This window comes from Zea mays, chromosome 1, assembly GCF_902167145.1.
Source record: "Zea mays cultivar B73 chromosome 1, Zm-B73-REFERENCE-NAM-5.0, whole genome shotgun sequence".
Taxonomy (NCBI): Eukaryota; Viridiplantae; Streptophyta; class Magnoliopsida; order Poales; family Poaceae; genus Zea; species Zea mays.
This window is the reverse complement of record NC_050096.1, coordinates 276410946-276483034: the sequence shown is the minus strand read 5'-3', so window position 1 is coordinate 276483034 and position 72089 is coordinate 276410946. Positions and strand designations below refer to the sequence as shown.

The window sequence follows — 72089 nt, the reverse complement described above, 5'->3', positions numbered from 1 at the left end:
CGGCTCGTCAAAGAGCGGCCGAGGGGTCCCTTTAACTAAGCTAGAGGAGCCTCGGACAGCAAGGCCGACCGAGCCGAGGGACTCCTACGCCTCCGGGATACGGATACCTCACTCGTCACCTTGACACAGGCGACTCATGCTTGGTGAAGCGGTTCAGATAATCAACAGACGAGTCTTAGCGCTCAAAAATGAGGAAAAAACACGGCTCCGTGCCGAAATTACATACATGTTCAGGCCCCGAAAGCCGAAATGAACAAAAAACACCGGCATTCGAAGTGCCGTCACAAACGGAACTCCGGTTCCCCCCTCCGCAGGTACGAACAGCCCCACTCGATAGGGGTGGGCCTGCGGAGCAACGGAAGACCGGCGAACGGCGCGCCGTCACCCGCTCCAGCAGCGGCGACGACGACGACTTCTGCTTCGGGGGGCCGAACAGCGGCAGCACTGACCTCAGGGCGGATGCTGCTGCCAGGAGGCCCCCGCCCATGCCCAAACTCGTGAGGCAAGGACGGGCAGAAGGCCGTAGAGTTGGAGGTCAGCCCGTGGCCGGCCTTGGCTATCAGCGCCGGTGGAAGAACCTCTTCCAGCTGCCGTGGCAGACGCCGGCGCTGCGAGCGGCTCCGAAGCCACTCGCGTCCGAGAGCCAGGCACGGTGCGGCTGCCGGCGCCACGGACGACGGCCGCCCTTCCCTCCAATCACTGAGTGAAGGAGCGGGCCGCCGCCCACGCAGGGGCCGACCCCAACTCGGCACACTCTCCTCCCCAGCCCTGGTGATGAAAATCCTTGAGGCTGAGGGAGGGGCAGAGGCCGCAGCCCGGCTCGCTTTCCCCCACCATCAAGCTGGAGGTCACCATCTTGGGTGACCGCCGGTGGAGGGGTGCAGCCGGGCTGCATGATGAAAATCCTTGAAGCCGAACGATGGCTGAAAGGTACCAACTCCCGCGGAGTTGCTTTCCTCCAACGATGAGGCGAAAAAACGGCGGGTATCCCCCATCCGGGGGCTTGGAAGCTGGAAAGACGCAGTGCATAAGGGAGCGAGAAGACATGGTCGCCTTTCGAAAGGGGTCACCCTCCTTTTAAAGGCAACTCTCCCTGCTCGCACCCCCAACCGTCACGGACCGAGACTTCTCCAACACGCTCCAAGGCCCTCCCCTGCGGCGCGGGGGCTGGGCCCCGCATGTCATGCAGACCGGCTCCGAGCAGAAGAAGCCAAACCGCCGCGCGTGGTGCACGCAACCGCCCAGCGGTTACAAGTGACCCTCCACTTTCGCCCAGACCAACGGACGAAAGAGGCGGGCAGCCATGCAGGCGGCATGCAACCGCGCCAAGTGGACGCGCTTCTCCGACTCCCGACACGCCAGCATGGAGGCCCAGGCCCACGCGTCGCGCAACCGGCGCGCCGGATGCTGCACGAAAGCAACTGCACCGCCACTTGCGCCACCACCGCGCCTCCTCGATTGTGGAACCAATACCGCGACTCGAGGCGACCCAGCGCGCGACCCAACAGCGCCAGCCTGACGTGGCGGTCAACGCGGCCAAAAGTGGGCCGGCAGTAATGACGGTGGCAGGCGCGCGGGAGCAGCGGTCACGTCGTCAGCCAAGCTCACGTCCCATCCGGGGGCAGCAAGAGAACCCCCTCTCACGGCGTGAAGACAACGCGCCCGTGATCCGTTCTTCGAACGGCTCGCGCACGCGCAACGGCCGCCCCGCCAACTACTCGCCCCGTCGCATTAACTCCGCGGCTGGACAGGCGGCGCTTCTGGCAGGAGCAGCGGGCGACGCTTCGCCTTCGCCGAAACAACCGCGCCAAAAAAGGTACGCCGCGTCGTTCGGTTTCGTATCCTTTTCCCTTTTTCCTCTTTCTCTATCTCTTGCGACAGGGACCGGGGAAAGGGGATACTCCGAAAGGGATCCTTCCCCGTGAAGGAACCAGGCTCCGAGCCTCCTTACTGATCAGGGGTTCGAAGGCTGGCCCCCCGAAGGGTTCAACAGCCGCCTCAGATCGCGTGGGCCCTACACCCACTACTGGTCAGAGGTTCGAAGGCCGGCCCCCCGAAGGGTTCCACGGCCGCCTCAGGCTACTCGGGCTCCGCGCCCATTACTGATCAGGGGTTCGAAGGCTGGCCCCCGAAGGGTTCACAACCGCCTCAGACGCCGAGCGAGGGATGACCAGGGGTACGTTCGATACATAACCAAGGCTCGGGCTGCGCTCCCGAGGTACCCTAGGACATTTCCGAGACCAGCGGGAGCGATCTTGCAACGGAATCCCATCGGAGGGAGGCATCGAGCCCTCGGACCCCATCGCCAGGGGACCGGGTCCGGCAGATCACCCGCAGGTACTTTTGGGCGTGCCTCTGGGCCCCTAGCCGACCCCTAACGAACGGGGCACGGACGTCCACTCGGATTACCCGCTTGCAGCTCACCGGAGACACCATGTTCGGCGCCCATCGAGGGTAACATGGCGCTCTCCCCCCTCCTCCTTGCGGAAAGGCGACGCAGGGGCGTATGTAAAAAAGCCGAGTCTGTCCCTGATCGCCCTCTTGCCCTGTGCAGAGGCTCGGGGGCTGCTCTCGCAAACCCGGCTCCGGCCAAACCGTTGACAGCGTCAACATACCAGCCCGAGAACTTGGGCCCCGACCGTACACCCGGGCTACGGCCAGCTCGCATGAGGGAACAACCAGACCAGCCGAAGCATTACGCAAGGCATTAAGACCTCGAAGGAGTGAAACCACTCCTCCGAGGCCTCGGGGGCTACACCCGGCGGGTGCGCTCGCGCGCACCCACCGGAACAAAATGCAACCGAGAAAGGCTGGTCCCCTTGCAAAAAAGTGTGACGAAAGCCTCCAAGCGAGTGCAAACACTCCCTTCGAGGCTCGGGGGCTACTGTCGGGGACCATAATTAGGGGTACCCTCAAGACTCCTAATTCTCAGCTGGTAACCCCCATCAGCATAAAGCTGCAAAGGCCTCATGGGTGCGATTAAGTCAGGGATCAGTCCATTCGAGCGACTCGATCACGCCTCGCCCGAGCCTAGCCTCGGACAAGGGCAGCCGACCCCGGAGGATTTCCGTCTCGCCCGAGGCCCCCCTCCAACGGCGGACACATCTTCGGCTCGCCCGAGGCCCCGCCTTCGCTAAGAAGCAACCCTGACTAAATCGCCGCACCGACCGACCAAATCGCAGGAGCATTTACGCAAAGGTGGCCTGACACCTTTATCCTGACGCGCGCCCTCCGGCAGAGCCAAAGTGACCGCCGTCACTTCGCCGCTCCACTGACCGGTCTGACAGAAGGACAGCGCCGCCTGCGCCACTCCGACTGCAGCGCCACTTGACAGAGTGATGCTGACAGGAAGCCAGGCCCTGCCAAAGGCACCATAGGAAGCTCCGCCCGACCCAGGGCTCGGACTCGGGCTCCGCCCTGGAAGACGGCGAACTCCGCTCCGCCCGACCCAGGGCTCGGACTCGGGCTCAGCCCCGGAAGACGGCGAACTCCGCTCCGCCCGACCCAGGGCTCGGACTCGGGCTAAGACCCGGAAGACGGCGAACTCCGCTCCGCCCGACCTAGGGCTCGGACTCGGGCTCAGCCCCGGAAGACGGCGAACTCCGCTCCGCCCGACCCAGGGCTCGGACTCGGGCTAAGACCCGGAAGACGGCGAACTCCGCTCCGCCCGACCCAGGGCTCGGACTCGGGCTAAGACCCGGAAGACGACGAACTCCGCTTCGCCCGACCCCAGGGCTCGGGCTCGGGCTCAGCCCCAGAAGACGACGAACTCCGCTTCGCCCGACCCCAGGGCTCGGACACCGCCCTGGCCTCTGCCGACGACCTCCGCCTCGCCCGACCCAGGGGCTCGGACTCGGCCTCGGCCATGGAAGACAGACTCGACCTCGGCTTCGGAGGAGCCTCCACGTCGCCCAACCTAGGGCGCAGGCCAGCCACGTCAACAGGAAGCGCCATCATCATCCTACCCCGAGCTGACTCGAGCCGCAGAGAACAAGACCGGTGTCCCATCTGGCTGTCTCCACCAGATAGGCAATAATGGCGCCCCGCATGCCCTGTGACGACGGCGGCTCTCAGCTCTCTTACGGAAGCAGGAGGGCGTCAGCAAGGACACAACCGCTCCGACAGCTATCCCTCCGCCAAGCTCCGCCGCTCCTCCGACGGCCACGACATCACACTAGTTGGGTTCCAAGATCTCTCCGGCTGCCACATTGGCATGTACTCAGGGCACTAGCTCTCCCTCGCTAGACACGTAGCACTCTGCTACACCCCCATTGTACACCTGGATCCTCTCCTTGCGTCTATAAAAGGAAGGACCAGGGCCCTCTTAGAGAGGGTTGGCCGCGCGGGACGAGGACGGGACAGGCGCTCTCTTGGGGCCGCTCGCTTCCCTCACCCGCGTGGACGCTTGTAACCCCCTACTGCAAGCGCACCCGACCTGGGCGCGGGACGAACACGAAGGCCGCGGGATTCCCACCTCTCTCGCGCCGGTCTCCGGCCGCCTCGCTCCTTTCCCCCCTTCGCGCTCGCCTGCGCGCTCGACCCATCTGGGCTGGGGCACGCGGCACTCACTCGTCGGCCTGAGGGACCCCCCGGTCTCGAAACGCCGACAACTGGACATACACCCCTGCATTTCACTCATGTTTTATAGCGCTCATATTTTAATTTCAAAATGGTTGGGGTTCTGTATCTCAGTTAACACAATGAAAACTGTGAAACTGAATCTAGCCGCAGTGGCTGCAGTTCATGCGGGAGTGGGCTCTGACGGTGGTGTACAAGTCGAGAAAGCGGATGGAGTGGGATGATCGGGCATTTGACACTTTCTATGCATTAAATATGTATATTAGAGACATGTTTTACTCTTCTCTATATCTGTCGGGTATCGTAATTAGGGGTACCCCAATGCTCCTTAACCTGGCCGGAAAACACTGTAAAGACTGATAAGCACGGTTCAAGTCAAGACCTCATCTACCAAGAGATGCGACCTCGCCTCGCCCGAGCCCGGCCTCGGGCGGGAACAGTAGTCCCGGACGGATTCACGCCTCGCCCGAGGGCCTCCTCAGTCAGTGGGTGCATCCTCGGCTCGCTCGAAGCCCAGCTCGGGCAAACTTTGTCGTGCAGCGACCTCAGCCAGATCGCCTTACCAACCGACTATATTGCATGCGCATTTAATGCGGGGATCGCCTGACACCTTATCCTGACACGCGCACCTCAGTCGGCCAGGTCGAAGTGACCGCAGTCACTTCGCCCCTTTACTGATTGTTCTGACAGGAAAACAACACTATTCACCCCGTTCCGACTACTGTGCCAACCACCAGGGTAAAACTAACAACAGTAAGTCACGACCTCCCCCGAGTTCAGTCTCGGGCGCAATAGGGAGCTCTGCCTCGCCCGACCCAGGCCTCGGCCTCGGCCTCGGGAGAAGGTCTCCGCCTCGCCCGACCCCAGGCCTCAGCCTCGGCCTCGGGAGGAGTCACATCCTCGCCCGACCTCGGCCTCGGCCTCAGGAGAAGTCTCCAATCGCCCGACCTCGGTCTCGGACCGACTACGCTACAGGGGATACATCATTACCCTACCACTAGCTAGCCACCCCTTGCTACGAAGGAACAAGACCGGAGTCACATCAAACTACTCCGATAGCAGGTAATGAGTGGTTCCCCGCGTGCGACCATGACGTCGATGGTTCTCAGCTCCTTACAGAAGCAAGGAAACGTCAGCAGGGCCCCGGGCCGCACCGTCAGCTACGCTTCTACGGGGCTCAAGCACTTCTCCGACGGCCACGTTAGCACGTATACAGGGCTCAAGGCACTTCTCCGCCAGCCACGTTAGCATATAGCTACACCCCCAATGTACAGCTGGGCATCTCCTTGTATCTATAAAAGGGGATGTCCAGGGCCTTCCTAAGGGGGAGGGCGAAGGTAGGCGAGCAGAGGCAGGCAGAGTCGGAGAGACGCGATGGAGGCAAACTCAGACAACTCACCTCAAGGCCAAACCCTCTCTCTCTCTCGCTCTCGCTCTCTCGCAACGCTTGTAACCCCTACTACGAGCACCCCGGTGCAAGATAATATAAGCCTCACCTCCCGCTTGTGTTCCATCTTGCATCAACCCATCTGGGCAGGGACACGCAGCGACAAATTCACTGGTCAGTTGACGGTCCTCGCGGGTCCGAAACGCCGACAGTTGGCACGCCAGGTAGGGGCCTGCTGCGTGTTGACAAACACTTTCCCGTTGAAGCTCCATATGGGTAGCTTTCAGCAGCCTCTCCAGCCCGGGACGGTGCTCCGCTTCGAGAGTCTCGAGTTCATGTCCCGTGACGGCAGCTACGACATGGTACTCCTCCCCTCACAGCACGACAACAACGACGGTCGTCAGCTCGCTCGGCGGCGGCGAACTCGACGACGACATCTCCCCGCGGCAGAAGAGGAACACCCGGGTTTGCCCCGCCACCTTCCTCGCTGGAGGAGATGGGGCAACCGTGGCCAGGCAGGAGGCGGCACCTCGTCGGCTGTCGGACCAGAGCGAGTCGACGACGCCGGCACCCCTGCGGGGGACGTGTCGGGTGTTGTCCTCGCACCTGAGACAACGGCGGGTGTCGCTTCCCAGCAACGTGCCAACCCCAAGCGGACTGATGACGCCAGCACCCTCGCGAAGGACTTGTTGGACGTTAGCCTCGTACCTGATATAACGGTGCAGTCCGTCCCCGATGTGACTTCACCACCGTCCATCAACCAAGAGGTACCATCCGTTTTCCACCCTGTTCCCTTTAGATTCAGCTTCGATCCACCAAGCGACCCCGCTTCGGTGAGCGCTTTCGCAAGGGCATATTCTGACCTTCTAGGGTACCATATGTGGTCAACTTGAGACCGACTGACGGTCGTCTCAACCTCCAGACCCGCAGGTTCCGAGGAAGAAGACGACCCCGACTTCGGTTGGGATTTCTCCGGACTTCGTGATCCCAGTGCCATGCGAGACTTCATGTCCGCATGTGACTACTGCCTCTCTGGCTGCTCCGACGATGACCACAACCTTGACGACAAGGGTTATGGCCCAAGTCGCAAGTGTTTCCACATCGATCAGGGGGATCACGACGAAGACAACCACCTCGGCATGCCGGAAGATGACGACGCCCCTGTGCCTGCGTCTCGTGTTGAGATCCCGCGGGAGCTAGCTATGGTCCAAGTCCCTGCGGGGGGTCAGGACACACAGCTTGAGCAACTTCGCGAGAAGCAGGCCAAGCTCAACGAAGAAGCAGGGCGGCTTGTGCAGCTCCGACAAAACATCGAGCAGGAATGGGTAGGCCGAGCACTCGCCGGAGGAGCGCGTCATCGGGCCCGGGACGTCCAGCGCCGTATCGTTGACGATGCCAGGGCGGGGCTGCCCCGGCCTTCAGCGGGGCCGACCAGAACCTAGTTGCAGCGGCGATGCTACTTCGAACAATGCCGGAGCCATCCACCACCGAGGGGCGGCGTATCCAGGGCGAACTCAAGGATCTCCTGGAAGATGCCGCAGACCGACGAGCCGAGAGCTCTGCCTCCCGAAGGCGAGGGTGCCCCTCGGAGCATCGCGCAACGTCCTCCCGACGCATGCGGGAGGCCTCGGTCCGCACCGAGCGCACACGGGACGGGACGCCCGCAGCCCCGGATCGCCTCGGTGACGAGCAACACCATCGCGACTGTCGAGTCCGCCTCGAGGAGAGGGTGCGCCGAGGCTACCACCCCAGGCGCGGAGGACACTACGACAGTGAGGAGGATCGGAGCCCCTCGCCTGAACCACTAGGTCCGCGAGTCTTCAGCCGGGCCATACGACGGGCGCCGTTCCCGGCCCGGTTCCGAGCCCCGACTACCATCACCAAGTACTCAGGGGAGACAAGGTCGGAGTTGTGGCTTGCGGATTACTGGCTGGCGTGCCAGTTGGGAGGGACGGACGACGACAACCTCATCATCCGCAACCTCCCCTTTTTCCTCTCCGACGCTGCCCAGGCATGGCTGGAGCATCTGCCTCCTGCGCAGATCTCCGACTGTGACGACCTGGTCAAGGCCTTCGCTGGAAATTTCCAAGGTACGTACGTGCGCCCTGGGAACTCGTGGGATCTCCGGAGCTGCCGCCAGCAGCCACGGGAATCCCTGCGAGAGTACATCTGGCGGTTTTCCAAGCAGCGCACCGAGTTGCCCAACATCACCGACTCGGACGTCATCAGGGCATTCCTCGCCGGCACCACTTGCCGAGACCTGGTGAGCAAACTGGGATGCAAGACTCCCACCAAGGTGAGCGAATTGATGGACATCGCCACCAAGTTCGCCTCTAGTCAGGAGGCGGTCGAAGCCATCTTCCGGAAGGACAAGCAGCCTCAGGGAAGACAGAAGGAATACGCCCCCGAGGCGTCCGTCCAGCGTGGCACGAAGAAGAAGGCCAAGAAGATGGCGCAAGCAAAACACTACGCCGTTGACGCGGATCTCGTCGCTGCTGCCGAGCACAGGAACCCTCGGAAACCTCCCGGAGTGGCCAACATGTTCGACAAGATGCTCAAGGAGTCGTGCCCCTATCACAGGGGTCCCGTCAAGCACACCCTTGAGGAGTGCGACATGCTCCGGCGTTACTTCAACAAGGCTGGACCCTCGGCAGAAGGTGGCAAAGACCAAGGCAACAACAAGAAGGGGGCGACAAGGAAGAGGAGTTCCCGGAGGTCCACAACTGCTTCATGATCTACGACGGGCAAGTGGCGAACGCCTCGGCTCGGCATCGCAAGCAGGAGCGCCGGGAGGTCTGCTCGGTGAAGGTAGCGGCGCCGGTCTACCTAGACTGGTCCGACAAGCCCATCACCTTCGACCAAGGCGACCACCCCGACTGCATACCGAGCCCAGGAAGGTACCCGCTCGTCGTCGACCCTTTCATCGGCAACGCTAGGCTCACCAAGGTCCTTATGGACGGAGGCAGTAGCCTCAACATCATCTACGCCGAGACCCTAGGGCTCTTAGGGGTCGATCTGTCCACGATCCGGGCCGGTGCAGCACCTTTTCACGGGATCGTCCCCGGTAAACGCGTCCAGCCCCTTGGGCAACTCGACTTGCCCGTCTGCTTCGAAACTCCCTCCAACTTCCGAAGGGAAACCCTGACGTTCGAGGTGGTTGGGTTCCGAGGGACCTACTACGCGGTGCTGGGAAGACCGTGCTACGCCAAGTTCATGGTCGTCCCCAACTACACGTACCTCAAGCTCAAGATGCCAGGCCCCAACGGAACCATCACCGTCGGATCCACATACCGCCACGCTTACGAGTGCGACGTAGAATGCGTGGAGTACGCTAAGGCCATCGCCGAGTCCGAGGCCCTCATCGCCGACCTAGATTGCCTCTCCAAGGAGGCGCCAGATGCGAAGCGCCACACCGGCAACTTCGAACCGTCCGAGGCGGTTAAGTCCGTCTCCCTCGACCCCAGCAACGACGCCGGCAAGAAAGTCAAGATCGGCTCCGAGCTCGACCCCAAATAGGAAGCAGTGCTCGTCGACTTTCTCCGCGCAAACGCCGAATTTTTTGCGTGGAGTCCCTCGGACATGCCCGGCATACCGAGGGATGTCGCCGAGCACTCGCTGGACATCCGAGCCGGTGCCCGACCCGTGAAGCAGCATCTGCGCCGTTTTGATGAAGAAAAGCGCAGAGCCATAGGCGAGGAAGTCCACAAGCTAATGGCTGCAGGGTTCATCAAAGAGGTATTCCATCCAGAACTGTAACCCTATGCTTGTAAAGAAAAAAGGTGGGAAATGGAGGATGTGCGTAGACTACACTGGTTTAAACAAAGCATGTCCAAAGGTTCCCTACCCTCTGCCTCGCATCGATCAAATTGTGGACTCCACTGTTGGGTGCGAAACCCTGTCTTTCCTCGATGCCTATTCAGGTTATCACCAAATCAAGATGAAAGAATCCGACCAGCTCGCGACTTCATTCATCACACCCTTTGGCATGTATTGTTACACTACTATGCCATTTGGCTTGAGGAATGCAGGTGCAACCTACCAAAGGTGCATGAACCACGTGTTCGGAGAGCACATCGGCAAAACGGTCGAGGCTTATGTCGATGACATCGTTGTCAAGACAAGAAAAGCCTCCGACCTCCTCTCTGACCTTGAGATAACATTTAGGTGTCTAAGAGCGAAGGGAGTAAAACTCAATCCCGAGAAGTGTGTCTTCGGAGTCCCCCGAGGCATGCTCCTAGGGTTCATCGTCTCCGAACGAGGCATCGAGGCCAACCCGGAGAAAATCGCGGCCATCACCAACATGGGACCAATCAAAGATTTAAAAGGAGTACAAAGGGTCATGGGATGCCTTGCGGCTTTGAGCCGCTTCATCTCGCGCCTCGGCGAGAAAGGATTGCCCTTGTACCGCCTCTTAAGGAAGGCCGAGCGCTTCACTTGGACCCCCGAGGCCGAAGAAGCCCTCGGAAACCTTAAAGCGCTCCTTACTAATGCGCCCATCTTGGTGCCCCCCGCTGAGGGAGAAACCCTCTTGATCTACGTAGCCGCAACCACTCAGGTGGTCCGCGCCGCGATCGTAGTCGAGAGACGAGAAGAGGGGTATGCACTGCTCATCCAGAGGCCGGTCTACTTCATCAGCGAGGTGCTATCCAAGACCAAGATCCGCTACCCACAAATCCAGAAGCTACTGTACGCAGTAATTCTAACACGACGAAAGTTGCGACACTACTTCGAGTCTCATCCGGTGACTGTGGTGTCATCCTTCCCCCTGGGAGAGATCATCCAGTGCCGAGAGGCCTCGGGTAGGATAGCAAAATGGACAGTGGAACTCATAGGCGAAACATTTTCATTTGCTCCTCGGAAGGCCATAAAATCTCAAGTCTTGGCAAACTTCCTGGCTGAATAGGTCGACACCCAATTGCCGACAGCGCCAATCCAGGCCGAACTTTGGACCATGTACTTCGATGGGTCGCTTATGAAATCCGGAGCGGGTGCTGGCTTGCTCTTCATTTCACCCCTCGGGAAACATGTGCGCTATGTACTATACCTCCATTTTCCGGCATCAAACAACGTGGCCGAGTACGAGGCCTTGGTTAATGGATTGTGCATCGCCGTCGAGCTAGGGGTTCGGCGCCTCGACGCTCGTGGCGACTCGCAGCTCGTCATTGACCAGGTCATGAAGAACTCCCACTGTCGCGATCGAAAAATGGAGGCCTATTGCGACGAAGTTCGGCGCTTGGAAGATAAGTTCCACGTGCTGGAACTCAACCATGTTGCTCGATGGTACAACGAGACCGCGGATGAACTGGCGAAAATAGCCTCGAGGCGGACGACGGTTCCCCCGAACGTCTTCTCCAGGGACATATATCAACCATCGGTCAAAATCGACGACAAGCCCGAACCCGAGGAGACCTCGGCCCAGCCTGAGGTACCCTCGGCCACCGAGGGTGAGGCCTTGCGCGTCGAGGGAGAGCAGAATGGGGTTACGCCAAACCTGAACTGGCAGACCCCGTACCTGGAATATCTCCTCCGAGGAGAGCTGCCCCTCGACAAGGCCGAAGCTCGGCGACTGGCTCGGCGCGCCAAGTCGTTCATTTTACTGGGTGATGAAAAAGAGTTATACCACCGCAGCCCCTCGGGCATCCTCCAACGATGCATATCCGTTGCCCAAGGATAAGAGTTGTTACAAGAAATACACTCGGGGGCCCGCGGTCATCATGCAGCACCTCGGACCCTTGTGGGAAACACTTTCCGACAAGGTTTCTACTGGCCAACCGCGGTGGCCGATGCCACTAGGATTGTACGCTCCTGCCAAGGGTGTCAATTCTATGCAAGACAGATGCACCTGCCTGCTCAAGCCCTGCAGACAATACCTATCACTTGGTCGTTTGCCGTATGGGGTCTGGACCTCGTCGGTCCCTTGCAGAAGGCACCCGGGGGCTTCTCGCACCTGCTGGTCGCCATCGACAAATTCTCCAAGTAGATCGAAGTCTGACCCTTAACCAGCATCAGGTCCGAGCAGGCGGTGGCATTCTTCACAAATATCATCCATCGCTTTGGGGTCCCAAACTCCATCATCACCGACAATGGCACACAGTTCACTGGGAAAAAGTTCCTGGACTTCTGCGAAGACCACCACATCCGTGTGGACTGGGCCGCCGTAGCTCACCCAATGACAAATGGGTAGGTGGAGCGCGCCAACGATATGATTTTGTAGGGACTAAAACCGAGGATCTACAACGACCTCAACAAGTTTGGCAAGCGGTGGATAAAAGAACTACGCTTGGTGGTTTGGAGTCTGAGGACGACGCCGAGCCGGGCCACGGGCTTCTCGCCGTTTTTCCTAGTCTATGGGGCCGAGGCCATCTTACCCACGGACTTGGAATACGGTTCCCCGAGGACAAAGGCTTACGACGACCAAAACAACCAGACCAGCCGAGAGGATTCATTGTACCAGCTGGAAGAGGCTCGGGACGTGGCCTTACAACACTCGGCGCGGTATCAGCAGTCTCTACGACGCTACCACGCCCGAAGGGTTCGGCCCCGAGGCTTCCAAGTGGGAGACATGGTATTTCGGCTGCGACAAGACGCCCGAGGGCGCCACAAGCTTACTCCTCCCTGGGAAGGACAGTTCATCATCGCCAAGATTTTGAAGCCCGGGACATACAAGCTGGCCAACGATCAAGGCGAGGTCTACAGCAACACTTGTAACATCGAACAACTACGTCACTTTTATCCTTAAAATGTTTCAAGTCGTTCATGTATCTCGTTTTCTTTACATGCATAAATAAAGTCTAACCATCAAGGAAGGATCAGCCTTGTCTCGGCAAAGCCCGACCCTCCCTCGTGGGCTAGAAGGGGGAACCCCCTCTGCGTCAAAATTTTCCTCGGAAAAGATTTATACCAAAACGACTTTCGTGCTTTTCGACTATATCGATAACGGAATCCTAAAAACGATGAGAGGAACACGTAAACGGCAAGGCTGACCGAGCCGAGGGACTCCTACGTCTCCGGGATACGGATACCTCACTCATCACCTTACGCGAAAAGTAACTCGCGCTCGGATAAGCGATTCTGCTATCGAACAAGTCCTAACGCACGAAACGAGAGGAAAGAAAACACAACATTATAATCCGACAATAAAAATGTTTAGGCCTCAGCGGCCACAAAAAACATACGTATACTTAGAACAAACTGTTCCTGCAGGCTCAGACATCGGCAGGGGGAGGAGCAGCACCCTCGGCGTCGTTTCCACCCTCGGCAGGATCTGGCCCGGCCTTAGACGGCGACATGGGCGGAAGGATCTCCACCTCAAAGGAGGAAGCCAGCGCCGCGCTTGGGCCCTCGACGGCCGCGTCAAGCCTCTGGATCTCGGTTAAGGCAGCCTCCTCTTCGTCGGGTAAGCAGTACCCCTCGCTAACCCGCTCCAGATCCACGTCGTAGTGGGAAGCGAGCACGGCGAAGGCCCGCCTAACGCCGTGGTGCAGCGCCCCGCGGAGTCTGCTGCGCACATGGCCGCCTAAGGCCCGCAGGTGACTCTGGGGGGAGCTACCCGAGGGGACGTCGTCGAGGCCGAAGGCCCGGCAAAAGGCCGAGATGGCCTCGGACATGGCCACGCGGTCGGCCTCCTCCTGCTCAGCCACCTGGGCAAGCGCCTTGCAGTTCTTGACGGACTCGTTAAGAGCCGTCTCGAACCCTGCAGACAGCCGGACAATGTTCTTCAGACACGAAGAGAAGAATGAAGACAAAAAAACAAAGTCACAAAGCGGGCAAAACATACCTTCGGCCCGGGCACGTTGCTGTGAGGTCATGGCTTGGGCGGACCGGCCAGACCCGACGGCCACGGCCAAGCCCTCCGCAAGGGTCCTGACCCGAGCGGTCACCTCGGGTCTAGAAAGGGGGGAACCCCCTCTGCGTCAAAATTTTCCTCGAAAAAGTTTTCCGCCAAAATGACTTCTGTGCCTTTCGACTGCGTCGATAACGGAATCCTAATGACGAGCGAGAGAGACCTTGAACGGCAAGGCCGACCGAGCCGAGGGACTCCTACGCTTCTGGGATACAGATACCTCACTCATCACCTTCCGCGAAAGGTAGCTCACGCTTGGATAAGTGATTCTGCTACCGACGAACAAGTCCTAATGCTCGAAACAAGAGGAAAGAAGCACGACTTCATACCCAAATGTTCAGGCCTCAGCAGCCACAAAGAACAAACACACATACTTAGGGTAACTATGGTTTCTAGACTTAGACGTCGACAGCGTCCTCGGTGGTTTTACCGACCTGCGGCAGATGTCTAGTACTTGAAGCAGTTACATCTTGCTCTCAAGAAAAGTACCATTACAAACGGGACTTCGTCTCCATTCCCGCGGGAATGAACTACCTCCACACCAGAAGGCATGCGGGATAACAAACTCCAGGCGGCTCGCCGGCGACCACTGCACGAGCAGCGACAACGACCTCCGCCTCGGGCGGCTAGACAGCAGCACCGATTGCCTCAGGGCAAACGCCACTGTGAAAAGGCCCTCGCTCACTTCCCCTTATGAGGGACGAGAACCAGCCATTAAAGCCAAAGAGCCGGAGGTCCGGAGCGCAGGTGGCACTGACGTTCTCGTCGGCGGAGGCAACCGCTTCTGCAGGAGGAAGCCTCACCTATGGCGACCACCACCTCAGCATCGATGACAGCGGCCGCCTGCCCACCAACACCGCACCGGCGAACGGCGACCGCCCCAGTGCGCACCGGCACGTCCTCACTCCCGTCCTCGCCACAGGAGCAAGGACGGGACTGTCCCAGAACACGAACACCGCCCTCGCGGCGTACGACGTGTTGTGCGCCCCCCGGTGCAGCCGGCGGCGCAGGAAGGACCTGGACGTGGCCGGCCCGTGCACGACGCGACCAACACCCGTGCGGCGGACGGGCAGCCACGCTCCGCCCCAGCGGTAGGAGGCGGCACCGGAAGCAGCACTAGAGCCGCTCAGGCCGGGGAGCCAGACACGCGGCAGCTGACAGCGCCACAGACGGCGAACGCCCTTCTCCCCCGAACACTGAGGGAAGGAGCGGGCCGCTGCCCACGCGGAGGCGGGACCCAACTCGGCTCGCCCTCCTCCCCAGCACGGATGATGAACATCCTTAAAGCTGAGGGCAAGGGAGAGGCCACGACCTGGCTCGCTCTTCCCCACCATGAGGCCTACGGTCATCATCCTGGGTGACCGCCGGCGGGGGACTACAGCCGGGCTGCATGATGAAAATCCTTAAAGCCGAGCGATGACTGAAGAGCGCCAACCCCCATGAGGTCACGCTCCTCCAACAGCAGCAAGAAGAAGGCAACACAGGTGCACCCCATCTGGGGGCTCGGAAGGTGGAAAGACGCGATGAATGCGAGGAGTGTGAAGGCATGGCTACCGCCCGGGGGGTCGATCCCTTTTTAAAGGCAGATCTCCTTACTCGCACCCCAAGCGTCACGGGCAAAGTCTCCACCGACGTGCTCCAGGGTTCCCACCCTACGACACGGGGGCTGGGTCCCACACGTCATGCGAGCTGACCCGAAACGCGAAAAAGGCAAACCGCCGCTCGCGAAGCATGTAACCGCCCCGCGGTTATAAGCATTCCCTCATCCTCGCCGAAACCAGCGGTCGAAAGGGCGGACCGCCACGCAAGAAGCATGCAACCGCACCACGGTTGTGCACCCTTTCGGCTTCGTCGCATCTGGTGGTCCAGCATGGAGGCCCGGGCCCACATGTCATGTAACCGGCGCGCCGGTTACTACGTGCAAGGAAACTGCACCGCCACTTGCGCCAATGCCGCGTCTTCTCGACTGCAGAACCAATGCAGCGATTCGAGGCAGCCCCGCGCGTGACCCAACAGTGCCAATTAAGTGCGACGATCAAGGGTCAGTCAGCCGCGGGGATAGGCACGGCGGTTGATATGACCAGAGGCGGGCCAACAGTAATGGCAGCAACAAACGTGCGGAAGCAGCGGTCCAATCACCTACAGGCTCGCATCCTCTCTTGAAACGGCAGGGGAGCCCTCTCCCACAGCATAAAGACGACGCACCTGTGTTCCGTTCCTCAAACGACTCGCGCACGCGCAACAGATGCCCCGCGAATCGCCCGTCTCGTCGCATTAACTCCTTGGCAGGGCAAGTGACACCTCTGGCAGGCGAAGCGGGCGCCGTTTCACCTCCGTCATGGTGACCGCGTCAAAAAAGGTGTGCCACATTATTTAAATTCATATCCTTTTCCTTTTCCTCTCTCTCTCTCTCTTGCCACAAGGACCGGGAAAGGGGATATTTCGAAAAGGATCCCTCTCAGCGAAGGAAAAGGGCCTCGAGCCCTCCTACTGATCAGGGGTTCGAAGGTTGCGCCCTGCGGGGTTCGGCAACCGCCCCAGAGCACTCGGGCTCCGAGCCCTTTACTGATCAGGGGTTCGAAGGCTGGCCCCTCGGAAGGGTTCGACAGCCGCCCCAGAGCACGTAGAGTCAGAGATGACCCTGGGTACGTCCGTTACATGGCCGAGGCTCGGGCTACGCTCCCGAGGTACCCTAGGACATTTCCGAGACCAGCGGGAACGATTTGTAATGGAATCCCACCGGAGGGAGGCACCGAGCCCTCGGACCCTATCAAATGGGTCCGGGTCCAGCAAATCCCATGCAGGTACTTTTGGAGCGCGCCTCTGGGCCACTAGCCGACCCTTATCGAACGGGGCTCGGGCGTCCACTCGGATCACCCGCTAGCAACTAACTCGAAACACCATGTTCGGTGCCCTCCGAGGGTAACATGGCGCTTTTCCCCCCTTCCTCCTTGCGGAGAGGCGACGAAGGGGCGTACAGTAAAAGTCGAGACGGTCCTTGATCGTCCTCTCGCTCCGTGCAGAGGCTCGGGGGCTGCTCTCGCACCAGGCTACGGCCAAACTATTGACCACGTCAACGAACCAGCTTAAAAACTCGGAGCCTGACCGTGCACCCGGGCTACGGCCAGGCCGCACGAGGGAACAACAAGGCCGACCGAGGCATCACTGAAAGAATTAAGACCTCAGAGGAGTCAAACCACTCCTCCGAGGCCTCGGGGGCTACACCCGACGGGTGCACTCGCGCGCACCCATCGGAACAAAGTGTAACCAAGAAAGGCTGGTCCCCTTGCAAGAAATCCGGCAGAACCTCCAAGCGAGTACCTACACTCCCTTCGAGGCTCGGGGGCTACTGTCGGGTACCGTAATTAGGGGTACCCCCAATACTCCTTAACATGGCCGGAAAACATCTTCAGAACAAACCGTAAAGACTGATAAGCATGGTTCAAGTCAAGGCCTCGTCTACCAAGGGACGCGACCTCGCCTCGCCCGAGCCCGGCCTCGGGCGGGAACAGTAGTCCCGGACGGATTCACGCCTCGCCCGAGGGCCTCCTCAGGCAGTGGGCGCACCCTCGACTCGCCCGAAGCCTTGCTCGGGCAAACTTTGTCGTGCAGCGACCTCGGCCAGATCGCCTTACCAACCGACCATATCGCATGCACATTTAATGCGGGGATCGCCTGACACCTTATCCTGACACGCGCACCTCAGTCGGCCAGGTCGAAGTGACCGCAGTCACTTCGCCCCTTTACTGATCGTTCTGACAGGAAAACAACACTATTCACCCTGTTAAGACTACTGTGCCAACCACCAGGGTAAAACTGACAACAGTAAGTCACGACCTCCCCCGAGTTCAGCCTCGGGCGCAACAGGGAGCTCCGTCTCGCTCGACCCAGGCCTCAGCCTCAGCCTCGGCCTCGGGAGGAGTCACATCCTCGCCCGACCTCGGCCTCGGCCTCAGGAGAAGTCTCTGCCTCGCCCGACCTCGGTCTCGGACCGACTACGCTACAGGGGATACATCATTACCCTACCGCTAGCTAGCCACCCCTTGCTACGAAGGAACAAGACCGGAGTCACATCAAACTACTCCGATAGCAGGTAATGATGGTTCCCCGCGTGCGACAATGACGTCGATGGTTCTCAGCTCCTTACGGAAGCAAGGAAACGTCAGCAGGGCCCCAGGCCGCACCGTCAGCTACGCTTCTACGGGGCTCAAGCACTTCTCCGACAGCCACGTTAGCACGTATACAGGGCTCAAGGCACTTCTCCGCCAGCCACGTTAGCACATAGCTACACCCCCATTGTACAGCTGGGCATCTCCTTGTATCTATAAAAGGGGATGTCCAGGGCCTTCCTAAGGGGGAGGGTGAAGGCAGGCGAGCAGAGGCAGGCAGAGTAGGAGAGACGCGGTGGAGGCAAACTCAGACAGCTCACCTCAAGGCCAAACCCCCCTCTCTCTCTCGTTCTCGCTCTCTCGCAACGCTTGTAACCCCTACTACGAGCACCCCGGTGCAAGATAATATAAGCCTCATCCTCCCGCTTGTGTTCCATCTTGCATCAACCCATCTAGGCAGGGACACGCAGCGACAAATTCACTAGTCGGTTGACGGTCCTCGCGGGTCCGAAACGCCGACAATATCCCTTATTTATAAACTCCTCTAAGGGCATCTCAACTAGGTAAAAAAGTCCCTAAAATTAATTTAAGGTGTTATTAATCAAAAATCACACTCTTAACAATTTCTTAAATAAACTCACTAAAGATAGCAACTTCCTAAATATTCCTATCTAGTCTCTTGACTTTACGTACTTAGTTCCTAGACTTGAGGTGCTATTTCACACTTTCAATAGTCTATTTCGCGTGTCAATTGCACCGCAAAAAATCAATGGCTTGCCATCAAGTTCGCGCTCAGATGCACTTTAGCTGTGGAAAGGATTATTCCATCATCCTTGTCTAACGAGTCAAGATGATTCATTAAAAATTTAGAGAAAATTGGTCGATTGTGGTTTATAACGAGTAACGATGATTATTGAGCATTATCATATAAATGAAATCAAATTTGAAGCTACAAGTGAAATATTTAATAACCTAAGAATTAGGAACAATTAGATAAGGTTGTGGGGATGAAAACATAAATGGTAATTTTTGGTTATCGGGAATCGTTTTCGAAATTTAGAGCTAAACTGAAACAAAAATAATTACTGAAAATACGGAAACGAAATCGGTAAAAAAATCGAAAATATAAACAGAAACGGTTTTGTCTCTTCCGTCCATTTTTGAAAATTACTTTTATTCGGTATTTGCCGTGTAACGTTTTTGGTATTTTTCAAAAAAATCAAATCTGAATTGATCTTTGTAAATTCATAATAACTTCATCTTAACTCAGAAAATACGAAACTAATTTTATTATTTTTTGTAAAATCAAGATTTATGTAATTGTATATAGTTTATAGTTGTTTCAAATGTTTATGAATCTTATTTATAATTTCTTACTAACTATTACTATTGATACATATATTAATAATTTGCACGAGAACCTAAGAAGAAGAATCAGGAGGACACCAATTATATTGACTATGTCAAGTTATTGGAGTATAATTAGAATCTAAGTGTCGTGTCATCATACACATCTTGATTCTATAGTCAAGTCAAGTTATATGGCTAGTTCTATGCTCCATAGTTTGATGTGTGATATTTTTTATGATTCTTTGATGGTTATCAATGTATTTTAAATTGGATACTTATATGTATGTGTGTACAGTGCTTGTCACTTGTATGTGAGATTTTGCTTTAATGCTTTTGTGAGATATGATTTAATACTTTATGAATTATGAATATTTATATATTATTACTAAATTTATGTGGATGTATAACTTATGTGAATTTATGAAGTTAATTGAGGGTACATGTTATGATTTTTACTATTGTATTTTAGATTTTGACCGTAGACGGTGTATTTTTCGTACTAAACTTTTGTTTTCGATGTATCCGAATTACCGATGTCGTTTCCTTTTCTAAAATTATCGTTTTTTATTTGTTTCCAAGAAAAAAAGAAAACGGATATTGTTTTAGTGTTTAACGACCATTTTCACCTCTCCTAAGGTTGTTTTTGTTCCCAATATATATTTAGCAACTTGATAAATCTAAATTTAGCTCTAAGACATTCACTAACTCAATTCTCCCAACATCATCTATATATTAAATACTTATATTGAACATATATTTTATTCTAGATTTTTATATGTATATATTTGTTATATCCTTAAATGTCTTTTACATATTTTGGTTTTTAAATCTTTTATCTAGATTATAAAAAAGAATAAAAAATATGAGAGGATCTCTCTATATATAAAGGATAAAAATATCTTCTATATTAAGATAACATTTTAGAAGACACCGTTAAATGTATAAAGAAAAAAAAATCTTGTAATATGGTGTAGGGAGCCAGCAGGGATAGATTTTAATACTTATTTAGATGTTAATTTTTTTGTCTTTCTTTTTTTATTGCGAATAAATAGTATATATTTTTAAATTATTAATATAAAATTCAGATACGAATACGAATTCTAATGTTCTTCACTTTTTTTATTGTAGGAAGAAAATATTGCATAAAAAATTATACAAACATTTATTTTTGTCTTTTATAATATTCTTAGCAACATGAATATTGGCACTAAATTCTATAATATCTATGTTAAAATATTAAATTTATCGTATAAACCAGATGTTTAGAATCCAACCCTAGAGCCAGTTGCCCTTTGAGACACGTAGACATCCTAAACTGACGAATCAGTCCTTTTTTCCAATACAACTGTTGTCCTCGAAATTTGTCCATTCAAATTGAAGTGAACACAAGTCCCGGTCCCAACTCTGGGAAAAACTGGGTACATATACTTCTTTGATTGAATAACTTTAACAAAAATTGTTGGTTTCCATAAACATTGTCGGTTTGCCGCAACAAAATATGACAAATGCCGACGTGTCTTCCTCTGCCAGTATTTGTTGTCAAAAAGGATGTTCACAAAATGGGTCAGACAGAACAAAAAATGACCCCACCTTCCACTGTCAATGTAGCTAACTTGCCTAACTATATATAAAGATCATAATAACTGAACCGATACAAGCTTGCTGTGAGTAGAGGTCATGTCCTCCTGTCATCATCACTGCTCTCACTGCCATCACTGCAGGGGAAACAGGAACAAATTGTAATTGCCGATCCAACTCGATGAATCATGACAGCATCGCAAGCATATACGATGTCGACGGTAGTAACGCATACCTCTCCTCGTTAAGCTTTGCGATTTTCTTCACTTCCAAGCCAGTCATGCCTAGGTACTTCTGCGCTGTTGTAACATTATCTGGCCCTGGAAATGGAGGCAGTAACGTTAAACAGTTCCTATCAGACAAACAAGTGTGCAGTATCTACCGAGTTTGCAATAATCTTTACCAAAAGTTCAACTTAAGGCTTATTACAAAGAGGACAGCAGTTGAAAATTTTGGGTCGGGTATTTCGGGTTTTGATACCCGAAATTACAACAGGTTTTGCAATACCCGAAAATTCGGGTACCCGGAATTTCGGGTTCGGGTTCGGGTATTCCCGAACTACCTGAACTATTATGTCGGCTTCATAAAAACACATACACCTTATTAAATTAGTATAAAAATATAGTTTGAATAATGATATACATGGACATATAAAACACAAGCAATCTACAATCACAAGTTATGCACACTTACACATAATTATAGATGCACAAATTAATAATTAAGTATGACATGAGTACATGACACATGAAAGTTCGGGTTATTCGGGTACCCGATTGTGATACCCGAATTACCCGAAATAAATTCGGGTTTTGCAAGTTGTTACCCGAAATTCCCGAACAAAATTCGGGTTTCGGGTATTTCGGGTTTGGGTATTCCGGGTTCGAGTTTCGGGTTACGGGTTTTTTTGCCTAGCACTATATAGTAGAAGTAGGAAACAAAGAACCAGAAACGGAAGTACCTTTAGTCAACTGGAAAACATGAAGGGCACACCGTTCCGCTGCTAGACGTACAGGCATGCTAGAGTCCTTCAAAGCATCAGCAATTGCCGGGCCCAATATAGAGTGATGTGTAGCAAGAGCTGAATGGTTCATCTACAAGAAGAAACCACTAAATTATCACCATGTCACCAAGAATAAAGGTACCACGTACATTGAGATAAAGAGGCTCCAATGATAAACCTTTGCAGCAGCTTTGATACACGACAAAGATCTTCTCCTAACTTCACTAGAATCATCACGCAAGGCCAAGACAAGCAACTGAACAAGTTGCAAGGTGTCAGCTTCTGACTGTAGCTCGAAAACGAGTATCCTTCCCAGAGTTCTTGTAGCAACTTCACGAACAGGGAACTTCAAAGAGCAGACAAGAGTTAGACACCACAATAATAATTACAAACAGATGACGCACGCAACTTGATTCAATCAATACCTTGTCGTCTTTAAGAGAATCTTTCAGAAGATCAACCAGAGATGGAAAGGATGCCAAATCACATAATTTTGATGGAGAATGCATTGATATGGATGATAATGCTAACAAAGCACCATGCCTGGTACACCAGTCCGATGAGGTGCCCACTTCCAAAAGGATTTGCACCAAATCTGGAATCTCTCTGTCATCCATGTACTGTAAAGAAAACATAGATATTATGCAACCAATTATAGTAAGAGGGGACTAAGAAATGTGTGGAAGAGTGGACCTTCCCAGATCAAACAAGGGAATTTTCTCATCAAACAAAGGCAAGTTCATGCATGAATGCACTGGCAAACATGATAGTTCCTTGAAAACAGTGCCCTTATTTTTTTATTAACTTTATGCTCAACAGTTGCAGACAATCTTGTATTATGCCACTTTGTGTTAGTTCACTGCATTACTCGTCAGTCCTTGAATGAACAAAGAACAGTTGTTTATCTGATGACTGATGAGCAATGCAGCGAAGCAACACAGGATGAAGAGTAGCTTAGAAGTCCAGAAATACAATGGACACAATTCAGACACTTGCAAACCATAGCCTGTGCATCTGTTCTTGAATGCACATTAAGGAGGCTAGCAGCTGGCACTCCAACACTCCCTCCTACTTCAATAAAAAACTCAGAAAAGAGAATCAAGTATCTCATTGCAATTGCAGTTCTCATTTGACAATCACTTTGCTCAAGTGTATCGAGTTGCATACTAAAAAATGTTGCCCTTTTCTTTGAGTTAGCAGAATTAGTTCTTTTTGGTATATACCACTCAAACACTAGTTAGACAAATAAGCAACATGATTTCCGATATCAAGAAGCTTTTTACATCCAGAATTGACAAGGGATACAAAAGATGCAAGATTTATCATTACCTGAGACAATGTGCCAATCACTTTTGCAGCACAACTGCGGATATCATCAGCTTCAGCCTGCAGCAGATCTTCAAGAAGAGCACATCCCCGTGACCTTATTGGAGCACTGACACTTTTGCCAGCATGTTTGATAACACCTTTGAGTGCAGAAAGCACACTTTCTTTTACAGATTCATCTCCTGACTGTATAAAAGAATGAAAAAAAATAATTACTTTTGAACTTGCACAGCATTTCTCTGATATAAACAAAAGAAGAGAGAGAACATCCGCACAACCTGCAACATGGACAGAAGATCGCTAACTAAAGGATCCACCCGTGTGCTAAGAGCACTAAGCTTTCCGAGAGCAGCTGCAGCCCTCGTCCGGACAGACCTGCAACTCAAACATATTCATATGTGGAGGTAAAAGCAAAACTGAACAGGACAGAGAAAAAGATAATACTAACTTATTGTTATCCTGTAGACATTTCACGAATGTAGTTTGAAGTTGTGGAAGGAAGGGCTTAAGTGCAATTCCACCTTTCATGATGATGATTGTCAGGGTTGATAGGATTGCTGACTTAACTTGCCATGGAAACCGATCACCAAGGATGCGGATAAGAGGTCTACATACACATGAACACACAAAAAAAAAATCTAGATTAGAGCTACAATGGCACTATGGCATAGATCAAAAATCATTCAACCTACCATGTGAATACGAGGCCAGGCAATTTGGCAGAACATAGAGTACTGTTTTATTGGAGGTTTTTTTTTGGGGTGTGGGGTGTGTGGGGGTGGGGGGGGGGGGCTGCCTTCTAGTTGCTCAGAAGGTACAGAAGCCAACGCAGCAAAAGGTACAACTTGGCAGCAATGATGTCATAATACCATTCAATTTGTAGTGTATGGATTATCTCCTGATTTCCCCATGTATGCACGTATGGTTTATGGCTTGTCCCAGTCACCAGGGGATCAGGTAAAAATCGAACAAAATGTGAACCAGCAGATAGGTGGAGTAAAAGAAAATGGATATTTCAAAAACGAGAAATCATCAATAGGTGAACTGCATAAATCACCAACAATTGAGGATGGTTCATCCCTTCTAATCCTTGCCTACTTTATTTCTCATCCATTGATTACATAAATAGGCCAGCTGGCCGCCCCTATCTAGCTAGGGATCCTTATCTCCTTAAAACTCTCCTAAAAACTCTCAACAACTACTAACTGATAACCTTTCTAGATAATCTCAACTAATTTCCTAGATAATCTCAACGAATCTTCTAATCTTATCTCTAACTATCCTTATCTAATCCCTTTTGGAGGGCTCATGGTTGCTGCTGCCGCAGTCCTTCCGTGGGCCTCCTTAGGCCCTGACACATACTATATGAGTGAATCGACTAGGCTTATGAAACCTATAACTATTCATTTTATGCCAGCAAGAAAATTTTAGGGGCTAGCTTTAAAAGAATGTAAAATGCTAAGGATCTGTTTGGCTGTCAGCTGGACATGTCGTGGGATGCCTCATGGTTGCAATGCCATCGAGCTTTCCTCAGACAGCAAAATCCTCATATGTGAAGCATTCAAAAAGGCAAACATAAAACTGAAGCAATTTCAACAAGACAAAAATTGTACCCTGTAATTGGCACTACAACTTCCTTAAGAGTCTTCTCGCTTGTTACATCAATTAACTCTCCTAGACCTTCAGCCGCCTGCTCCTTTGTTTCGGCCGACCCACTAATTAAACCCTGGAGTTCAATAGAAATGTGTCAGATGTCCTCATGCCTGAAATTAATCTTGTGCTGCACTTTCTTACGCTCAAATTTTAAATATGTCGACACCATAATAAATGAAAATTCACAAATAAATACCTGCTGAAATATAGGAAGAAAAGGTTGCAGTGCTTTAGAAAGACATAAGCCAGGCAGAAGAATAGGCACACCCTGAAAATGGAAAGAGAAGTTTTAGACTAGTACAGGAGCCACCTCAAAGATTTCAGCTTAAATATTAGTGGCTACTTTAGTAAGTAACAGCAACGCATAGCACAAATTTCAGTAGTTCAGTTCAAAGTAGTACCTTTCGCCTTCTACGCTCTTTATCTCTGGCTGTAGAGACAGCATCGCGCACTAGTTTTATGTGTGTTGGGAGCTGTTCCTTTGGAACAGATGCAACAACTCTTGAAAATGCTTCTAAAGCAGCCTGTTCATCATCATAAGTTGATTAAGTCTCAGAACTATAGAAGTGGAACGATACTGCAGGGAAGGCAAGTACTCACTGATACAGTAGCCTTGTCTGTATCACTCAACAAAATTATTAGGGTTGACATCATATCAGAAGCCTCATCAGCCAAATATAGTTTAGTGTTTTTAAAGAGGAAACCAATTAGGTAGGCTGAGCCCCGCCTCATTGATGCCTGCACACAAATAATATGTTTAGAAACGAACAAAAAAATGGTAAAAGCAAGCCCCAATGTTATTCAAATTCCCATTTCTTCTGAAAAAAACTCAGGCCAACCAACCTGACTGTCAGTGATTCCTCTTAGAAGCTCAGGTATCAAAGTTTCAACTCCTTCCTCATCAATAACCAACAGAACAGTTTCAGCAGCTTTCCTGGCTGAGTTTTTTACATCCTACAGATGAGAGAGACAGAAAGAGAAAGAGAGAATGTAGGCATATCAGGATATACCGGTATTAGACGATGCCTAGATAGAAAATGCTGGTGTTTAGAATGCAAATATGTTTCTGTTTAGCATGCATCTCACCACATCTTCATCATCCATAGCAAGAATCAATGCTGGGAGAACAGTTCTAATATGTGAATTCAAACCTGGCCCAGCAACCTCTGCTAGAGCACCTAATGCATGTGCATTAAATGAACTGCACCAATAAAGCAATTTGTCAATAAAACAGTGCTATCCGAATGTAAATAGAAAATATGTAATATCAGTAGCCAACTCACGAGAGAGGGGGCTGGACTAATTTGGGCAATATATGGGGTAAAACAGCTGCTGTTCGGACACTGTAGAATCACATCAAAAGGTCAATATTTGTGAGTTGTAGACATCAAGTCGGACATCTGATCTCACCAAATTAATGACAACCAGAAAAAGATAATAAAAGAAAACCTTAAAATCTGCTTTAGACCATCAAGGGCTGTTGCAGATGTATCATCATCTTCCAAAGCCCGTAGCAATGTCGGGACAATCTCATCAATGGCTTGCAGTCCAGCACTCTATTATAAGGTGAATAAGAAAAAAATTTAAAAGGAAAAAATAACAAATCATCTGTAACATCAGAAATTCAGAATAGGTTTGAGCTCAAATACCTTGTACAGAGTACTAAACGCTAACCCAGCAGATTCACGGACCTCTTGGGTGCTGTAAGTGTTAGATAGATATGGTTAGATGAGAACATCAGAATGGGTGCTGTAAGTATTAGATAGATATGGTTAGATGAGAACATCAGATAAAAACAATGAAAGAACTGCAAGAAAGCATACCTGTCACATAGAGCAGTACGAATGGTAGGAATAAGTTCATCCATAAAACTTAATAGCTGGTGTTTTCCAGCACTGCCCATAACCTCACTCAAACCAATGCAAACTCCCTGAAAAGCAAGAGCATTAGAGTATGTTGACCATTGCAATGATTCCATATTAAACAAATAAATATTCAGCTCAAAATTAATAAACAAAAACACAAAAGTTAGGGGGTGTTTGGATCCAGCTAAATAAATTTTAGTCCCGTCATATTGAATGTTCGGATGCTAGTTAGAAGTATTAAATAGTCTAATTACAAAACTAATTACACAGATGAGCAATAAACGGTAAAACGATCATAATAATCATAATTAGTACATGATACGTCCATATGATGCTACAGTAACCATTTGCTAATCATGGATTAATTAGACTCAAATAATTCGTCTCGTTGCTTAGTCTTCATCTGTGTAATTAATTTTATAATTAGACTATATTTGATACTTGTTGTTAGCGTATTTTGTATCATTGTGTATTCCATATCCTGTAAAAGGCCTTGGCCCATATACTTGGTATATTAATATATCCCCATCCCGCAAATAGAGTTAGGGTTTTCCAATCTCAACCACCAGCATGGTATCAAGACTTCTCTCCCTCCTCCCTTCCCACTAACGGCCAGCAGCCATCCTCCCGCCGGCGAGCATCCCTTGCCTCCCGCCGTCAACATGGAGCACGGCCGCCCCCGGCTTCCCTCCCCTTTCCCCAGCGGCTCCCTCACCGTTGTACCTGCTTCCTCACCTCACTGGCGCCGCCCCTGCCCTTCCTGGTGATAGCGTCGCCCCCAGTGCGGACCCTCTCCCATGCGCCTCCGATGCCCTGTTCCCACCCCGTCTGCCGCCCAAGCCGCCACTGCCGCCCGCACGACCCCTCCCCGGTGTCTCTGGCAGACTTCTCGCCCCGTCGGCCGCCCAAGTCTGCCACCGCATTCCCTTGGCCCCCACGTGGTCGCCGACATGCCTGGCCTCGACCCCGCCCTGCACACAACCATGGGCTCTACTCAGCGCACGACCGCAGGCTAGAGCGGCCTTCCCTGCGCTGGGTATCTCCTCCCCGACGTGGACACTCGCCTCCTTCTGGATCCTGGCGTTGTGGACCTCCTGACTCTCCTCGTCCAGCCTCTTCTCTCGGCCCGTGTTTGCTCACCTCCCCCACACCGTCATCCACCGCCCCTTCCCCTCCCCACGCCCGGACCGGCAGTCTCCCTCCCTCCCGTGCCCTATCATGGCACTCCCCTCCCCTCCATGCCCATTGCTACCCTCAACTCCTCTGCGTCCCATGCGAGCAGATCCAATCTCCACTGCACGCAGGGCCTCGCCACCGCGTGGGCCTTCATGGCGGACGCACCCGCCACGGCTGTCCAGCCAACCCCTACGGCAACGACGCCCTCCATGGCAGTGACTAGTATCGCAACCCCATACGCCACTCCCGCTAGGCGCCAGTCCACTTCCTCCGGCAATATGGGGATGCAGGTGGCCCACGGGCGCCGACCTCTCCCTTCGTGCATAGTATAATCCTAAGACACAACAACAATAGGAAGAGAGATAGGGGAAGGCCGAAGTTAACATGGGAAGAGGTAGTGCAAGAAGACTTGAAAGGATAGAATACACCCAAATATTTAGCCTTGAATAGGAGTGTATGGATAACAGTTATCCATGTGTTTAATCTTTGACTTGTGGTTTCTATTGGAATTCAACTCTAGGCTACCTCAATTTGCTTGGAACTAAAGGACCCGGTTAAGTTTTGGTTCTGCCTCTTCCAAATAGTAGCAAAATATGAATCAGATTTGTTGCTGTTGGGGGCAGTTTGGATCTCCTGTGTCTTGTTTGCTGGTCTGTCTCCTAGTCTAACTCTCTTATCTGGTGGGTGTTTATATTTCCGTTCATGTTAATGGAAATGACGGATATCCTCTTTTTCGGAAAAAGAAGTAATCCTCCAGACACATTTTATTAAGATAACTTACTTGTCTTCTGCTAGCACTTGGGTCTTTGAGTCCCTGTGACAGGATTGGAATAATTGAGGGCAAAACTCTTTCACCAAGCTTCCTTACAAGCTCACCAAGTGATCTTCCAGCAACCTGTGAAATGGCAATACAAAGCAAAATTAAAATGGTAAAAATCCCTACAGATTTCAAGCAGCACATGAGATAGGTCAAACCTGACGTCTTTCGGAGGAAGATGATGCAAGAGACGAAATAAGTGTGTCCATAAGTACTGGCATTATCTCTTTCAGAGTTCTTGGAGTATTTGCTACAATCGTCTTCCAGACATGTAACGCAGCCTGAAATGAAGAGAAAATTAGAACAAAGGCCAGGGATGCCAAACAGTGGCAAAGTGGCAAGTTTAAAAAGCATAAAGAAAGCAACATAATCCAGTGATCTAAAAAGGGCTATTAATGAAGATGACTTAGAAGGAAACATATACCTGCCGGACAGTCAAGCTGACATCAGAACGAACCATATAAATGGCGGCAAGAACTTCATTGCGTTTCTCCCTTCCAAGTACTTCAATAATAGCACGCCCCTGAGCCTCTGTACTAGCACCTTCATCATCACTTCCACCTTCAAGGATTGCCTTCCCAGAAGTTCCAGCGACCTAAAGATAGAATTGTTACCATATGATGCAATAAATGAAGTGAACCTAATACCTGAGATCAGTTCTAAACAAATGAGATATCGACCTTAAATAAGAGATCCCCAAGAAGTTCAACGGAACTTTGTCGGATACGCCAATTATCACTGAAGATCCCATCCTCAATAGCAGGAAGCAACAGAGGTAATGACCTATTCAACAAAGAAAGAATCATATAATATATCAATAAAAAAGGCATACCCAGTGTCGAAGGCTCCCACATGAATAGGGTCTAGAGAAGGGATAAATCAAGGCAAGTCTTTCCCCCAACAAATGCGGAGAGGCTGTTTCGATCCCTCGACCTGGTGACTCAGTGAGACACCTCTCACCACTGCACCAGGCCTGCCCTTATAAGCCGCAAAAAATCAAGTAACCAATTCAAAGAGTAGAGCATACGTAGTTGCATAATGCTCCACAAAGACATGACCAGCAGAAAGTGCAGCATCACGAACAGATTCGTTCTCATCAGCAAGCCCTAATAAGAGTAAATTATTAGAGAATCAATGTGCCAAGTGCAGAGACAGATACTGAAAAATCTTACCATCTAATATAGCAGGAAGAACAGCCTGCAGATAATTCTGGAAAACACCACCCAAGGACCTTGGCAAATACTATAAAATAGATTAAAAGTTATTAATAACACATTGCATTTTACAGGAATATAGTCATATCATAACATATGAAAATTTGAGAGCAATTACCCGGAAAAGTGTAAGATGTCCATCACGAACGGAAGCCTTTTGGTGGGAACAGTTCCGGATGATGTCAGGAAGAATATGGTCAAAATAATCTTGGCCAAGAGCAGCTAAAACCTGGAAATTGAATATAATCAAACATGGAAGAAATGCCATACTACAAAAGAGGAAGGCACTCAAAGCAAAAAAAAGGAAAACAAACCTCACTCAATCCCTGGGCCGCACCAGATCGTTCAACATTACTATTATCTGATTTCAGAGTATCTAATAACCATGGCACAAGATCTGGGAAGATTTCTTCACCCATTCCACTTATAAGAGACCCCAGAGCTCGAGCAGCCACTGCCCTCACTTCAGGTATAGGATCCACTAGAACCTGCAAGATACAGTCAAACACAATGTATAACAAATAAGGAAAATACACTTAATTGAATCTACAAGAACTAGTATCAGCAGTTGTGCATTTCTGACTTCTGAGGTGTGGTGTAATAAGCATAGGCAGAGAACTTACCTTCTTAACTTCTGGTAGGAGCAAACTAATGTATGGGATCATATCCTTTGGTTCTGTAACTAAAGAAGACATGTTTCCAACTATTTGAGCAGCTTTCTTTTTAGTCTCAACACCTCTCTCCCTCAGTCCTCTATGCACAATAGGCACAAGCAGTGCAAGCGATGGTGCGTCTATGGAGTTAATAAAAGTAGTCTGCCAAAAAAACATGACGATGTAAACCTAAACAATAATAACCAATCTTGAATTCTTGATTGGCGAAGTGATGCAAGCAATCGGAAACCAACAGTTCGGCTGTACGCTATCGTAGGTCTTATTACCTGAAGAAGGATGTCAAGAGAGTGTTTAGTGTGGGCATTTGGATCCATCAGAGCTGACAGAAGAATAGGGACTAGTGCAGAAATTTCAGGATTCTTTATGACACTTCCAACCTGAAAAATGAAAACAAAGCATAATCCATTAGAGACAAGGAATAATAGCATGCAATTGCCATGGTAAAGAAGCAAATGATACCTCCTGGAGAGCTGTCTGTCCAGACGCTTGGACTTTAGGATGTGTGTCTGTTAGTACCTGGCAAAGATATTGCATATTTCACAAAACTTGATGTTAGTGTTAGAATCTCGTTTAGGGTTTGGGGTTCTCCCCGTGTAATTACTCTCACCCCTTTGTAATGGGCCAGGCCTAGTTAACTCAAGTCTATTAATACAACACTCATCCCTAAGATAGGGTTAGGGTTTCCCACATAGTATTAGAGGTAGGTTAGTTTTCCACTTTTCTCTCCCCTCCCTCCCCACCCCAGCCGCTGCACCAGCCGCCCCTCCCCCGGCGGCAGGCGTCCCCGGCCTCTCCCTCCCCAGTCGTCGTTGTCCCAGCACCTCCTGCCCGCAGGACCCCCCCCCCCCCCCCGACGACGGCCTCCTCCTCGCCGTCGACCCCTGCGCCGCCAGCCACCCAGATCCTGCGGCCCATCCCCAAGGCGGACGCGCACCGGGCCAGATTGGCACGGCCGCCGCTCCTCACCGCGCCGTCGCGGGGCCCCATCCCAGTGGCCCTCCCTGACCCAGCCTCGCCGCCGCCGCGACATCCAGCGCGCGTGCTGCTGGCCTTCTCCCGGGGTACCCGACATGCACGGGCGCTCTCGCCACCACCATGGAATCGGGCCCCATCTCGCCGGTCCACTTCCAAGCCATTCGCCCACTCCTCGCCGACGCCACTTGGGCTCCCACGGCGCCCTCCACCGACTCCGCGCTGGTCTCCGCCATCGCCACCATCCAGGCCGCCTCGCAGGAGCGCGAGCGCGCCGCGTCCCTCGCCCTGGAGCATGAGCGAGCCATGGGCGCCGCTCTGACCGCCCAGATGGACATCGTGCAGCGCCTCATCCTCAGCCCTCCTTCGGTCATCCATGGGGCTCTCCCGCTCACTCCCGAGGCCCCACTCGCCTCTGGACTCGACGCCGACCACATTGCCGCACTCCACGCTCGGTCTCGAGGAACAGTTCCTCAGGAACCGGGACGCTCGGGCACTCCACCTCAACGTCCAGTTCCACCAGTTCTCCCAGGGGACCTTTCCGTGGGGGAGTACTGCCGCCAGATGAAGGCATGGCGGACTCCCTCCGCGACCTAGGCTAGCCGGTCACCAACTGTACCTTAGTATTGAACCTTCTACGTGGTCGCAGCCCACGCTACGGCCACCTAAAGGCTCTCATCAAAAGGACCGTGCCATTTCACACATTCCATGTCGTGCTGAACGAGCTTCTCCTCGAGGAGCTCACCATGGTGACTGAGGCACCTGCTCCGGCCCTCTACAGCACTCCTCCCGGCGGTCAACCGCCTTTCGGCGGGCAGGCCCCTCGTCCTCCGTCGACCGGGGGCCCTACTCGCCCTCCTCTCGCGGTCCCTGCGACTCCTCGTCCGACTTCAACCGCCGACGGAGGTCGTTGCTCCCGCAAGGACGGACACGAGGGTGGCGGCTCCACCTAGGGTGGTCCCTCCGGCCGTGGTGGCGGCCAGGCATGGCCGTCATTCTTCAACCCCTGGACCGGTATCATCGCCATGTGGCCAGGACATGCCCCGAGTGCCTCTCGTCCACTGGCGCCGGCCCTCCTGACAGCGCCTCCCTACGGCATGCCTCCTCCGCCTCCATAAAGCGTGCCACCGACGACCCCGGCTCCACCTCAGCTCCCACAGCCGGGGACCCCCACTGTGACTCCTTGGTCCTTGCTGGCTGGAGGCTAGGACCCCGCCGCTCTCACTGCCGCCTATAGCACCATGGCAATGACCCCACCCTCCTCTGACTAGGTCATCGACTCCGGTGCCTCCTACCACACAACCCCCACTGCAGAGACGCTCTCTCGCTCCCATCCCCCTCATTCCTCCCATCCCTCCTCAATCGTCGTTGGAAACAGTTCCACTCTGCCAGTCACCTCAGTAGGTGCATCGGTTCTCCCTAGGTCGTTCAATCTCAACGACGTTCTTGTAGCCCCACACATCACCCATAATCTTCATTATGTTCGTCGGTTCACCACTGTCAATTCTTGTTCCATTGAATTTGACCCCTCTGGTTTTTCTGTGAAGGATCTGGCCACCAGGACCCCTCTCGCCCGTTGTGACAGTGTGGGGCCACTCTACACGCTCTGATTTACACGAGCGGCGCGTCCCACCTCCCGTCTTGGTCTCCACCACCTCCTCCACCACTTGGCGTCGTCGTCTCGGCCATCCAGGACCCGACGTCATGACCAAGATTACCAGCAGTTTAGATACTTCATATAGTAAGGGACATTTTGAGGGTATCTGTCATGCGTATCAGTTAGGCCGACATACTCGTCTCCCATTTACTACTTCTCGGACTGAGCAAGCATTTGATATGATTCATTGTGATCTCTGGACCTCCCCTGTACTCAGTCTCTCTGGCTATAAATACTACTTGGTGATTTTGGATGATTTTTCCCATTTTCTTTGGACTTTTCCTCTTCGGTTGAAGTCTGACACGTTCACCACTCACACACTTCTTCGCCTGGGTATCCACCTAGTTCCGTCGCCCGGTCCGTGCCCTGCAGTGTGACAATGGCCACAAGTTCGACAACCACGCCTCTGGTCTTTCTTTCTCACTCATGGTGTCAAGTTACGTCTCTCGTGCCCCTACACATCTGCCCAGAACGGCCAGGCCGAACACATGATCTGCACCACCAATAACATGATCTGTTGCCTTCTCTTCCAAGCGTCTCGAAGGCGGTGAGCCACCCTACTCCCCACTTCGCCCTGTACAGCACAACCCCCTCATATGACCACCTTAGCATGTTCGGTTGTGCCTGCTATCCTAACACTTCCGCCACCGCCCCTCATAAATTATCTCCTCGCTCCACTTGTTGTCTCTTCCTTGGCTACTCACCTGACCACAAAGGGTATCGTTGTCTTGACCTCACCTCACACTGCATCATCATCTCTCGTCACGTCGTCTTCGACGAGGATGAGTTCCCCCTTGCTAGCTCCTCCCCACCCACCGATCTCAACTCCCTTCTTGAGTTCGATCTGGTTCCTCCACCCCAGGCGCCCTGACTTGCGTCGTTGCCTGCACCACGCGTGGCCTCGTCGACCACTCCAGCGCGATGCGCGGCCCTGTCGACAAGCGCAGCTCGCATCGTCGATTTTGCCCTCGTCTACCGCCGCCGCGGGCACGCCACTGCCTCGGTGCCCCCTGACCCGAGCCCATCGACGAGCGCAGCTCGCTTTGCTGAACCCGTCGTCGTCTATCACCGCCGCGAGTCGGCCATGCCCGCAGCCCTCGACGTCCTGCTCCGAGCCGCCTGTGTACCACTCAGTCGCCATTCATCGCGACCCCGGACACGTCCACCCGATGGTGACTCGGCGCGCCGCCGGCGTTCTCCGCCCCGTCGACCGGCTGATCCTGGCAGCTGATACGACCACCACTCCTCCGGACGCCTCCCTAGTCCCCTCCGATCGCACTGCCCTCACCGACCCACATTGGTGTCGTGCTATGGAGGAGGATTACGCGACCCTGCTGGCCAACCACACCTGGGACCTGGTGCCATGTCCGCCAGGCACCAACGTGGTCACCGGCAAGTGGCTCTTTCGCCTCAAGTTGACCTCGGACGGCTCCCTCGACCGCTACAAGGTACGTTGAGTCCTACGAGGCTTCACCCAGCGCCCCGAAGTGGACTACGACAAGACCTTCAGCCCCGTCGTCAAGTTCGCCACAGTTCGCGTCGTCCTCTCCCTCGCCCTCTCCCGGGATTGGGCAATCCATCAACTCGACGTCAAGAATGCCTTCCTCCACGGCACTCTGACGGAGCCTATCTACTACAGCCAGCCCACCGGCTTCATCGCCGCCGCTCATCCGGATCTGGTCTGCCGGCTGAACCGCTCCCTGTACGGCCTCAAGTAGGCGCCGCAAGTATGCTACAGTCGCTTCACCTCCTACTTTACCTCCATCGGCTTTGTCGAGGCCAAGTCAGACACCTCCCTATTCATCTACCGGCGCGGCGACGACATCGTCTACCTCATGTTCTACGTCGACGACATTGTGCTCACGACATCCAAGATCGTCGCCCTTCAGCGGGAGTTCGCGATGAAGGACCTGGGGCCCCTCCATCACTTCCACAGCATCACTGCCGAGCGTCGGCCTCAGGGTCTCTTCCTCCACCAGCGCAAGTACGCCATCGACATCTTGGAGCGAGTTGGCATGTCCAACTACAAGCCCTGCTCCACACCTGTCGACACTCATGCGAAGCTCTATGAGGACGACGGGCCCCCGGTCGCCGACGTCCTACCAGAGCCTCACCGGCGTGCTCCAGTAACTCACCTTCTTTAGGCCCGACATCGCATACGCCGTCCAGCAGGTGTGTCTGCATATGCACACTCTGTGGTAGCTCCACCTCACCGCCCTCAAGCGTATCCTACGCTACCTCCGTTGTTCCCTCGACTACGGACTTCTCCTCTGTCCATCCCCGACATCCAAGCTCGTCGTCTACACCGACGCTGACTGGGCTAGTTGCCCCGACACACGCCAGTCCACATCCGATTATGTCGTGTTCCTAGGCGTCAACATCGTCTCCTGGGTCGCCAAGCGGCAGCCCATCATCTCCCGCTCCAGCGCTAAGGCCGCGTACCGCGTCGTGGCCAACGGCGTGGTAGAGGCCTCCTGGCTGCGCCAGCTGCTCCACGAGCTCCACAGCCCCCTTCAGCGCGCCACCCTCGTCTACTACGACAACGTCAGCGCGGTCCACCTCTCCACCAATCTCGTGCAGCATCAGCGCACGAAGCACGTGGAGATCGACATGCACTTTGTCCGCGAGCGTGTCGCTGCCGGTGACATTCGGGTTCTCAGCGTCCCCACCACACTGCAGTTCGCCGACATCTTCACCAAGGGGTTACCGTCGAGTGTATTTCTAGACTTTCGATCCAGTCTCGACATCTGTACAAGATAGAGTTGTGACTGCGGGGGGTGTTAGAATCTCGTTTAGGGTTTGGGTTCTTCCCGTGTAATTATTCTCTCACCCCTTTGTAATGGTCCAGCCCAATTAACTCAAGTCTATAAATACAACACCCATCCCTAACATAGGGTTAGGGTTTCCCACAGTTAGGTTATATAAGCAGCTTATAAGCTCAAAAAGAAATTGTGTCATATACCTCTGTTAACTTTGGAACAATCTTTGGAAGACACTGAGATAGCTGTTGAGGAGCGCAATATGCCATGGCACCAAGAAGTTGAACGCTGCTTTGCTTAGTACGCCATGCTTTATCTTCTAGACCCTGAAAATCATATTAAGGATCATCCAAATATGTGCTTTAAGGAAAATTTTGAATGTATCAGACAAGCCAAATAAATTCGTTTCATGTAGCTTTTACAAATGAGTGTGGCTGGCATAATATTTTGTAAAGTATCTGAATACCTATTTTATCTTCATTCGAACAACTAACATAAAGGTGCGAACAGTGCAAATGACAATAAGTGGAAAAAATCCAGAATGTGTAGACTTTTTTTAAAAAAAAAGTTTACCAGATGGACCTCAATATGTTCTGCTCTTTCAAATTAACGGAAACAAACTAGTGGTTTCTGGTGCAGATGGCCTAAATATTCGGCGGAAAGTTAAGTTATTGTCAGATTTCAATGTATAACAACAAGATGAACTGGCCACTTGTACTCTCCAGAACATTTGGATGCAACAAATGTTACAATTTGATAGCATAGAACATATATATTGATACCTTAAGAAGTGAAGGAAGGACAAGCTTCACACCAGGACCAGTGAGCTGAGACATCATTGCCCGAGCAGCACACTCGGCAGCTTCACGCACTGCTAGGACTTGATCAGAGAAAGACACAAGTAGGAATGGAAGCATTTGAATGACATACCTACAAGAAAGCAAACATAATGAACCACTTGGAATCAGAGCAACAGTTCTAAGTGAAGAGGTGCCTCACTTACGGCTCAAATAGTTTGCCGAGCTTCTCACACAGGCACTCAAACCCAAGTAAAGCTCCTTCACGAGATTTCGCAGACATTCTGCACACAAATGGAAAAATTTAGCGCTATGATGTTTGTCAATCAAAAATTCCCATTGAATACTCTAGATAAATTGTATTCAAATGCCTAGAGAACAACAAAACATGAAAAGATACAAAGGCTGCAGAACATAATTTAGTGAAAATTTGTGACAGGTGAATGCATACTCATTTTATTTACAAAGTCATTATATACAGCACTAGTGGACGAGGTAACAAAGTAGACAACCTGTCTTCCAAATTTTTCTGCAATGTTGCAGCAATGCCATATTTTTTCAAGGAAGAAATTCCAAATCCTTTAACCACACCAGCAAGGCCAAAAGCTGCACCACGTCGCTCACCATATTTTTCACATTTCATCATCCGATCCAAGAGTCTAGAAACAAGAGTTTGACCCTCTTCCTGGTTATATTGAGAATAAAGCATTTTAATCAAATAAATCAGAAAAAGGAAAGCTTAAAAAATGGGTTGAAAATGGATAGTCATCATTCAAACCCAAAATCCAATGATACAAAACAAAACACACCTGTTTGGATACCATAAGTGGGGACAAACAATCTGAGACAGCACGTTGAACTGCCTCCGATGGGGTGTTAAGGACATCTAACAACTTCTCAATGACACTATGAACTTTGGGATCATCCTGTTACAAATGCTATATTTAGTACTGTGAATGTATCTTGTAAACAAAAGATAGTTCAGTATCCATCTACACCTTTGATAGATGTTTGGCCAGAGCACCAGTGAAAATAACAACACCTTCCCTCACAAGATCATATGTTTCCTCGTCTGATGCCTGTTACATATGGATTGCATAGCAAATAAAAAACAAGGAGCAATAATAATATATTAGTAAAGTTACTAATAGGAACGTAGTATATTGAATAATGCTAGTACAATTATTAATAGGAAAGTAGTACTTGCCCTTTTATTCAAGTAGCTCTCAAAAATAGGAAATAGCAAAGGAACATTTTCCTTTCCATGCCTATCAATAATAAGGATCCCAGCATTAATCATTCTACCACGAACATCAACATTTGGATCAGCCTGTAGATTCGTCATGAGAAGCATTAAAAGTTAAATGTAACTATGTAAGTGGCACTGCAAATCTGCAATGATAAGATCCATAAAAACAAATTACTTACCAAGGCACGTGAGATGAGAAATGTCATGACAACAGGAAGATCTTTAGCGGCCAAAACATCAGCGGTAGAGTGGAGCGCTAATGCAATACCCTGTCTTCCAAGCCAGTGTGCATCTCCAAATTCAACAGCAGGGCCAAGATCACGAATGTACAGAGAGAAAAGGGTAGAAAGTGCATCCTGAAAAAGTATGACATCCACAATAAAAAAAAATACTCCAAATCTGCAAGAAATTCTCGATCAAGGTAGTTCTATTCATGTTTGATATGAATGTGAAATTAAAGGTACAGTAGAAACACGAGACTACAGTACTACACAAATACATGGCATCTTATCGTCCAGTTTTTTAATGAATTTTCTATGATTTTTGAGATATAATGTTACACCTTTGTCCCTATATAACATCTGTCAGCGTCAGGGAAGGACATACCCCCAGATACTGGCAAAACATCTTCTGAAGATCTCATCAGCACAAAGAAACACTCGGTGAGGGGCCGGTTGATATCAATCGGGGGGGGGGGGGGGGGGGGGGGGGGGGGGGGGGGGGCCTTACTCGGTTCCGGCTAAGTCAGGGGCCTTCCATGCCAGGGGATTGGATCCCGGACCCTCCAGCCTCTTAGCACTCCCGGCCTCTGGCACCCTACGTGTCGGGCGACCAGCCTCCCAAGCCCTTCCAACATCTAGGGACCTCTTGGTCTCCCGAGGCCGAGGACCAAGCCCACTGCTCGGATTAAGTTGGGGGGGGGGGGGGCTTAGAGACCTCCCAGGCATCCTTAAAGATGCAAACAGGGCAGAGTGGCCCCAAAAGAGGAAGCCCCCGGGGCGGGATGGCCCCAGAGTAGAACGACCCCAAGCGATACGCCTCTGGTACCAATGTACCATGCGTCCCTAATTAGGATGGCCAATTGGAACCGAGCAGTTAAGATAAAGGATTCCATCCATCGCACTAAATCTGATGGGCGACATGGCGATCAAGGAGGTGTACTGTGGCCACAACAAAGGCCATAGGTGTATCCAAGACCACTGTGCAATGCATGCCTCCGTCCCGGTAGCCACAACAATGGGCAATAGGTGTACCTAAGACCCTGTGCAGAGTGAGCCACCATCCTTGTTGCCATGCCTGAACGTACGAACGTATGAGCAAACATTATAAAATACAAGTACAAGCTGCTACAACGTTCACCTACTACGCCATACTCGACGGCATGGTCCTCAGTACCTGCCACTGTGACAAGGCATATTTGGCGCTGCAGCAGGAAAAGCTCAATATTGTGGCACGTCCAAGGCGTGCACCACGTGTACCTCCACGACATAGACAAGATAGGAGTAGTTGAGCCTCTGCTGGGCAAGGCCCACTGCGGCACTGCCCAGCAGACATGTATCACTCTCCTCCACCCTTGAGCTACACAAAAGGGAGGGGCAGAGCAAAGTAAAAAGGACTAGCTCGAAACATGTGAGTATCTAGAAAGGATAGCCAAAGATGATATAGAGACCAGTTAGTCTATAACTCTCACCGAAACCACAAGGGAAAGGGGTGCTAGACGGTCATGGCCTCAGTTGATATCTAAGCGTGTAATCTTCTTCACCTTTGAGTTCATCAATCCACCACACACAAAGAGGACGTAGGGTATTACACATTTGCAGCTCGAACCTCTATAAATCTCATGTGTGTGGTATCTAGGCAACACCCAGGATCAGCAAGCATCCAGCCTGCTGCCCTCTCTCTATCCTTCTCTCTCTTGGATACCTACGGTATCGTGGTGTCGTTACCCGACGACAACATCTTAGTTCAATGGTCCATGTCCAGTTCAAATATACATACAGTAAAACAACCTCGCATCCAAATAATGATAATTAAACTAACGCAGTCTTTAAATGTGCCTTGCATGCTCATCTTGCAAAATCCTTGAGCATCTATATAGTAACGGAAGGGGTGCAAATACGGAACAAGAAATTTGTATTGTAGGCAACTTACTTGCATTTTATCTTGATTTTCATCCAATGCCGCAGACAGAGCCTCAGCAGAAGCAACACGAACATTGTAATTTTTATGGGAAAGTGCATTGAAAATATCAGAGTAATCGGTGATGACATCAAAACCAAAGCGGTCCCATAACTCCTCTGCTAATTCAGCAACCACCTAGAGAAGGTACATGAGCCAAAGAACAAGAAAATAAATATAATTTCTTGCTCTAGAAAGAAAAAAGTTCAACATATTTCACTAACATAAAAAAAAGATCAATAGTTCCAAGTTCAAAGGGATGTTACAAACCTTCTCAGGATCATGAGCAGCAATCCAAAGGCTCGTTGACACATGCAAATCTCGTTGCACAGAGTGCACAGGAACACATTTTATAGCAGTTAAGCAGGCAAGCCTAACGTGCACTTCTTTTGCATATACACCAATAAAAGCCTGAAGAAAGAAAGAGGTAAGAATACATAGCACTAGATGAAATAAAATAGAACAAAATAAGCTGAAGAACAGAATACAAAATAACAACCTGCGCTAACTCATGGCTTCTTAGACCTAGGCATAGCTCATTCAGCATAGGCCCAACTGAAGGATGATAAGCAGGAACAGTGCTTAGCACATGATAAAGAACCTAGCCATAGAAAAATTAAGATAGTAAATTCTAGAACTAGGAGTCTATGAGAACAAAACAAGGAACATCATTAAGTCTGAAAGAACTAAGAATGTTTAACTGATAACATCCTAGGACGAGGAAGTGGTAGTATTGGATCCATATGCAAAGATAGTACGTGGAGCACATCATCATGAAGACACGTCTTTTTTGAAGATAGAAGGATCCTTTCCATGATCTGAACCAAATGGTAGCAGCATAAATAAATAAATAAAAGGACAAAAACAGGTTAAAGTAAATGTTGGAAGGGAAATATCAAAAGGAATAGAAAGTGAATTTATGGTTGGACTAAAGACAGTGGACACCATACCGGAAAGACAAAAGTAAACGAATCTGCTGGAAGAGGACCTGCTTTGCACGCAATAGTCAGACCATTTACTATTTGTTCAAAGAGGCCAGATGATGGCTTCTTGCTATCATCTTCCATGATCACAGGGGTAAGATCCAAAACGATTTCAAGATCACCAACAGATATCACACGAATTGCAGCAGCAATCTCGGGTGCCCAATTGCAAAGAGGAGGGGCTGTGCAACGAGCTAGCCTCAACAATGTACAAAATGCAGCATCGCTTACTATTGCAGAACTTAGCAAAGGTTCAACATAATTTACCTGCATAGCACAACATCAAATTCTGAGCCACAACAGATATGATAAATATAAATGTAGAAAATGCATCACTACTAATAGCAGTGTCTCATGCCAAAAAATGATAACAAGAGGATATAAGAACCTAAAAGGTTTCTCCAAGATATGTTCCATTTCACTGATAACCAAATACAAATTTCACTATTTTTTGACTGGATATATGAGGGTCAATTATTACATACTTGATTATCATGATTTGGCTGTTCGTAAAAGATACTGGTGCGGAAACAAAATAACATATTGGTGCATTTATTAAGACATAAATCATAAACATTTCCAAAAACAAAAAAATGTAAACCTCGCTGCAGACACAAAAGAAAAGGTCATTTTTTGTTCAAATTAATTCTTATCGATTATTCGATTTTTTTGGGTAGCTTTCTAGGTTTAAAAAACGATCTTAATTAAACAAGATATAGCCAATGTGTTCAATATTTACTCCTAGATGTGCACATTACTCCCTCTATCTAACACCCTTCAATGTTGTGATGAAGTTCTGCCAAGCATGGTCTATGGGCTGGCAACATAGTAACAGCTAACAGTAAAAACTGAAAGAAACTACAGAGGGAAGGAAAAGATTGCTAACCAGAGATGGCAGTTGACCATGAGTAAATATAGGATTAGCAATAGCCAATTCGCCAAGAGCATCCAACATTAAGGAGAGATTCTTCTGCACTTGCCCAACCTTCATACGTACAGATGCTTCCTCCTTCAAGAGCAACTCTCTGGCCTCCTCTTTAGCAGTCTTAGCCTTGTCTATAGGAGCTGGAAATATTAGAAAATAAATTTTCACCAAGCAACACACTATGCACCTATTGTCAGGGCTAAGAGGTCGAAGTACCAGTCTTCTTTGTAGATTTCCCAGCTTCTCGCTTGCCAGTGCCTGAAGATTCTCTCTTCTCATTCTTTGCAGGAACAACAGACCGAGCTGTCTCCTACAAATTATAGCAACAACAAAATTTGGCATATACAATAGATTAAAGCCATATTCACTGGCTATCAAATAATAATACTAGATTGCACATTTGGTAGATTTTCTTTCTGGCAAAGACTTAGAAGCTACAAGTTCATCACAAACTACAATCAAAATATTTAAAAAAAACAACTTGCAAGAACAAAATATTACTGCATCTTGATCATCATATGCACGGAAACGCCCCTTTGCAAGTTTAGAGTTTTTGGAAGCAACAGTCTCAGCAATGTAAACTCCTTGCTCGGTTGACAACTGCCCCTCTGGAGTATAGAATATCTACATTGGAATTAGAAGAATTTGTAAGAATATATGCTAAAAAACTCTAGCTAATTATGAGGCTAGTGATAGAATGCACAAAAGTAAAAAATAGTAGACCTTAATTGCACACAAGCTAACAACCTTGCATAAAAACTATAAACCTTGTCTGTATGTCAGCATTTAAGCCACTCCAGAAATCATGGAATGCAAGAGCTTTAGTACCAACTAGTATCTCAAAATATTCTAATGCACAAATTATGCAGTGAGACAATTGGTATGCCATATTCGAGAAAAAAATGGAGGATTGGTATGGCCATTGTCTGCATCAAATTGTGAGAGTTTGTAGAACAAAAGAAGCAACACAAACCATCTGTGAGAGCAGAACCAAAAAAAAGAACTTTCATGTATAAACAAAAAAATGAAAAATAGCACTAGAACTATACCGGTAATGTAGACATCAAATAGAGTTTGAGTTTGTGCGAAAAAATAGTTTGAGTAATTTGGACCATTATGACCTGAATTTATGGAATAGCCTAACGAAAAGACTTCTAAGAATTTTATTTATTTCATTCAGCCAAATTTCAAAGAAGTCGTCAAAGCCCACCTTAATATCAGTCTCAGAAAAGGAATCATGCAAGGTGTGCTCCTGGAGTCCTATGAAGTGCTGGAAAAATAAAAATATCAATAAAATGTCAGGGAAAGATATTAGAACTTCCATTTGGGATAACTAAGTGATAAGATAACCTTCTCAAACTCTAGAAATGTTTCATTAGGAGTAATTGTCATAAATGTCGACAGCGAACGTAATGCTGCACTCTGTACTTGCTTGTTGGAACTAAATAGACCGTCCTGTGAAATTAATTCCTGAACAACAAATATACTGGTTAAGTGGTTATTGACTTGGATGGTATGTAACAACAATACTAAAAAGTGGCACAAATAAAGAATGTGACAGAACAGAATTTCCATAAAAGGCAATGTATAGTAGCGTTCAAAATATATTTTAAAAATGAAAAGGTCTAAATTACTCCCGATAAATATGGCCAATGTCCAGATGGCCCCACTAAACTAGTGTTTGCATCAATTTACTCTCCCAACTATTTAAGTTGGTCCAATACCCCTTAACAAAATTTGTCATTTTTTGTTTCTTCGCATACAATTTGAGCCTTAATTTCAAAATTTGTTAGATGATAGCAAACATTATATTTTATGTTAAAAAATACTAACCTTTCATTATTAAGTTTGTATAATTTTGTAAATCAGAGTGTTTATCTATCATTAAATGTCCTGGCCTATCAAAATTAAAATGAAAAAAAAATTATGTATTATTTAACATAAATTATGATGTCCTCTACAAATTTTGAAATCCAAACTCACTATACATGAAGAAACAAAAACAAATCTCATTACGGGTAAACTGGGCCAACTGAACTAAATTGTTGGGGGCATCTAGACATAGGTCAAACATGAGGGGCAGTTTGGACTTTTTCCTTTAAAAAAAATCTCAAAATTTCAGAATTACCTTGCAGATAACAGAGATTTTGGGAGTAATTAAGTCAACAATGAAAATATGTTCTTGTCTCAGCCTTCTATGCAACCTCTGAAATTTGATGGAATCAATCAGACATGAAAATAATTTGATAGAAGATAGCTAGCAAGATCCAAACCTTATATACACCAGCTGGGCTCGAGGAGCTGGAAAGACAAGGGTGGTGGGAGCACAAAATAATTCGAGAATATGATCTCGGACTATGCACAACAGCATAAGGTGCAATAAAAAACAAGCACTTGACAAGAACCTCAGTAGATGGAATGAATAGTAGCTGTGAATCTGAAGAGATATCCATATCACTGGTTGAAAAAAATATATCAGGACACAAGATATGCAAATTCAGAAGATTCAACAGCAACAACGAAGCATTTCAGTCCTAAGCAAGTTGTGGTAGGCTAGAGTTGAAACCCAAGTACCCAACATGAGTCCCAAGCAAATTCAGAGGATTCAGATGAAGAAAAAGTAACAACACAGTGGAAAGTGGATGATTGCAAGAGAAATACAAAGAATTAGGTGTGTACCCTTGTTTCAATATTGACAATCTCTCTCCAACTAGTGACAACCAATCTGTGAATAAGAATAGAATATCTTCGGCTAGACCACTGGAGCTTGAGAAGATTTTCTTGGTAGCATCATAAGCTACCTTTCTCACCTCCCAGCTTGGATGACAAAGTAGATATATTAGCAGCTGTACAAAAGGACAATGAATCAATACATGCTACAGACATATAAGTATTCTCCAGTAGTAAGAAGCTAAATGTGTGCATCAATATTTTAAAAGAATTTAGAATAAGAAAAACAAGGTCAATAATTTAGAGCATTCAAGCCAAATATATGTACCTGCAGCAATGACTGGATCGAAAAATATTCTCCAACTCTACAATTCAAAATATGAATTAAGTTGAGGGCAGAAAAGAAAGGTACTGGTCTAACACACAAAACCCAATTCATATGCTAGAGCAAGACCTGAAGTAATGATCTACAAGCAGTGATTGAAGAAGATCCAGCACGGCTAAGCAATCGTCATCTGCTAGTTTGAGAAGCTGCCAGGAAAAACAGTGTTAAAAAAGCAATAATACAAAGAGATATAGTTTCGAGGTAGCATCAAAAGATTTTAAAAGTCATAAGATTTAATACCAATGATTACACTACACCCTTCAGAGTTTTTGTAACCAGGTGTTTGGGAGTGAAGTTTTTTCACAGTTTTGAAAGAATACTGCAGTATTCTCAAATACTGCAGTATTATATACAGAATGGTGTTTGGCAAGCTAGCTAAAATCTCAGTTTTTAAAACTGAAGTATTGCAAATACTATAGTAGTTTTAAGCTATTCTAAACTTAGGTCTGGACCTCAGTTTTCAAAACTGCGGTATTGTAAACTGCGGTATTGTCATGACTAAAGTATACTGTAGTATTTTAAAAACTATGGTTTTCAAAAACTTTATTCCCAAACAGGGCCTAAGGGGGTGTTTGGGAGTGAAGTTTTTTCACAGTTTTGGGAGAATACTGCAGTATTCTCAAATACTGCAGTATTATATACAGAATGGTGTTTGGCAAGCTAGCTAAAATCTCTGTTTTCAAAACTGAAGTATTGCAAATACTATAGTTGTTTTAAGGCATTCTAAACTTAGCTCTGGACCTCAGTTTTCAAAACTGCGGTATTGTAAACTGCGGTATTGTCATGACTAAAGTATATTGTAGTATTTCAAAAACTGTGGTTTTCAAAAACTTTGTTCCCAAACAGGGCCTAAGAATTATCTCTCCAAACACAACTTACATAAATTCAGATTCCATAAGTAGCTCATCAGGTTCTAAATAATAAATAAGAAGGTGTGTGAGATGCTGAAGTACATCCATACATGCACTTCTCGTGTCATTTTGTGGGATAACAAATTATTCTTGGTGGAAAATTCAGAACAACAGAATTACCAACTGTAAAGAGATTAATGAGGGTTCATTTTGAGCAATCAATGTCCACAGTTTCTCCTTCAGAATGGCACCATCTGCATATTCATCAAACCATATTTAAGGCAAAATGTGCTAGCAAGCATACAAAAAAAGGCACATGGATACAAGAAATTGTGAAAACCTGCTTTTGTATCAACAGCAGCAAGCCTCAATACTGCAAAGAGTGCATAGATTCCATCCAACCGCTGTGTTGTCTTGCTGAAGCCAGTTTTTGACAGCTGAATCAAGTGATCCAATAAAGAAGCAACCTGGAGCAGACCAGTTTTACCAATAGTTAATATGAGCCAATGTTTACCATCAGCATTTTTTTTCTGCCATTGAATCACTCTTCCTTAAGCAAATAATAATAATAATAATAATAATAATAATAATAATAAGCAGACACTCTACTAGGTGGTAGGCTCGTGAAGTTGGATGCCCCCCACCAGGGTCTGAGCGCTGGTGGTGTTTCCCCCGATGCTTCATGTAAAAAAAGGTCCCTCGCTGTGAAACCTGTCCAGTATCCACAGGGGTGCACCGCCTGGGCGGGCAGCCTATGGGACCTAGTCTAGAAACAGAATTTGTTTGGTCTCTTCTTAAAATAAAAAATGAAGCAAACAGGATGGTGGTTCTTTATATACATAAAAAAACTGGAAGTAACTCCCTTGCCTTTGTTAAAGAATCAGAGTTTTTGCATATAACTCGTAAAAATTTTAGATGCCCCTTCCTTAAATTGTCTTTCTCTTTCAAGCCTGCAGCAATAAACGAAACAACATCTGGTTGGACAGCTTCAGCTGATACCAGAGCCCAGGACCTCATCGCTGATAGAATCGCCAACTTCACCTCCTCGATACCTGTCATAAGATAGAAAAACTATGAATTGATGCCACTAGATGAGGCTATGAAGCTTAGAATGGAACTGTTGAACTTTACCATCATCCTTGTAACACGTTAGAAAGAAACTTGATACTGAGGGAGCAAGTCTGCTTATTTGCTTCGGAGGAGATCTTGATAGCTGCTCTAAAGCATTTATCATTCCAATTCTCTGGTATGGAAGTGATAGTTTCCCTTCTGAGCCTGCCCAAACCAAGTTGTCGAGAGATATATGAATTACAGCACAAAATTGCAAACTGTGATACTGCATTGAAAATGAGTTAGGCGCTAACACCACTAAACATGAAACATGATAGGTCAATAGATATTAGAAAATAAAAATACACATGTAATACCTCCTAAAACAACTTTGATAGCATTGACCATGGAAGGTAGAGCATCTGGATCACTTGACTTCTCACTTAGTGTTCCTATAATACTCAAAGCATCAATCCTCCTTTCTTCATCTGAATGCCGAGCCTGATGCAGAACAATTGGCATGAACTCCATGAAATACTTGCTCAGGTCTAAACGGACCGTCCTAAGAAGATATCCAATAGACTGTAGTATGATTTCAGGATTTCTTTTCAGCATCTTTATGCATGATGGTATAACAGTATTCTTAAAATCCTCATGCCCAATCTCCAAGAGAAGAGGCTTAAAAGCTTCAGTGGCTGCTTTTGGTGCCCGGTCTTTTGAACTCAAGATGGTTTTGACATACAAATCAAGGAACACTGACTGCAAATGATAGCACATATCATCAAACACGTGAGGGGGTCCACAAAAAAGGCTTCAACAAGTTAGGTCAAACATTTGATGAATGCATAATTGCTTGACTACTAACAGCTGAAAATGCAGATCAAATATGAGGTTGAAGGTTTACCTTGTACTCAGTGGATAATGATGGAGAACTAATGGTAAAATCCAGTATTAGATTCAAAAATGCAGGAGAATCTCTCATGGAAATCCTTAAATCTTTGAGCTCCTCCATGTACATCTTATATATTCCACTAGGCTGGAAAATGAAACGATAAGATATGAGCAGGACACAATTATGACTTGATCTAAATTTATTTACTATTGCCAATAATTACCTCAGATAAAAGATGAATGAATAACTGTTTGCAAGTTCGGCGCCGACGGAAGGACCCGTCCATAAGGACCTGACATAAGACTGCTTGTGCGCTGGCCAGTCTGGTAAAAGCAACTTTTGAAAGTGTGGCAAATTGACTCCATTTCAGAAGATAGTGTGACCATCTGAGAAGCTTGAAGCTTGTAAGGGGGTTTATAACCTTTAGATTCTTTTCCATAGATTGTACAAGAAAGGCAGCAAAGGGCTTCATGAAGGTGGGTTCACCAAGAGCCTGAATAACCATATCATCTACTGCTTTTCGTGATGCCCGGTCGTCGTATATTGGCAATGTCTGGAAAATGATATCGACTAACAATGCAGTATCTGATGGTGATTCTGCACGTAAAACAAAGCAATTTAAGAAAAATGGTTTCATAATGATTAGGTACCGAATAAATGAGCAGCACAAGTGTCAGTTTGCATTCACATGGAAAATGAATCTGCAGAGAGACAAAGGTTCATGCTTGAGAGAGAGAGAGAGATCAATTCACAGCACACACACACCAAAAAGGAAAATCTATTGTCTTGGATAGTAGCAGATAAGTACTTAGGATCTGTGAATTTATTTGAATGGTTTTAAGTCTACCCAGAGAAAAAAAGAACATTGACATGTAATCTGAAGGACAGTAAGATGTCCTTCTCAAAATCATTAAATCCACTGTTATATGACATTGTGTGCAAAATATTGGCAATTGTCAACAGACATGTGGTAGTAACAACCATAGCACCTAGCCAGATAAATAATCGACTGAAAGTGAAGCATAGCTTAAGCATACAACAAGTGAAAAAGATCACAAGCAATCTGATTGCAGCATTGGCGAGTACATGCATGCATTGCAAAATGAATCATGATATGACCAGAATAATGCATGAACGCTTTAATGTCACAGCAATCATGTATCTCACAGTAGGCTAAAGTTGCACTGCACATTTGTTGAGATCTCGTGCCTATCTCAAATTGTTGGACTATGATAGAATAGGTTATTAACATGAGCCAAAAAGCCTTGCACTGATCACTACAAGTAGGCTTGCAGATTTAATTTGATCGATCCATGACCCAGTACCCAAAACATAAAGTTTGGTGTAGATACCCAAGTACCCAACAGGTAGGCCCGCTATTTTTTGGTGTCAACCAGTGTCTAGTGTGATGGGTCATCTGGATAACCAATCGTGAGCAGTGTTCTTAAGGCACCTAGGCGAGCAAGTGCACCAGACAACCGCCTTAACGACTAGGCGGGTAAGGCGAGCAAGGCAGCCAGTTTTGCCCGAGCGCCTGGACGCCTAGGCGTCGCCTTAAGAACACTGATCGTAAGACCCGTCTCTCTCGTCGAGTGTTGCAGCTCAGATCGTCGCCTTCTTGGATTGCGAGACGGACCCTTTCTTGGACGACACAACTTGCAAGCAGTAGAAAATCTCGACGCTAAGCATAGACGATGCAAACCAAACCTTGCTTCAGCAACCAGCATCAGGTCTCCTGACAGGTTCCCTGGCCACTACGTGTATTCCCAAAGCCCAAATCTCCCCGAACCCCGTGAGAAAAAATATTTGATAAATCAATAAAGTATGAGAGATCTTGTCGTCGTTTCAATAGGGTGCCAGAGCTAGCATTCAGCCCACCAGCGAGCACCAGCAAAAGCGACAACGGCAGCCACGGTGTCGGGAGCTGGCTCCGCTCGGCGCAAATCGACATCTTCGCGAACGGCGCGATGGAGCCACTGCAGCTTCAGGCACTTGAGGCAGGGGCGTGCTGTAAACTCTCCGCTGTCGCTTCAGGCGCGTCCAGATCGGGGCAGGCCGAGCGGCTTCCGCTGTCGAGGTCCGCAAACAAGGTGGGGCGATGCGCGCGGCACGAGCGCGGCGCACGGGAGGGAGACCAAAACACGCAGACGACGGCGAGCGAGCGAGCCCGAGAAACGAGGGCGGAGACGATGATAGGGTGAGTACCTATGACCTTCGCGATGATAAGAGGTAGGGTGTGGCGGAAGAGGCGGAAGCGGCGCTTCGCCGAGGAGGTTGACACCTCGGCGGCGGCGGCGCGCAGCACATCCTCCACTGCCGCCTCCTGCGCGCCCATTTCGCTGAGGCCTGGGCGCACTTGCGTGGCGGCGGGGGGGCGATGAGTTGCAGGCTTGCAGGTGTGCGAGTGCGGTGTGTGCTGCGGCGGCCAAGGACTGTGCAGACGCGGGCAAGGTTGGGGAGGGCTGCCAGTGCCAGGTTGACTGGGGTTCAAGGGACTGCTCGATCAAAATTTACCCTACTTGATTTAGCAATAAAAAAATTGGATAAAAATCGCAATAGAAGTTTTGTTATAGCGTGCCAATGCAAAGAGGACCATCCAACTTGTGAGGCAAACAATTAAAGTTGTTGCATTGAATCAACAAGTAAGGATAGAGAACCAATATTAGACTTTGCTTATAATCATTTTCATCTACTTGTGTTCTCATTTCTTTTTCCCAGTTAATTAGCTGAAAAATCTTATAAGAATTTGGCGGTGTACGGTCACATAGATTAGAAACTTTCTCTCTATTGTCTTAAAAATAAAAAAAAAGGTGGGCGTAGTTTGAAAACATGGAGTGATGGTAATTATACGGGTTTTTAAATGCATTAGAGCTAATGGCTGCAAATTTGCTAGTTGAATTAGAAGATGTTTGAATGTACTAGAGCTAATAATTAGTTGGCTAAAAAGCGTTATTATAATTAGCTAGCTAACAATAGTTAACTAACTATTAACTAATTTACTTAAAAATAAATAATAGTTGAACTATTAGCTAGCGTGTTTGGATGTCTATGACTAATTTTAGCTGCTAACTATTAGCTCTAGCACATTCAAACGCCACCTTAGCTAACTACTAGCTAATTTACTAAAAATAGCTAATAGCTTAAATATTAGTTAGGGTGTTTAGATGTCGCTAAATAATTTTAGCTATTACTTATTAGCTTGGTGTATTCAAACACCTCCATAGTCAAACAGCAGTATTTTTACTTCAAATTTTACTTTCAAGCAAAAAAAATGATGGTTATAAGAATACTAGCTACATGTGGATCAACCTGCTGGTTTCATCGTGAAAAATGAAAATATGTCTTTTCACATGAAATTGTTTTTATCTCTCTGGACTTTAGGTAGGGCTGGAACTTCTTTTTTTAAATTTTGGTTCAGTTTTTCGGTTTCAAAAAACTGTGGTTTTCATGATGTAGGAATCGATTTCGGTTTTCGGTAAAAAAACGAATATCAAACTTATACTCAACACAATACATAAAAGTTTATATGATAGATTACACATAATTTCAAAAAAGTAAAAAATTATGTAGGTTTTAGAGATACATTATACATCACATAAAAATAAGTGAATAACAATTTAATTACATTACACATTTAGTTCACATAATCAATTAATCGAATTTTAGAAATGATAAAGTTTGATATTCGGGGTTTTTTTTATTTTGGTTTGGTATACGATGAAAACCGATTACGATACCGAACACCGAACTTCTTAGATACAAAAAACGAAATCGAACCAAACTATCAAAAAATCAAAAATTCGGTACGGTTAAATTCGGTTTTTGGCTTACGGTAAAAAAGGTGCCATCCCTAACTACAAGTCTCGAGTTGAAAAGTGTCACACCCGGTTTCAGCTGAATGCGAACAATGTACGTGTCAGGATCAGAACTCACGTATACAATTATTACACAAATGAATATTGTACAGTACTCGAATAATAACATAAAGAGGTATTAACTTTTATTACATCATGGTGTCGAAGACATCTACATAATCAACTTAATAAGTAATCAAAGTGTTAAAGTGAAACATGGTAGAGATAAGGCCATCACAACTAGTTCGTTGGAGGTTGTCACTAATCTAGTCTAAAATTTCTCAGTCCTAAAACTCTTGGAAGTCCTTCATGTTGCCTTCATCTTTTTATAGTAGTGGTTGCAGTGTGAACAACCTCATGTTTTGTGTTAAAGCAACATTGAGTACGCATCAGCGTACTCGGCAAGTGCCTCGTTTGGCTGATATGGACTAGCTTTACGTGGAGTTAGACTCAAAGCAATTGTTTTCAATTCGTCTAGTAATTATTATTGGTAGAAGCCAGATTTTATCATAAAAACCCAAGTTATCATCCCAAAAGGAATTATTGCTAGAATCCATAATTTTAGCCACCATCATTGTAGTCATCATCATAAATGTATCCAGACTATCTCTAAAAAAACTCCCGAGGCCGCACACTTTACCCACGAGCTGCAGATATATCAGTTTCTAACCCTCTGTAGAGGCCGCACACTTTACCCATGAACTGTGATCCCTTTTTGCATAGATTTGTACATACCTTTAAACACTTCCAAGGTGAGTCGGCAAGATCTCACTATCTCACTACGTAGATTTTATAAACATTCCCTAAAGGTATAGTCGCATGTTAGAATTCTTCGGGTTTGATAAACATAATACTTCTCCCTATATGGGGTGGCTAACAAAAAGCAAAACGAAAAAACCTCGGTAGAGACAGTAATGTGTCGTGAACCCCATTGACAGCACGATGGCGAAGCAACCGTACCTCTAGTTCCTTTAATTAATTAGCTAAACACTCTAAAATCCTAATTATGGTCTTAGTAAAATTTTCCCATAATAAAAATGGTGATAACAAGAAATAATTGAGTAATATTAAAAGCTTAGTAGTTCAAAATTATATCTAAACTGGGAGACTAGAATTTAGTTTGAAACTCATAAGAATAAATAATAGGAAATATATATTTAAGGGAGTAATTTACTCTTTTAAGTTACGAACCATTTACCTAAATGGGTAAAATAATAATAAATAAATATATTGCATGCATGTTGGATCTTTATTTGGTTGTGTACTTAATTTGAAATTTCCAGTTTAAAATTGAACTCAAATTGAATTTGGAATTTTGAAAGTTGAAAATGGGAGATATAAAAACAGAAAAAGAAAAAAAGAAAGGAAGCCGGATGGGCCGCTCCACTGCATTTCAGCCCACTAAGCCTTTCTAGCATGCACGCCCGCGGGCCCAAACGCGGTCGCGCAGAGGATGGCGTTGGCATACGGGCCCCACATCTCAGCGGTGGCGCGCACATAACACTATCCTGTGGGACCCACCAATCAATCTCACAGCGTGCGCAATCCTCTCCGCTGATTGAGTGGTGGGCCCACACTATCATCTTCCCCGTCGCGCGATCTCAACAGCCCGCCCGTGCAAAGTGAACCACCGCGGACCTCGCGTCGATCTCGGGGGTCCGTTCAAACGCCGAACCGAGTGGGGAGGGGGCTATAAAATCGTACGTCCGAGCCCTACCTTCCGTGTTCTCATCTAAGTCCAACTACCCTGCGCGAAATAGAGAAAGAGAGCGCCGGTGCCAGAGAAAGGTGGAAGCAGTGCCGTCGCGGTGATTTCGTGTTGTTGTCCCTGGATCACCCTCAGTGGGTCGATCGTGGTAATCGTCGTGAACCGAAGACCCTTCTCGTGTCCGGGGGTGCGCCAAGTGGTCTCACCCTTGGCGCAATTGCTCGCCAGTGGGGGAGGGAGGGCGTCCCGAATCGCGCATCACCGAGGCGGGGCGCTCCACGGCTTCCGGAACCGGTAAGGCTTCAATCCCATGCCGCTCGTACCTGCCACCGTGTTCATCGATTATGGGTCGGTTTGGAGCGTTGGGGCGTCGTAGATTGCTCACCGGAGTTCAACTCCGCCTCGTCCCCTCCTTGTTGCATGGACAACCTCGTTTAATGCCTTTTGCCTACCCATGGTACCTCGGTCGTGTTCGTCGTCGTTTCCTCATGCCGTAGCTCTAATAGCATCATGTCGTGGTACAAGTTCGCTAGCTGGCCGGACTCCAGCCATGGCCCCGTCGTGGCCAGCGGGCGCCGTCGTCGGGTTGTGTCAGGGGGAGGAAGAAGTCGATGGACCGTTGATCCCGATATTAGCGGGTGAGATTAGAAGGAGTGTGACGGTTCACCTAGTTAATTACCAACCATTCGATCCAGATCGGAGGGATCCCGGGCCTAGTAAAGTGAAAGTCGCCTAAAGGTGGGTGAATAGGCAAATCTGAAATTTATGAACTTTAAGCACAATCTACAAGCCGGGTTAGCGTCAGAAATATAATCGATTCCGAAAGAGAGGGCGAAAACAAATCACAAGCAAATGAAAGCGGATGACACTGTGATTTGTTTTACCGAGGTTCGGTTCTTGCAAACCTACTCCTCATTGAGGTGGTCACAAAGACCGGGTCTCTTTCAACCCTTTCCCTCTCTCAAACGATCACCTAGACCGAGTGAGCTTTTCTCCTTAATCAATGGGTCACTTAGACCCCTTACAAGGACCACCACAACTTGGTGTCTCTTGCTTGATTACAAAGGTGTTGAGAGCAAGAATGGGGAAGAAGAAAAGCGATCCAAGCGACAAGAACTCAAATGAACACAAATGTCTCTCTCTCACAAGCCACTAAGTCTTTGGAATGAGATTGGGACTTGGAGAGGATTTGATCTTTTGTTTTGTGTCTTGGAGTGAAGTATAGAGCTCTTGTATTGAATGCAATGGCTGAAAACTTGGATGCCTTGAAGTGTGGTGGTTGGGGGGTATCTATAGTCCCAACCACCAAAATGCCCGTTAGGGAGGCTGTCTGTCGACGAGCGCACCGGACAGTCCGGTGCGCCAGCCACGTCACCCAACCGTTAGGGTTCAACCATTGGAGCTCTGACAGATTGGGGCACCGGACAGTCCGGTGCCGCACTGGACAGTCACTGTTCACTGTCCGGTGCGCCTTCTGGCGCTGCTCTAACTCTGTGCGCGCTGGCCGCACACTGTTCACGTTCACTGTTCACTTTTGCAGATGACCGTTGGCGCAGTAGTCGTTGCTCCGCATGGCACACCGGACAGTCCGGTGCTACACCGGACAGTCCGGTGAATTATAGCGGAGTGGCTCTCCAAAAACCCGAAGCTGAGCAGTCCAGAGTTGATCTCCCTGGTGCACCGAACACTGTCCGGTGGTGCCCGGACAGTCCAGTGCGTCAGACCAGGGTAGCCGTCGGTTGGTTTTGCTCCTTTCTTTTTGAACCCTATCTTGGACTTTTTATTGGTTTGTGTTGAACTTTTGGCACCTGTAGAAATTATCATCTAGAGCAAATTAGTTAGTCCAATTATTTGTGTTGGGCAATTCAACCACCAAAATTATTTAGGAAAAGGTTTGACCCTATTTCCCTTTCATAAAGTATTCACCATTAATCTCGCGATCAACGGTCGTATCTAGGCTTGGAGGTCAGATCCAATCAGATTCATTGAATGTTGATCTGACTGCTAGGATTGTCCCATAACCCTTCGGTCGACTGTACATTTACAAAAGAGACCATGGACTTTCCAACAACCAACCCATCGTCTGTGTACTATTGTGAAGTATATAAACCAGGTCCCCGTATTTTGCAAATTTGCCCTCTGACTTATATAAAATACAGAACCCAAGAGAATCAGAGCTTCAATTATGTAAAATAAAAACTAAAAATGGTTTATAATATGAGAATAAATCAATAAAATTTGGAAATTCGCATCTTACATTATTTAACTCTGATTTGACCTCTTCAAGTTGCGATAGCTTTGTAATAAAATTGCCTACACAGTAATAGCCTTAATTGTATCATATCACATACTTTTGTAATTAGATATTTGTTTATCCTATGTTTAGTAGATTTATCCTACTAACCAAAGTTACTATGTCTATAATTATAATCTTACACTAATCAAGTTATAACGTAGATTAAAGTGAATTTGTTATATATTTACTCGCATGGTTTATATTAATCAAGATAACATAGTTTAATATTTAATCACATAAATTTTATGAACACTACAACTTTTTAACCGTAACTCCGAATTTAGTGGTTCTCAAACCTACGATCTCATAGCAGCGCTAGAATATTTTTACGATGTTTGTTCTTATGTTTGGTGTACTGTTATGTTTATGTACTCTTTGTCTATCTGTATGTATTGATACGAGTAGCAGCGAGGTCACGAGAAATTTGAAGGCCAATTTGGTGAAGTACCTGAAATCTCAAGTCTAGAGATGGCAATGGGTACCCGCGACCCGATACCCGATACCCGATGGGTATTTACTCCATTAGGGTATGTGTGTGGGCTAAATATTCTACCCGTGGGTCTGTTATTGGGCAAAAATCTTCACCTAATGGGTAAACGGGTATTAGAACGTTCTACTTTCACCCATACCCGTTAACTCGTGGGTATAAAATACCCAATATAAACTTAGCCCAAGCATGAACTTGGACTTTAGTCATCCATCTTTTTTACTATTTAACAACCTTTTAGGCCATAATGTCGTAGAAGGCTTAGCGACAATTTAATGATCATGTAGTGGAACATGTAATGTGCTATGTAGTACTGTCCTAGTGTTACTACTTTATCCAATTATCTTTGGTGTGTTGAATAGATGGTTAAATGATGCTAGAAATTTTGTAATGTTATTTAGATGGATATACTTGACATTTATATAATATAATATTTTGATAGATGTTTAATTTTTGTGGGTACGTGTGACTCGATGGGTAACTCATACCCACATGGGTATGGGTAAGGAGGTAAATCCATACCCACCAGTATATATGGGTGACCCGATAAGGTTATTTTTTGTCGTGGGTATAGGTATGGGATAGTAATACCCGGTGGATATTTACCCATTGTCATCTCTACGAGTCAAGTCACATGCAAGTTGTGCCCTTAATCACTTTCTCTACCTAATAATGTTCTCTGCTTAATCACTGTGACATGCTCACGTTAATTTGATGGGACCTAATATGTTACTCTAGTTTTGTTTACCCCACACCTTGCAAACAAATTAACTATTGGGTAGGCTTGCTATTGCTCTACCTGGTTTTGGGATTAATGCTATACTGAATTATGTTCATGTTCCAATTTTGGTGTTGATTTAATCATTGTTCATGACAAGATTATTGTGTTAATTGGAACATGGAGAACCACCCGAAAAAACAATGCTACGACAAGGGTGCTATTGGACGCCCTTGGCTGACTAATTAGGAAAGCTGGTGGAGGACTACCTTACCCAAAAGGGGCAAGGGCGGTAGAGGAGCTACGGTATAGGGAGGTTATCGGGTCGATCATGCTGCGATGACTTTACGGACGAGGGGTTCCTATATCGCCCTTCTCAGAAACCGTAGCGGATTTTCTGAAGCTATTGGAACTTTGTAAAGGCCTCGTAGTGCTACCCTGCCTCGTCTCCTCGGTAGAGGTGTACGGGATTTATGACCCGTGACAGATGGGTAACATGACTTGTGGGTAAATATACGCAACCTGTGGAGAGTGTAAAACTGGTATATCAGCCGTGCTCACGGTCATGAGCGGCTCGGACACTCACATGATTAATTTATGGAATTAAATTTAATCTGTCATTTGCATTGCATAGTGGGTTTTATTATTAATTTTGATCTCTTATTTATTTGGGTTGTTATCTAATTATACTTAGTAATTGCTAATAAAATTTTGACCAACTTTAAAAGCAATGCTCAGCTTTAACCATCCTCTTTGGTAAGCCTTACACATCACATGAGCCCCCACCGTAAGCGAGCTCATGCACATTATTATCCATAACTTGTTGAGCGATGAACGTATGTGAGCTCACCCTTACTGTACTCACATACATCCACCAGGTCAAGAACAGGTACCGCAAGATGAGGAGCATGAAGGAAGTCGCGAGAAGTTCATGAGAGGTCTAGGCCGTCGTCTCCTAGTCAACTATGGTTGCTGGATCGTTGTCTTCTAATGATGTAATTACTTAACTATTTTGTACAAAACTCTATTGTACATTAAAGATGTGACATTCGTTTTTGTACCATGTGTCATTATATGTGTGAGACTTGATCCTAGCACACATTTGATTCGCGTCCGGGTTTGCCCATTAAGTCCGGGTGTGACAGAAGTGGTATCAGAGGAATGTTGACTATAGGACGGAACCTAGATAAAGTTGGACAACCCTTATTTACTTACCTTTACTCTAATTCCTTCTAAACTTACCTTAATCTTTTCTTATCTATTGCTACTTTACTCTGATTACTCTTATCTTTTCTCTCTCGAAACCAAAAGAGGATTTCACACTTTGAAATTATGTACCAAAAGTGACCCTTAAGAATAGGAGACCCTATCTCAGGAATAAAAACAAAAGTATTTTTATAGGTATCTATGCGCTTGAATGCTTGTTCTTATGATAATTGTTTGATTTGGTTCTTTGATTGAGTGCGACGAGTTGTGGAGTAATATCCACAATTGCATCTGCATATACATATAGACATAAAAATTTGTTTATAAGATAACTAGACAACCTAAATTATCCCCCATTAAAATGTATCTAGCGTCATAGATCCATCTCATCTTAACATATTTTATATTATCCTCGGAGGTTCATCTTATAAACATAGTTATCCCAACCTAGATACAAAACAACCAACCAAAACTCTGCCTAGGGATGAAAACGGTACGGAAAAATCCCGTACCGTCCCGTTCTGACTACCGGTTTTTTCGGATCGTTTTCGTATACTTCGGTTATTTTTCGGTTTCGGGACGAAAACGGGTAGACGGTCTTCGGTAACGGTATCGAAAACGAGCAGACTGTTTTTCGTTCGTTTTTGCGGTTACCATTTTGATTTGGGAAAATCCCGTTTTTCATATCGTTTAGGCTATTCGGTTCTGGGCCTTTTAGTTCTTGTCTTCCACTCTTCCAGCGATCCAGAATTCCAGATTCCAGCCCAAGGCCCAAGTTGAACACACAAAACGTGAAAACCCTAAATCCATAATACCCGACCCCGGTTGGCGGTTGCCAGTTGCCACCCTGCGTCCCTGCCCAGGCGCCCAGCTGCTGCCTGCTAGCCGCAGCCGCCAGGCGCCACTGCGCCAGCCGCGGTCGCCTCGCCCTCTGCCCCTCCCGTCGCGGACCGCCGAACCTCGGTTAGCTCCTGTCTGGCTGCCTTGTGCTCGATCGTGGCCACCCGTACACCACGGCTTGCTTTGCTTCTTGCTTCACTGCTTCAGTGCGTAATGCGTTGACTGCGTTTGGACTCTGGATGTTCCTCTCCATGCAGAACAGGGAGCGGCATGTCCATCTGCTGAAGCCTGAAGGGGGCGGTACTCCACTCTCCACTGGACCTGCAACTAGTCAGTGGCTCAGTGCGGTGCCAGCTTTGTCTCCCGTCAGTGCGGTGACAGCCCAGCTCGAACTCCCCTCCTATCTAATCTACAACTTATAATTGTGTGACTGTGGGGGATAGATGTCCCCCGGGTCCACTAAAAGAGTAAAAGACCTCACGAAAGGCCCGAGGGCCCAATAAATCGTAAGGTCATTCTTTCGTGGGCCTGGGAGAAACAACCAGCAAAGCAGAGCGACATAAGGCCGGATTGGTGCAAACCCGAACGGCCCACAACGTCGAGCGAGTGACTGCAACGGAGATCCGACTTTCCCGCGCTGAAGCCCCATGCAATGGAGCCATGCGAGGATAAGTCAGCGAGGGTCACGTAGGGATAAACTCAAGAGGTTCTCTATCTTTTAGCTACTTGTTGTTATCATATCCACGTGTATTGCCCCACGGTCGAGTATATAAGGCCTAGGGGGCACCCCTTCAGAACGATCGACCTATCTTACTTAGCCACCCACATCCACTCTCTGTGTCCTCAACCCAGAGAGCCCTCTTGTAACCACGCTCACCGAACATACTCACCAGGACGTAGGGTGTTACGCATCTCTAAGCGGCCCGAACCTGTAAATCTTGTCCACTGTCCCTCGTGCGATCGGCACGAACCATTTTGCTACAGTCGTCAACACCGTCCTACTCCTAAAAACACCTTGAGGGGCAACCCCGGGTGTGCGGTCGGACCCAAAACACCGACAGCTGGCACGCCAGGTAGGGGGTGTGTTGACGATCCAAGCTAGCTCAATGGCCGTCACCTTCTACAGCAAGATCACCATGCGTCCCGGATCCGTATTCCGCTTCGGGACAATCTCATCTGTAGCGGATGAAGAGGGAATTCTACACCGTATCGCGGATCCGCCAGAAAAGAAGTCTCCTCCAACAAACTCCGAAAATGCCGGAAAAGCGCAACCTCCAGCTCTCCGGAAAAAGATCGTCTCCAGAAAGCCAGGGGCCAAGGGCTCGCCGACACGGAGAACTCCACTGTCTACCTCTCCGACAACAGAATGGACACAGATCGCGAGGAAGAAGGAGACCAAGGAGAAGCAAGTCGTTCTTTCCGTTCCTCCGGCCTCAAAGGAGAACGGAAAGAAAGTCGCCGCAACAGCAGCACCATTCTACCCCGACGTCCTCTTCATCGGGAGAGTGGAGTCACCTACCGTCTCCGACGACGAACCGACTGCACCCGGAGAAGAACCGCCTCAACGAGAATCCCGCCGACGGAGGAATCGGCGCAGGAACATTCGACGACATCACGCGGCCGGTGAGCGAGATCCGGAGCAGCCTGTCTCGCGAGACGAGGTCTCAGAGATAGGAGAAACTCCGGAAGAACGTGTCTTCAGAGAACGAAGGAACTCCCGACGACGTGACCGCCGGCGGGCTCAGGAACAAGCCGAACAAGACGCAAGGCAACGCCGGGAGAATCCACTCTTCGGGCGCAACCTGAATCCCGACTTCGCCCGAGCTATGAACACGCCGAGCGAAGTCGGAGGGGTACTGGCTCGGATAGCTGATGGACTTCCTCGGACTCCCGACGCTGAGGGCTACCGACGGCTGTTCACCCAGGCGGCCAACCATCTTCTACCGCTTGCTCACCCGCCGAACGATCTACGACATGCCATCAACAGTCGCCGGGACGCGTGAAGCTCCATCAATGCTTCGCGCGAACGGCGGCATGAGAATGAGATTCGCCGTCGGGAGGAGTACGACAGGGATCATGGCATCCCGACTCAGAGCCAGGCCACCAGGACTGAGTCGGCAACAGCTTCAACTGGCGGTACCACCCGGGGACGGTCGAGAAACCACAATCACAACTCCCCTCCCCGGGACAGACATCGTCCCCGACGACAGGAGGACACGTGCGGCGTGTCCGCCCTTACTCCGCGCCTTAGGGCCATTCAATGGCCTCCCAACTTCAAGGTATCCAACGTTGACAAATATGAACCTAAGCAGGATCCAGGGGGTTGGCTGGCCGTCTACACCACCGCTGCTCGAGCTGTCGGAGCGTCCGAGGACGTTATGACCGCGTATTTGCCCATTGTCCTTGGGCAAGATGCGCTGCAGTGGCTGCGACACCTACTCCGACACTGCATCGACGATTGGGGAGACTTCAGTCGACGCTTCACCGCCAACTTCCAGTCCCTCTCCGACAAACCGGCACAACCATGGGACCTCAAATACATCAAGCGCCGAGGGGATGAGACTCTCCGGTCATACCTCAAAAGGTTCCAGACCATGAGAAATCGCATCCCCGAGGTCACGGAGGCGGCCGTGATCGAGGACTTCTACAGAGGATCCAACGACTCGGCTTTTGTCCGAACCATACTACAGAAGGCGCCGACTACCTCCGAGGAGTTGATCCGGGAAGCCGACCTCTACATCACCGCCGACGAGCGAGCTCAGGACCTCATCGGAGGAGCGAAGCCCGCGCCGGCAGCACCACGACGCGACACAAACCAGCCGACCGACAAACGCTGGGAGAAGAGGCCTCGCGAAGAAGTGCACGCCGCCGGACCACCTGCCTCTCGTGCCCGAGGAGGGCCTCGCGGAGGCGAACGCACGCTGGACGACATCCTCGACGCCCAGTGCCCATACCACAAGGACATGCGCCACACTCTTCGCAACTACCGGGACTTCAAGCACTCCGTCGGGCATGGCCGACCCTTCCAACCTCTACCTCCTCCTCCGCCGAGGGGAGGACCGGACGAACCACGACAACCTCATCGGCAGGAGGAGGGAGAAGGAGGAGCTTTCCCATGCGTTGACAGGGAGGTCAACGTCATCTTCGGCGGACACGGGTCGCAGGAGAACAAAAGACAACAAAAGCTCAACGACCGCCAGATACTGGTGGCAACCACCGGTCCTCCCGCCCCATACGGTGGTCAGAACATCCGATCACCTTCACTCGGGAGGATCAATGGCTCAACTTCGACCATCCCGGCAAATACCCGCTTCTCGTCGATCCGGTGATCCGAGAGAGCCGGGTGAAGAAGGTGCTAGTGGACGGGGGGAGCAACATCAACGTCACCTTCCCCCGGACACTCCAAGGCTTGGGGGCTCACCTCAAAGAGCTCCACAAGTCGGACACTCCTTTCTTCGGCATCGTACCGACGGAAGGGGAATACCCGCTGGGTCACATCTACATGCCGGTCACCTTCGGAACTCCGGAGAACTACAGAACCGAGTTCCTGAGGTTTGAAGTGGCAAACTTCGACTGCGGGTACAACGCCATCATCGGAAGGCCGGGATTGGCCAAGTTCATGGCCATTCCGCATTATACGTACATGATACTGAAGATGCCAGGACCACAAGGGATCATAACTGTGCGCGCCGACTTCCAAGGCGCCGCAGAGTGTTTCCGAGTGGCCATCCAAGCAGCCCTCACCACCAAGCCGTCGACGGTTCCTTCTACACCGGCGAACTCTAAGCCTGAGGAGGACCTCGCGGTACCGGCAAATGAAGCTCAGGCCGCGACCTCTATGCGGCCGACTGAAGAAACTAAGAGGATCAACCTGGGGTTCGCTGATGAACGCAAGACAGCCATCATCAGCTCCAGCTTGGACGACAAATAGGAAAGCGCGCTCGTCCAGTTTCTGCAAGATAACCGAGATGTATTCGCATGGCAACCTGCGGATATGCCGGGAGTCCCAAGAGAACTGGCCGAGCACAAGTTGAAGGTTTATCCCCAGGCGAGGCCGATCCGGCAAAAGCTACGTCGTTTCACGCCCGACAAGAGAGAGGCCATTCGCGCCGAGTTAGCTCGCTTGGTCGCGGCTGGATTTATTAGAGAAGTATTACACCCCGAGTGGTTAGCCAACCCAGTTCTTGTACTCAAAAAGAATAAAGTGGATTGGCGCATGTGCGTCGACTATACCGATCTCAACAAACACTGTCCGAAGGATCCCTTCGGGCTCCCGAGGATAGATCAGGTGGTGGACTCCACCGCTGGATGTTCTGTGCTGTCTTTCTTAGATTGCTATTCCGGGTATCATCAGATTAGTCTGGCGAAAGAAGACGAGGAAAAAACGGCGTTCATCACTCCGTTTGGTGCTTTCTGTTATACCTCCATGCCGTTCGGCCTCAAAAACGCTGGAGCGACTTATCAGAGAGCCATTCAAACATGCTTAGCCGATCACTGGGGCAAGCGTGTGGAGGCTTATGTAGATGATGTGGTAATCAAAACAGAGGATTCAGAAAACTTCATCGAAGACTTACAGCTGGTTTTTAACAGCCTGAGACGATATAGATGGAAGCTTAATCCTGAAAAATGTGTTTTCAGGGTACCAACAGGAAAGTTGCTCGGGTTTATCGTCAGCCACCGGGGAATTGAGGCTAATCCAGATAAGATTGAAGCTATCATGAAGATGGAAGCCCCCCGATCACAAAAGAAGGTTCAGCGACTCACTGGCTGTATGGCAGCTCTAAGCAGATTCATATCCAGGCTGGGAGAGAAAGGTTTGCCGTTTTAGAAACTGCTCAAGAAGGTGGATAAGTTTCAATGGACCTCAGAAGCACAAGAAGCTCTAGATGCACTAAAAAGATTCTTGACAACACCACCAGTACTGAAACCACCCCGGCGAGCTACATCAACTCAACCAGCTGAAGATTTGCTATTGTACATCTCTTGCACGACTCACGTGGTAAGCACCGCGTTAGTAGTCGAGCGAGTAGAAGAAGGACATGCCTATCCAGTACAACATTCTGTTTACTTCATCAGTGAGGTTCTAGGCCCCTCAAAGAAAAAGTATCCTCAAGTTCAGAAGCTATTATACGCAGTACTTCTAACTGCCCGCAAGCTGCGTCACTACTTTGACGACCACAAAGTCATAGTAGTTACTGGTTTTCCAATAGGGGATATTCTTCACAACAAGGAAGCCATTGGCCGAATAGCCAAGTGGGCTTGCGAGCTAGGATCCCACGACATCGAGTTCCGACCTCGCACTGCCATCAAAACTCAAGCACTGGTTGATTTCGTATCAGAGTGGACAGAACAGCAAGTACCGGATAATCCAGAGACTGCAGAAGTATGGCGAATGTATTTTGATGGCTCGCTGAAACTGCAGGGAGCGGAAGCAGGGATTCTCTTCACCGCACCAGGAGGTGAACACCTCAAGTACGCCCTCCAGCTGCTATTCCCGGCCTCCAACAATGCAGCCGAGTATGAAGCTCTGATCCATGGATTGAACATCGCCATATCATTGGGCGTCAAGAGATTGATGGTATACGGGGATTCTCTGGTAGTCATCAGCCAGACAAACAAGGAGTGGGATTGTTCAAGTGATTCAATGGTAAAATATTGCGCTGCCGTTCGAAAGCTGGAAGATAAATTCGAGTGTCTGGAATTTCATCATGTGGAAAGAGATCGGAACACAGCAGCTGATATACTGTCCAAGCTCGGATCCAGTCGAACTCAGGTCCCACCTGGAGTCTTCATGCAAGAAATTTTGCAGCCGAGTATCTCAATGGATCAAACAGAAGAGTGCAACATCATAGATCAACCCGAGTCAAACTCTGACGACTGGAGAAGGCCGATCATTAAGTATATAAAGAATGAAGAAGAACCAGACGACAAGAACTCGGCAGAGCGTATTGCCAGGCAGTCGGCTCACTATACACTCATTGGGGAGACATTATACAGAAGGGGTGCATCGGGCGTCCTCATGAAGTGCGTTCTCCCGTCCACCGGGAAGCAACTTCTGGAGGAGGTCCATGCTGGGCAATGTGGAATACATGCAGCATCCAGAACACTAGTCGGGAAGGCTTTCATGTCAGGATTCTATTGGCCGACAGCGAAGAACGATGCGGCCGAGTTAGTTCAGAGGTGCGAAGCTTGCCAATACTTGTCAAAGCAACAGCACATGCCCGCACAGCAACTACAGACCATACCAGTAACCTGACCTTTCGCATGCTGGGGACTGGATATGATTGGACCTTTCAAGAAAGCTCAAGGGGGATATACTCATGTATTGGTGGCGATTGACAAATTCACTAAATGGATAGAGTTCAAGCCCATTGCTTCGTTAACCTCTGCTAAAGCCGTGGAATTCATACAAGACATAATATTCAGATTCGGGATACCAAACAGCATCATCACTGATTTAGGATCCAACTTCACCAGTTCAGAATTCTTCGACTTCTGCGAGCAAAAGAGCATTCAGATCAAGTATGCATCTGTAGCACATCCAAGAGCCAACGGGCAGGTTGAGCGAGCCAACGGAATGATATTGGAAGCACTCAGGAAAAGGGTCTTCGATAAGAATGAAAAATTCGCAGGAAAATGGATAAGGGAATTGCCTTATGTTGTTTGGAGCCTAAGAGCCCAACCTAGCCGAGCCCTGCGTGGAAACACTCCTTTCTTCATGGTCTATGGGTCGGAGGCCGTGCTACCTGCTGATCTCAAGTTTGGGGCGCCAAGGTTGGTCTTCGAAAGCATAGCAGAAGCTGAGGCCACCAGGTTAGAGGATATTGATGTACTCGAGGAAGAATGGCTAAATGCAGTGATCCAATCAGCACGGTACCAGCAGACTCTAAGGCGCTATCACGACAAGGCTGTGCGACAACGATCCTTCTCAGTAGGGGACCTCGTCCTCCGCTGAATTCTAACGGGGGAAGGACGACACAAGTTATCACCCTTATGGGAAGGACCCTTTGTGGTAGCAGAAGTCACTCGGCCCGGATCGTATCGCCTCACTCAGATGGATGGCACAGAAGTTGGGAACTCCTGGAACATAGAACACCTCAGAAATTTTTATCCCTAGCTGTATCTCAAAACTGCTAGGATGACGATGTACTCTGTAAAGTGGAAATATATCATCAATAAAAAAGAGGTTTCAGAGATACTCAGCTCATTTACGATTGACTTGCATTCTTACTTAACTCGGGGTGGCCACTATGCCCTGCTAACGGAGCAATCGACTTAAGTCGGCAACGACTTAAGGCGATGCAACATGCTCACGCTTACTTAACTCAGGGTGGCCACTATGCCCTGCTAACGGAGCAATCGACTTAAGTCGGCAACGACTTAAGGCGGTGCAACATGCTCACGCTTACTTAACTCGGGGTGGCCACTATGCCCTGCTAACGGAGCAATCGACTTAAGTCGGCAACGACTTAAGGCGGTGCAACATGCTCACGCTTACTTAACTCAGGGTGGCCACTATGCCCTGCTGACGGAGCAATCGACTTAAGTCGGCAACGACTTAAAGCGGTGCAACATGCTCACGCTTACTTAACTCGGGGTGGCCACTATGCCCTGATGACGGAGCAATCGACTTAAGTCGGCAACGACTTAAGGCGGTGTAACACGTTCACGCTTACTTAACTCGGGGTGGCCACTATGCCCTGCTAACGGAGCAATCGACTTAAGTCAGCGACGACTTAAGCCGGGGCAACGTGTTCGCGCCTATGTAATCCAGGGGATGACTTCTATATCCCGCAAACAAATTTCATAATCATCATGCGTCATTTCATTACCGCAAATTTACGAACTAATAAATTCTGATACAATAAAAGAGTAACTATGTCATTCGAATGATAAACTGATGTCCTCTAACAAATACTCGATCATGTTAACCGCGCGCTCGGAGCACGCACAATGTTTCTCTATTTAGCAATGTCTTTCTCAGGAGCGACCGACGAAGAAGGGCGACTCGAGGAATCAGGGGCAGCATTCACGTCGGCCCTTATGTCCTCAGGAACAACCACGCCAGGTCTCCTCATCAAGATTCGTCCTGCCCGAATAGCCTTGTCCATGGCTTTGTCGCGCTGGGCTTTGAGAGTAACAGCAGTCTCCTCGGCAACTTTAGTAGCCAGTTGAGCGGTCTCTAACTCCTGAGCAATGGATTTCTTGGAAGCTCGGAGTTCTTTGATGGTGGCATCCTTTGCTGATATCAACTGTTTGAGGCGAGTCACTTCGTCTGCGGATTCCTGCAGCCTACAACGTTGATTGTCCAACTCCTCCATTGTGAAGCGGTGACTCCTCTCCAAGATGGTCAGCGAGTTACTAGAATCACGATACAATCTGTCAAGATTGTCACGAGAAGCAGCAAGGATACGCTTTTCTTCCTGCAAAAATCAACCCCTTCAGAAACTAAGCAAGTGATAGGAACATAGCAAGGCAAGGCACAGTTTTGTAAGTTACCTTTTCAGAGTCGAGCCGAGCATGAAGAGAAGAACTCAGGGCATTGGCGTCATCCAAGGCAGCAGAGACCTGATTCAACTCAGTTTGGCTCTGGGAATACTTCTCCTCGAAGTCAGCGCACCGTTGAGCCATTTCTGCCTGATCTCGGGAATGTTTTTCCTCAAGAGTCGCAATCTGCCGAGTCATTCCTAGTAAGAGGTAATCAAACAAAACAAGTTCAGAAGGTAAAACAGTCCACAGCAAAGGCAAAGAGAAGAAAAAGGGCGCTAACCAGCATTTGTTGCCTCCAACTCGGATACACGACGTTGAAGTGACACTGGATTCCAACATGCGAGAGACGAGGCCACTTCTGGGACAGAAGCACCCTGCAATCTCAGCTGGCTGGCCATCCCATCCACCAAAGCCTGATGAGAAGAACAGATGAGTATAATGGCAACAGTTCATGCAATGTAAAGATCAAGCTAAAACACAGCACAATACCTGGAGGCTGGAGAAGAACGAGGGTATTCCCAAATCAGGAGAGATCAGTTGATAAGCAGATGTAAGGCCACCACCCGGAGTAGCTTGCAACAAACCAGCAGAGATCAATTCAGTACCTTCAACAGAGCCCAACACTCGGTCAGCAGGGGCGCTGCCTTCTAAAGCGACTCCCTGATCCAAATTCTGGGCTACCACCATACAGCTAGAGTGTGGAGGAGATCCCGCGTGAACGCCCATGGAAGTACAGGAAGGAGACCCTGCTTGGGCACCCTCGGGGGCTGGGTCATAGTTGGCGCTGCCCACTTGAGTCGGATCATCACCGGCAGCACCCTCGGGGGCTGGGCAGTGGCTTATACTCTTCACCCAGGCTAAGTCATCCCCGGCGACATCCTCGGGGGCTGGGCATGCGTCAGCACCATTCCTGAGGTCCAGGCCCTCTGCAGCAACCACCTCTAAGGTTGATGGGCCCTCAACTACTTCCATAGGACCAGGACGATCCAAGTCAGTCTCCCGACCCTCGAGATCGCGCTCTAAGGTCGACGAGGCACGGGATGACCTCAACCCAGCATCAGGCACGGCAGCACAAGCCTCCGTTGCATCATCATCCACCGACTCTGATAACAAGTCTTCTGGGACCATATCCTCAAGAGTTTGGTCAAAATTGGCCAGGGACAGTTCTTGCAGACCAATGAGGGCAGACAAAGCAGGAGAAGGAACTCCACTACTTTCACCGCTGGCGATGAACTGCCGACTGTTTTTCTGAGTCAAAGGAGCTTCATTCTCTTCCTCCTCATCTTCCATAGTGACAACACAAGCAGCACACCCATTGGGATCAGCAACAGATAAGGCACCTACATTGGGATCAGTAGCAGTTTGGGTACACCCATTGGGGTCAGCGTCAGTAGGTCCAGTCGCAGGCACTTCTTCAGCGGCAGGAACTGAAGTACCAGCGTCCTCATCAAAACTGGATACTCGCCGGAGGCGTCTTCTCTTCTTCTTTTGCTCATCAGCAGAAAGCTCAGGCTGATTGGTTCGGCTAGGGCGCCTCGGGCGAGTACTGACAGGTTTCTGAACATCCAAAGTTGTATCAACCTCTGGAAGGGGCACCACTGCCAAAGTACCAGCAGGAGCAGCGTCAGAAGAATCCTCAGCTAGCAGATCAAGCATGGCATTTATATCTGCATCACTAGGGTTCAGGGGCACCTCAAAATGGACTTGCCGTTCGTCATCAGGAATCTCCCCAAGCGAAGCAACCAAAGCACTGACTTCTTCAGCAGAGGGTCGCACTCTAAGGCCCAAATTTCCATCAGTCACAGGTGGATTCGACGCGAAAAGGGTGAAGGCTTTGGGAGGAGGCAGGTTCCAGGCTGAGTATGCCGCTGGAGCACCAACATTTGACACCTTACCCCTGAGGATCATTTCAAGACGGCTTACCAAGTCTGCAGAAGGAATTCTCCTGTTGGTAACCCGAGTTGAGTCGGCTAGCCCCCGATACAGATAAGCTGGGTAGGCCCTGTCTTTCAGTGGTTGAATGTTCTTGAAAACAAAGTCAGTGACCACAGCTTCAGCAGTTAGACCTCTCTCTTTCAGCAGTCCAACTTCAGCTAGCAACACACCCGCCTCAGCTACCTCCTCATCTGTGGGAGACTCGGTCCAGCTTGGAGCGCGAACGTCTGGCTGTCTTCCCGACCGGGAGGGGAGAGAATTTCCATAATTGTCAACTATGAACCACTCTAGACGCCACCCCTTGATACTGTCCTTAAGGGGAATCTCAAGGTACTCAGTCTTCCGCCCGCGGCGCATCTCCAAACTGGCACCTCCGACCAACTGATGCTGTCCTCCGGCCATCCCAGGGCGACAATGATACAGGTATTTCCATAAGCCGAAATGCGGCAGCACGCCAAGAAAGGCTTCGCACAAGTGAACGAAGATGGAGATTTGCAGAATGGAGTTAGGGTTCAGATGGGTCAGGTTAATGTGGTAGAAATCAAGAAGGCCTCGGAAAAAGGGAGAGATGGGAAGGCCAAGGCCGTGGAGAAGAAAAGGGGCGTAAACTACAGACTCATGGGTATCCTCTGTCGGAACAGTGGTCCCGTGGCAAATCCGCCAGGAACAGAGTTCCCGCGGAGGAAGAACCCCGATGGATACGAGGTGAAGAAGTTCAGCTTCAGAGATTATGGACATATGGTTACCTGCGAAAGGCAACTGGCTGTTGGGGTCGATTGGAGGAATCACCGCAGAAGACGAACTCGCAGCTTTCCTCTTGGGTGCCATATCGATTCTACTAGCAGGCAGAGTGGAGGCGAGCAGCAGAGAGGATTCGGATGCAGGAATGCAAGAACTAGGGCACGGAAAGCAAAGGCGGTTAAAAGCGCAGCTCTTATGGGATATTCTCGACCCAGATACCGTTTCAAAAAGTGCCCAGTCATCACCCGGCGGTTATTTCCAAAACCAGCGTGCCACGTGGTCACCCTGGTAGTTATCCCCATAACACCGACGCGCCACCTCATCACTCGGCCATCATCCTCAAAGTGGCTCGGGCGACCTCCAGTCACTCGGCGTTGCCCCTAAAATGCTGATTTCATATTCAGACGCTCGGCATTACTTCTAAAATGCCGACGTCGACCTCCAGTCACTCGGCGTTGCCTCTAAAACGCTGATTTCGTATTCAGTCGCTCGGCATTACTTCTAAAATGTCGACGCCGACCTCCAGTCACTCGGTGTTGCCTCTAAAACGCTGATTTCGTATTCAGTCGCTCGACATTACTTCTAAAATGCCGACGTCGACCTCCAGTCACTCGGCGTTGCCTCTAAAACGCCGATACAATGTTCAGTTGTTCGGCATTACTTCTACAAGCGCCAACATCACCTACAAAGTTACTCGGCAACCATTTCCGAAAACATCAGTTCAATGCCCGAGTATTTCATTTACTTTTTCAAAGGAATTAGATTCACAAGTAAGCAGGACAGTCATCAAAAGAGAAGCCAAATGCCATTCTTTCATTCAAAGGGAAGTTAATAAACTTACAAATCAACCCTTCGCGAGTTGATACTTCCCTACTCTTACTACATTACATTACTACTATTACTACACTACGCTATACTACTCTACATTACTACTACATTATTCTAACTACACTACACTATACTAATATCTAAGAAGACCAGTGGCGTCTAGCCACTGGCCCTGCCCTTGTTGCCGCCGCTGCCGCCCTTGGTGCTGCCCCTGCTGCTGCCGCCGTCGCCATTGCCCCTGCCGCTGCCGCTGCCGTCACTGTCACCGTCGCCGTCGTCGTCGTCGCCGCCATCGTCGTCGTCATCCTCGTCCTCGCCGCCGCCGTCCGAGTCCTCCTCATCCGAGGAGTACTCCGACTCATCCGAGCCCTCGAGCTCGGAGCGCTCGACGGCCCGGATGTACGTCCAGACTTCCGCGGCAATCCCCTGGGAGTCGTCTGAATCGTCAGACGACGCCGGGGGAGAGACGGGAGTCGGAGACCCCTCGGACTCGGAGGAGAATTCCTCCTCCGAGTATTCCGAGTCGCCGAAGTCCTCCAATGGAGGAGTCGGCTCGCGCTTGCGTTTGTTACTCTTGCCCATGGTGGAAGCAGACGAGAGAGAAGAGAAGGAAGCAGTAAAGAACAGCGAAGAGATGTGAAAAAACCAGAAGAGGCAACGACGTTATTTATAGAAGGAGAAGGCAACCGCTCGCCTCCAACCGCGGTCACTGAACAGTCGCAAAGCATTCAATAAGCACTCCCACCCGTCTGAAGACACGTCAGGCGGCTGACGCCGTTTCATGCAACTCTACACCCATTGGGACTCCAGACAACAGCGCAAATGATATGATTACACTCGCCGTCCCATCACATTACTACTCAGAAGCAGCCGGCTAAAACACTCAGCGTACCAAGCCGTCCCTTGCCCACACCCATTGGGGGGGAACGCCCAGGAATTATCAGTATATTTTTCAAAACGGTCACATCTGTGCAGGGCACGCAGTGAATACCTCAAGACAAAAATGAGATATCAGTAAGGATCAGAGGAAAGCCAAATATAGCCA

General features: G+C 48.9%; 1 protein-coding gene across 2 annotated transcripts; it reads right to left on the bottom strand.

Moving 5' to 3' along the window:
- Nucleotides 1–20641: 20641 nt before the first annotated feature.
- Nucleotides 20642–50430, bottom strand: LOC103645585 (protein ILITYHIA). Of its 2 annotated transcripts, none has more exons than XM_020546904.3 (60): nucleotides 50147–50430; nucleotides 48165–48538; nucleotides 47954–48085; nucleotides 47427–47808; nucleotides 47131–47274; nucleotides 46867–47051; nucleotides 46340–46466; nucleotides 46180–46253; nucleotides 45218–45294; nucleotides 45092–45128; nucleotides 44773–44939; nucleotides 44367–44550; nucleotides 44222–44299; nucleotides 43444–43563; nucleotides 43304–43363; nucleotides 42595–42717; nucleotides 42310–42403; nucleotides 42055–42233; nucleotides 41136–41435; nucleotides 40887–41003; nucleotides 40685–40786; nucleotides 40456–40596; nucleotides 40159–40323; nucleotides 38187–38363; nucleotides 37966–38088; nucleotides 37757–37837; nucleotides 37568–37684; nucleotides 37271–37443; nucleotides 36965–37042; nucleotides 36744–36891; nucleotides 36165–36287; nucleotides 31033–31089; nucleotides 30840–30950; nucleotides 30523–30714; nucleotides 30214–30387; nucleotides 30018–30128; nucleotides 29858–29927; nucleotides 29713–29791; nucleotides 29366–29468; nucleotides 29110–29280; nucleotides 28844–28966; nucleotides 28650–28763; nucleotides 26651–26757; nucleotides 26477–26528; nucleotides 26277–26383; nucleotides 26111–26170; nucleotides 25914–26028; nucleotides 25671–25781; nucleotides 25428–25565; nucleotides 25229–25351; nucleotides 25024–25095; nucleotides 24788–24900; nucleotides 23623–23781; nucleotides 23453–23549; nucleotides 23178–23360; nucleotides 22274–22468; nucleotides 22027–22194; nucleotides 21807–21939; nucleotides 21081–21165; nucleotides 20642–20982 (listed from the first exon to the last, which is right to left on the bottom strand). In XM_020546904.3, exons 1-60 carry the CDS (start codon nucleotides 50274–50276, stop codon nucleotides 20943–20945), a joined length of 7875 nt encoding a protein of 2624 aa, XP_020402493.1. In that variant the 5' UTR covers nucleotides 50277–50430; the 3' UTR covers nucleotides 20642–20942. The 2 variants fall into 2 exon arrangements, with proteins under 2 accessions (XP_020402493.1, XP_020402494.1); XM_020546905.3 differs by having other exon boundaries at nucleotides 42055–42224; nucleotides 50147–50417.
- Nucleotides 50431–72089: the final 21659 nt, after the last annotated feature.

What these genes read in the sequence shown, in the direction of transcription:
- LOC103645585 (XM_020546904.3), bottom strand. Translation starts at nt 50,276, where the DNA reads ATGGGCGCGCAGGAGGCGGCAGTGGAGGATGTGCTGCGCGCCGCCGCC. An exon ending in ATGGTCAACTGCCATCTCTG is followed by an intron (nt 41,436 to 42,054) that starts GTTAGCAATCTT and finishes TGTGCTATGCAG; the next exon opens with GTAAATTATGTTGAACCTTT. An exon ending in CACTTATGGTATCCAAACAG is followed by an intron (nt 37,444 to 37,567) that starts GTGTGTTTTGTT and finishes CAATATAACCAG; the next exon opens with GAAGAGGGTCAAACTCTTGT.